Source organism: Lissotriton vulgaris, chromosome 5 (assembly GCF_964263255.1).
Source record: "Lissotriton vulgaris chromosome 5, aLisVul1.2, whole genome shotgun sequence".
NCBI classification, from domain to species: Eukaryota; Metazoa; Chordata; class Amphibia; order Caudata; family Salamandridae; genus Lissotriton; species Lissotriton vulgaris.
In genome coordinates, this window is record NC_141693.1 from 456,059,383 (window position 1) to 456,131,471 (window position 72,089).

Below are 72,089 nucleotides of genomic sequence, written 5' to 3' on the forward strand. Positions count from 1 at the left end.
ATTCGCCAGTGCGGCCTCCGTTGGCTCCAATCGATGTCGGGACCACTTCCCTCTCGCTGGTGTCGCTCCGGCTATCAGGCCCGCACCTCGGCCCTCCGTTGGGTGTCAACTCAGGGGGGTCGCTTCACGCCTCATCGTCGTGGGGACCTGGGCCTCTCTCAGGGTGCGGCCGGATGCGCGCCCAGTGCGCCTCTGAACCAGGATGATCTCTCCACCCGCGCTGCTATAAAGCGCTGTGCCCTCCGCGGTCTCTCGGTGCCAGGGCAGCCGCCATCTTACGCTCCTCAGTCTTTGTTCGTAAGACCCTCGACCTACCCAGGTTGTAGGATCGGCTAGCTCCCCTTCTCACAGCACAGTGGAATAAACAAGCGGGCTCGGGCGTCAACTCCTTCGTCTCGGGCCGTCCACCCCAGAAAGTCACTGAGGGGATTTTGCTTTCAGGGGTTTCAGGAGCCAGCTCCGGGCGCCATCTTGTTCCATCGCCCCTTCAGCGCTTCTTCGTATTACTCACGAGCCGATGAGCGTCGTGGGCACCCCGATTCCGTCACCTGGGGGTTCTGTGCTGTTCAGGTGTCCTTAAGTGGTCGAATGATGACCTTTACGGTGGATTTCGTGCAGTTTTTCAGGATAAAAGCGGGGATCGGGAGCGGAGCTCCAGGCTCACGCCGCCAGTCCGCTCGGCATCCAAGCCACGCCCCCCTCACCTTTTCTTATCATGGTTAGAGTGAAGGAGGAAACTGGCTTTCTCCAAACCAAAGCATCTCTTTTCATGCCTCATTATATTAACTCACCACCATTCCATCATTTACCACTATTATACCGTCACTGCACTTTATCCTATTTTATTCATTTTGGGGGTGTTCTCCCAACTTGAGGTGGGAACTGGACAGTGAGCACTCCAACAAAGACAAGGTCTCAGACCATATTGCTGGTACCAACTATGTCTGCAACTTACCTGTTGGCTTGCTGCCCTTTGTCTCTTCTTTTCTGGATGAAGTTCAGTGAGTCAAGGCCTTGACCTGAAAGCCAACCTCACCTGTTACTCTTTCTTCTTGCCTACAGTCCATTTACAAGGCTTCCACAGATCAAGGCAAGAAGGCCCTCATGCTCCTGTAAGTTGGTAGTGCCTGACCCCTTCCTTCCTTGACAGTAAAGATCAGTTATTTGTGGTTCAGCCTGTCTCATACGGTTCCCATATACTTAAGCTTTCAGGTTTCAAGGTTGTGCCTAAGATTTCGGCGTTTAAAGTTCTATTTCTTGTGCTGGCCTGACAGGAAGTTGAGAGGGCTAAGGGAAACCAGTGTTACAGCATTAGCTCTTCAGCCACATTCCACAACCTTGTTTCCTTCTGTTAAATGTCTATCCATATCTGTAGACATTGTTGGGAATGGGAGTGCACTGTTCATCTTCCTTGAAACACACAACAATGGTAATATCATCATTGCATCAATAAGAGGAATTTCTTATCCAGCCTCTATGCAATCAAAGGGACGGTCATTCATAAAGACCATCTACCACCACCTCCACTAAATATTATCTATAATCAAAAAGATCAGTAAATACCTCAGCTTGTGCACCCTCCTGCTGAGAGCATTGAGGTGGACCCACCATTCCTTGTGCTTCTCTGGACTGTATCCCAGAGTCCAAGCTTTGTGGGGCCCTCCACCACCATCACAACCTAGCCTGCCAGTGCCAACATGGTGATGTCATGTACTCGGACCTAAATCAAAAAAATCAAACAGCAACAAGTTATCCAAAATACAGTTTCTATGGGATGACTTCAATCCGAGAGCAAGATACAATCTGCACTGTTCAGCGCTTTGACTGACTAGGACCCCTGTAATAGCAAAACAACATAGTGTTGCTATCCCTAGCCCCTTTGAAAATGTGAGGACCCCTCAAATTACAACAATAAAATGGATGCAACATAATAAATATCAGGAACACTCTTTGTAGATAAACTATGTCACAGGTTTATTGATTACACAGGTTGGGTTAGTTTGCGGGCGATCCAGGTGTCAATGGCAAGTTCCTTGAACAGCCGACACCCATCCTGAGAAATCCAGACCTGTCCTGTTAGTGTTTTCAGCACCAACGCACTGAGAATCTTTACAGCTTGTCCATTACAGTGGGTTGTCATCCTACTCTTTACTTTGCGTCATGCTCCTGACAAGACATAGTGAGGCCCTGGTTGCTCAGGACTTAAACTGTGCCTTGAGGGATTAAGGAGCACCGTCACGTCATCCCAGGCCCCACTGTAATGACTCCCAGTGACCTGAGGCAGTTGCTTTTGGGTTCAAGATCCACTATATGGAGGCCTTTTAGTTGTTTAAAGTTTTAGGATCGCCCTGTAGCTCTGCCTTGCGACGATACTGGAATGTCTGTGAAAGAAAAGTATTCAATATACATCTGTGTGTGTATATATATATATATATATTTTTTTTTTCTTCTCATATTTCATATATTCATACATCTCCCTTTTCGTATTTTGGAGCTGCTGGGAGGGTGGGTGGTTAAAGGCTGACCGCCAAATAGGCCCTGCCCTTGGAGGTGACCCCTTATGAGACCTCTTGGCCTTCCTCTTCCCCTCCTGACGCCCAGGGCAATAAATAGAGGGGTGACCAACCTTCTCCACCTAGGGTGGCCCGTGGGCTTGCCTACTATCCTAGCAGGGGAACAACACTAAGATGCTGTCCCCTCTGTCGCCTTGCATGCGACGTGGCCAGCTGCATAGCGTTGCTATCCCTAGCCTCTTTGAAAAATGGGGACCCCTGAAATTACAACAATAAAATGCATGCAACATAATAAATGACAGTGACACTCATTATGGATACACTGTGTTGCACGTTTATTGATTACAACAGGTTGGGTTACCTTACGGGCCATACAGGTGTCCACAGCGAGTTCCTTGAACAGCCGACACCCATCCTGAGAAAGCTAGAGCTGTCATGTTGGTGTTTTCAGCACCAACACACTTAGATTCTTTACGCCTTGTTCAGTACAGTGGGTTGCCACCCTACTCTTTACTTTGCGCCATGCTCCTGACAAATCAGAGCGAGACCCCGGCCGCTCTCCAAAGTTGCTCAGGACTTCATGCTCCACTCCAGAACTCCCGAGGCGTCTCTGGGAGCAACGCTGTTTTTAAACACTCTGACATGTCTCTTGGAAAGTTTTAGCCGCCTACCTGCTCAGCTCTTCAGCGCTCCGGACCTAGCGCTCCAGTCCTTCCTGGCTGCCCCTGTCCTGCACGCGACCAAGACCGCCTCCGCTGATCGCCCCCTCCTTGCCTGACTCTTGGAGTGGGACGGGCGGCTCCACCATCTTGGGCGGGCCTGGGCTCGGCGCTGCAGTTCTTTGGCCCCTCCCCCCTCGACAAGTACTTCAGGCGGTCAGCTGTACGCGCGCCTATCCTGCTCCACTCCAGAACTCCCGAGGCGTCTCCGGGAGCAACGCTGTTTTTAAACACTCTGACATTTCTCTTGGAAAGTTTTAGCCGCCTACCTGCTCAGCTCTTCAGCGCTCCGGACCTAGCGCTCCAGTCCTTCCTGGCTGCCCCTGTCCTGCACGCGACCCAGACCGCCTCCGCTGATCGCCCCCTCCTTGCCTGACTCTTGGAGTGGGACGGGCGGCTCCACCATCTTGGGCGGGTCTGGGCTCGGCGCTGCAGTTCTTTGGCCCCTCCCCCCTCGACAAGTACTTCAGGCGGTCAGCTGTACGCGTGCCTATCCTGCTCCACTCCAGAACTCCCGAGGCGTCTCCGGGAGCAACGCTGTTTTTAAACACTCTGACATTTCTCTTGGAAAGTTTTAGCCGCCTACCTGCTCAGCTCTTCAGCGCTCCGGACCTAGCGCTCCAGTCCTTCCTGGCTGCCCCTGTCCTGCACGCGACCCAGACCGCCTCCGCTGATCGCCCCCTCCTTGCCTGACTCTTGGAGTGGGACGGGCGGCTCCACCATCTTGGGCGGGTCTGGGCTCGGCGCTGCAGTTCTTTGGCCCCTCCCCCCACGACAAGTACTTCAGGCGGTCAGCTGTACGCGCACCTATCCTGCTCCACTCCAGAACTCCAGAGGCGTCTCCGGGAGCAACGCTGTTTTTAAACACTCTGACATTTCTCTTGGAAAGTTTTATCCGCCTACCTGCTCAGCTCTTCAGCGCTCCGGACCTAGCGCTCCAGTCCTTCCTGGCTGCCCCTGTCCTGCACGCGACCCAGACCGCCTCCACTGATCGCCCCCTCCTTGCCTGACTCGTGGAGTGGGACGGGCGGCTCTACCATCTTGGGCGGGTCTGGGCTCGGCGCTGCAGTTCTTTGGCCCCTCCCCCCTTGCCACGCCCCCTGATCCTCCTCCCCATGTGTCCCTATTTTATGGTTACCCAATCCCGGCCGCGCAGCGGACGAGCGCAGCGGGCGCGACGAAGGCGCGCCGAAGTTGCGCCTAAGTTAAGCCCGTCAGCGCCCGTCCGCGACGGGCCGGGACCAGGGGCCATGCACTCTGCCCCTTCTTTGGTGTACACCTCAGCTCAACTTATAGCTCTCACTGCAGTCTCCCCACCCTAACCTTCACTCTTGCGACACCTTGACACATTTGGTATTCTTGTCTCTTCCCCTCTTCACCCGACTCCGGTTCCTTCTAGTCCCACTCCACCCGCTGCTGACCCCCTTCTTGTCCCTTGTTCCCCCTCGTCCCTGTCCCTACTGTAGCTTCTGCTTTACTGCTTAACCCCCTGCCTGCTGTCAAACATCAGACAGCTCTCTTTAACCTTCTGACCACTGATTCCCCGGACTTCCTCTTTCTGACTGAAACTTGGTTCACTGCTGACTCCCTTCCCGACCTCCTAGCCATTCTTCATGACACCCATTATGACCTCCGGCTGATCGTCCGGACGGTAAGGTGGGGGGAGGGGTGGCGATGATCAATCGGTCGACCCTCAAATTCCAACTTCTCAATCACCCCCCCATATCCAATGTGGACTTCCTTGTGGCCCGCTCTCTCAATCTTTCTGCCCCCCTTACTGTCGTCCTTGTGTACCGTCCCCCCCAATCTATGCCTTCCTTTGTAGCCTCCCTTCAGGACCTTATGGCCACTCTTGTGGTCAACAATTCCTCCGTCCTTCTGCTCGGCGATTTTAATTATTGGCCGGGCGACCCTAGGGAAGACCTCCCCTCGAAAGACTTTTCAGGTACTCTCCAATGTCTAAACTTCACATCTCATGTCTCAGTCCCTACTCACGTCCATGGTCACATCTTGGATCAAATTTGGTCCTCACGTCCCATTGTCTCATCTCTTTTCATATCCCCATGCGTTTGGTCGGATCATTTTTTCATTTCCTTCTTCATCCATCTGGGAGCGGTCGATAAGCCCCCCCTTCCGAAAAACATCTTAGCCCGCAATTGGAATCGGACCGACCTTGACTCCCTCTCGCTCACTTTGGCTTCCTCTGCTCCTAACCTCACTAATCTTCCTCTTGAATCCCAGGTTAACGCCATTGGCACATGGCTTTCCTCTTCGAGCGATCTAGTCGCCCCGCTTAGAAAGATCAAGGCGGTTCGTTCATATGACGCGCACAAATGGTTCTCTCCAGAACTTAAAACACTTAAACTCGACCTCAGGCGGTCGGAACGCCACTGGAGGCGGAACTATTGTCCTTTCTTGCGCACCAAATACAAATCACTCCTCACTGAATATAAAAAAGCGATCCTAGCGGCGAAAACCGCTTACTTCACTGAAAGAGTCGTTCTCGCGGCCAATAAACCCCGTGAAATGTTCTCTCTGGTCCACAATCTTGCCACCTCTGATCGCTCCACCCCTAGTTTGGTTCCCTCACAGTCCCTCTGCTCTTCACTTAACGACTTTTTTATCGACAAGATCGTGAAGATTAAAGCCAACATTCCTACAGTGCCTCAACCCCGTCCTACTTGTCCCTCTATCTGTCCCTCTTTCTCTTTTGCTTTTTTCCCTCCCATCTCCACCGATTTATTCTTAAAACTTTTGGTCAAAATCAAGTCTGGCTCTCCCGTGGATTGCGCGCCAGCACGCATTCTTAAAACTCTTTTCACCAACTGTCCTGCTCCCCCTCTTGCTCTCCTTAACTCCTCTTTGGCTCTTGGATCTGTCCCCTCTTCTTTTAAATCCGCTATAGTCCTCCCTATTCTAAAAAAAAGCCGGTCTAGATCCCTCTCTTCCTTCCAATTTCCGACCCATTTCTCTTCTTCCCTACCTCGGCAAGATCCTTGAAGCTCATGTTACTTCCTGCCTCTCCACTTATATAGAGGAGAATGGCCTCCTTGCATCCCATCAGGCAGGATTCTGCCCGGGCCACTCCACGGAGATGGTGGTCCTCGCAGTCTTGGACCAGCTCAAGGGGAAGGCCGATTCTAACCTCCCCCAAGCCCTGGTCCTTCTCGATCTGTCCGCTGCGTTTGACACGGTTGACCACTCCATCCTTCTCGACCGTGTCAGCGCAGCGGGCATTCGGGGCGCGGCCTTTTCCTGGCTGGCGTCCTTCCTTCGGGATAGGTCCCAGGCAGTTCATCTCCCCGGTTTCTCTGCTCCTCCCCGTCCAGTCACTTGTGGCGTTCCCCAAGGTTCCTCTCTTTCCCCTCTCCTTTTCAATCTTTATATTCATCCCCTCTCTCCTTGAGCTGGGGGTCTCTGTGTACAACTACGCAGATGACCTCCAGCTCGTCTTTGATCTTTCTTCTACCCCTGATTCTCTTCCCAAGTTCTGCTCCACTTTAGTTTTTATTTCTGACTGGATGAGCGCTAACCATTTGAAGCTCAATCCAGACAAGACGGAACTTGTTCCCACTGGTGGCCCCTCCAACCCTTGGTCCCCTGCACATTGGCCCCTTTCTTTTGGTCCCCCCCCGGTGCCCGCTTCCTCTGTCCACACTCTAGGTATTAAAGTCAGTCATGACCTATCCATGCACAGTCAGATCAGCTCCGTCGTGTCTTCTTGCTTTCTCTCTCATCGTTTAATTCGGAAAATTTCACGTTTTTTTTCTACCGATGCACTTAAATCCATAGTCATGGCCCTTGTCACCTCCCGCCTTGACTATGGGAATGGCCTGTACGTGGGCATACCTGCTTACGAATCCCGCCGTCTACAGGCCATTCAAAATCAAGCTGCTCGTCTTATCCTCTCCCTCCCTAAATCTTCTCATTTCACCCCGGCTCTCAAATCACTTCATTGGCTTCCTGTATGCTTCCGATCTTTCTTTAAACTGGCCTGTCTAGCTTTTCGGGCTCACTCCCGTTCTGCGTCCCCGTTCATCACCTCTCTTGTTTCTTCTCATGCCCCTGTCCGCACTCTTCGCTCCTCCTCTCTTTCTCTTCTTCATATCCCTCGCTTCCGTAAATCCAGAACGGGGGGCACTTGATTCTCTGTCGTGGCCCCCCAGTTCTGGAACAGTCTTCCTCTTTCCATCCGCTCCATTCCCATCTACAATCACTTCCGCAAAGCTCTTAAAACCTTCCTCTTTTCTCAGGCATTCCCTTCTTAATCTCCTTGGGTCCCCTCTATTGGGTTCTGATCAGGTCCCCAGCGCCAGGAAGCCGCTCGGCCTCCGTGCGCTCTATTAAATACTTTATTCATTTATTCATTCATTCATTCACTTCAACTGTACCTTGAGGCGTTAAGGAGTGCTGTTGCGTCATCCCAGGCTCCACTGTTATGACTCCCAGTGACCTGAGGCAGTTGCTTTTGGCTCCAAGATCCACTATCTGGAGGTCTTTTAGTTGTTTAAAGCTTTTGGATTACCTTGTAACTCCACCAATTCTCAGGGATGGCACTTTGCGATAACTGAGGCCCCACACCTATGCATTCCTAATATTTCCATTACGTACAGCCAGCCAGCCCTTTCCAGGGCATCACCAATGCTTAGCAGTAAAATCTCTGTGCCCACATCAGGTAAGTGTATCCCATCTGGTGCAAAATTACAGCTCAGATGCCTACTGAGCAAGCTATGCCTGATGAAACCCAATGCACGCGTCTTAGTATATTTCTGTAAGGACAGACGCATTCTACGACTGGATATTTCAATAGCCGCAGGTGATCTGGCTCCCTGCCACACCCTGCGTGGGATGATTTTAGACCAAACTATCTCACTGCCTCCCATTAGGGTAGCCATATTGGTAAAACCCTGCCGCATGGCCTGCAACAGGGGGGCCCTCCCACAGGAGGTGAGATCATTTCCCCTAGATGGATTATTACAATGTCTGGCTTAACCCCTTTCTTCCCCAAAAGCTAGAAAAACTAAGGTTCAACCTTGGCCCTTCTCATTCCTGGGCTTCCTATCCAGGACAATTCAGTGTTACTGAAACCCTGGGTCCAACTCTTATCTCTGGTCCGCTGTTCCGCTCTGGCCACAAAAGAGTGACCCATCACCCACACTGTTATAAATCCTAAATAAAACAAGAAAGTAAACATTACCATTTACTGTATTAACACTGCATTCAATTTGTTATATTCCAATACCATTAGTCAGGCCTAAACAATGCTTTGGCGCCAGAGTCAAGGATTCTCCAATGTAACACTAGTTAGCCTAGGCGGAGTTCACAGAGTTCTGCTAACTCCACGAACTGCAAAAAAAACTCTGCCGCGCTACGCAGAGCTCCGTAAGCGGTGGAGTGCATTAGATAAATGCAGTTCGCAGTGATTTTCAGTGCCAGATGCTTGTCTGCACAGTGCAATCATCGCAAGTGGCACCATGTCCAGCGCAAGCGGGCGCTGCTTCCCATCTGCCGCTTGAGTAGATTTTTACTCGAGGGGCAGCTTTCTCAACGCGAACGGACAGTTTCTTATCGTGAACATATGCGACCCCTCGCAATGAGAAATCTACCCGCCCACGTTGAGAAATCTTGCTGGGAGGTTAATTTTCCACACTCGCGCTCGCCAACTTTTTCTTTTTTTTTTTAAACAAATTTTATTGAGTTTTCTTTTAAGCTTTATATGTTCCACCATCCTGTTACATATTGGTAGCATCCGTAGACATTTCTTTATAATAATTGTACATATGTACGATACCGTCGTACTGTATATTAACTGCACATTGAGCCTACACAACAATTATAGCAAATACAATTCTTTTGGGACATCCCTCCCAGTCAATGGTGTTTCTTTATCACATTAATACAAAAAGAAAACAACAACAAAAAAAACAATCCCCAAATTTTCCCTCCCATCCCTCCCCAGTCTCACTTATACAGTTGAATCTTTCATCTGTTGGTCTATATTTATGCCATATCTACATGCGCTCACAATACATCTCCCTGTCTTCTGCGTAGTCGATTAGACTTAGTTACCCTCCTGTACGGTCAGTTGTTTAGCCTCTTTGGGGTCTCAATCTACATCTGTCGATTTTAGGGCTTCTATCATTCCATCCCATTCTATTGCAATTGGCGTCTTTCGTAGGCCCCTTATTTCTTCTCTGCGCAATGCCGCACTCTCTGCAGTGCCCCATCTCAGTAATTCCGTGTACCAGGTTAGTTTATCTGGGGGCTTCCGCGACTTCCATCGCATAGTTTTATTACTTATAGCTAAGATGAGTGCCAGGTTTATAAAGCGGTATTGCACTTTATGTTTGGACACTTGTTTGTGAAGTCCTAGAATGCATTCTTTCACCGTGTCCTGCAGTTCCCGGTTTGCTGCTTCCCCCGTTCTTTGCCTTACAGTGTCCCAGTATCCCCGCACCTTTGGGCAGGTCCACAATATGTGGAGTAGGCACGCTCCCTCCAATAAACATCTCGGACAATAATGCTGGGTTTGGGGAAACATTCTATCTAATTTATGGGGGGTGAGATAGGCTCTGTGCAATACCATTGTCTGTATATATTTGAATTTCGCGGTTCTCGATACCTTTCTAGGATGTTCCAATATCTTCTCCCATTCTTTATCTGTTATGTCCCTGCCTACGTCACCTACCCATGCAGTCCTTAGTGTGTCTAGTGCAGTTCTCGTATGCGAACTAATACCTGTATAGAGACATCTTATAAGTTGCCTACCTCTTCCCATGTAATACACCATCTTGACCAAATCATTGGTGGAGGGTTCCTGACTTTGTGGAGCCCAATGCTTTTTTATGTATCTCATTAGTGCAGCGTGTAGTATGTACAAGTGTGCCGGGGCTCCATTTTCATTGACAAAGGTATCATGGTCTAGTGATACTCCCTCCCCAAATAGATCCGACACCATAGTAACCCCCGCTTCCAACCAGGGCTTTAACTTGCATATCGTGATTGTGCCTCCCGGTAATGGGATACCCGATAGTGGAATGTTGCCCGAGTATGCCGGTGGTGTGTGTGGGTATTGTAGCGCCTCCTTCCAGCATCGGAGCGCCGTGGCCAATAGTGGGGGGAGACCTCTCAGGGATTTGCTACCAGGTAGTAATAGCATACGCAACGCACCGTTATCAATGTCTGCCTCCGTGAGCCCTATTTCTTGTAGGTTGCGTCCCGCCGTCCAATATTACAGCCACTGCAATTGGCTTGCATAGTAATAGGCTTGCAAGTCTGGGACCCCCAATCCTCCCATCCGTGTGCCCACTTGCAGCTTTGTCAAGCTTATCCTCCTTCAACCATTCCCCCAAATTAGTTCTGTAAGCATTGTGTTAAGTAGTTTGAACGTGACCTGCGGCACAAGTACTGGTACGTTAGTGAAATAGTACAAGAGTCTCGGCAGTACCACCATTTTTGCCAGGGCCACCCTCCCCATAACAGCCAATGGCAATGCCATCCAGAATGCTATATTGGACCGCAGAGCCCATATTGCTTTGTGCAAATTGCCATCTAGTTTATCTTCTTGCGTCCTATAAATTTGTATTGCTAGATATTTAAAAGTAGTCGGGGCAACCACCAATTGGGCGTCCCCAAATTCTATTCTTTCAGTGTCTGCATGCTCTGTGAAAAAGAAAGCATGCGACTTCCCAACATTATTAGCCAAGCAAGACATAAGTTCAAAGCGACAGAACGTGTCATATATTGGGGCAAGTGGCATAATCAGGTCCCGTAGATTTAAAATGATGTCATCCGCATATGCAGAAAACAAGTGTAATGCATTTCCCAACTGTACGCCCCATTCTGTAAAGTTTGTCCTCAGTGATATAGCTAGTGGTTCCAGTGCTAGTATGAAAATAAGAGGCGATAAGGGGCATCCCTGTCTTGTCCCTTTATGTATGGGGTATTCCTCTGATATGTGGCCACCAATGTGGGCCCGTGCCATGGGGGCCTTATAGAGCAGCCGCAGCCAAGCAATGTATCCATCTGGGATCCCAAATCTCGCCAGCGCCTGTAACATGTAATCCCAGTTAATGGAATCGAAGGCCTGTCTCAAATCTAAAGAAAGACAGCCCACATGCGGATACCGGCTCGGAGCTTCCGTCATTAGATGGTGTAACTTTCTAATATTTAACAATGTACTTCGGGATGGCAAGATCCCGGTTTGGTCAATGTGAATTAAGCCAGACAGGAATGGTAACAGTCTATTCGCCAGTATCTTGCTTAGGATTTTATATTCCGTGCTTAGGAGGGGCAGCGGTCGGTAGTTAGCCATATCCGTGGGATCTCTTCCAGTCTTCGGAAGGGATATTACCAACGCTTGCGCCATTGTATTAGGTAAATACGGATGTATGACGGTACCACGCGTACTTTTACAACGCGTACCGTTACCACGCTACTTTTACCACGCAAGTCGTTACAACGACTTGCGTGGAGGGGCGCTGGATAGTAAATTATTTAATTTACTATTCCAACTCCAGTCCCCGTGGACTCTAGGGAAAGGAGTTGGATAGTAAATTAAAGTATTTACTATCCTGGAGCGCTCCCAGCGCATTTCGTTGTAACGACCTGAGTGGTAAAAGTAGCGTGCTAACGGTACCGCGTTGTAAAAAATGCGTGGTAACCGTTGCATACCGGTAAATACCCCCTCTCCCATGCTGTTTTATATAGCACCTCCAAGTGAGGCACTAGTGATTCTGCGTACGTACTATAGAATTCTATAGAGAGCCCGTCTATGCCAGGGGTTTTGTTCCGTGGAAGTCCCTTCATGGCCACCCTAATCTCGGATTGTGTAATGGGCCCTGTGAGAGCTTTCTGAGCTGCAGCGGTGAGTCGTGGGCACGCCAGCTGAGAGAGGAAGGCTACTGTTTGAGAGACCGTGGTGCTGGCTGGAGCACTGTATAGTGCGGTGTAATAGTGTCTAAAGGCTGTATTGATATCCGCCTGTGTATGAACTGTTGTCCCATCTACAGTCGTAACTTCACGTATAACCACCGTGGGGGGGGGATCTCGTATTAATTTAGCAAGTAGGGCCCCAGATCTATCTGCCTCAGTGTGCGCAGTCCTTGTGTATGCTTGATAGTCTATAACCCGTAGAGACTCTAGCAGTTCTACATGCTTTATTCTCGCCTCTTGTAGTGGGCCCTTCTGGTCCTCATCTGTCACTGCCTCCTTTTCCAATTTACCCATTTTGTCCTCCACCTCTCTCAGCGCCTTATGAAGTTCCTGTTGGGCGCCCACCGTTGCGCTTATCGCTTCCCCCGAATTACCGGCGTAAAAGCGTCCCACTCTATAAGTCTGTTTGTCGCTGTGTTACTATTCTTCTCAAAATAATGTACAATGGTCTCTGAGAGTTCATTCCTGAATACAGAGTCTTCAAGTAGCTGCAGCCATATTCGCCATGTGGGAACCGGCGAGGGCACCCTCCCCCATGCTATTATTACCTCCAGTGGGTTATGATCAGAAAAGGTTTGGGTAGGTATGTGGCATTAAGCGTTTGCATTGCTATCCTGGCTGAGCAATATACCCTGTCTATTCTGGTGTGCAGGTTGTGAACTGCTGAATAATAGGAGTATTCCCTGTGCGTAGGGTGTCTCATTCTCCTGACATCGCATAACTCCCATCCTTGTGCCCATCTATCCAAGGCCTCAGCTTGTTTGAATACACCTGCTCCTTGTAACGGCGGGTGCGACCTATCGAGGGCCACATCTATTACCACATTACATTCCCCCCCACCCCCCCCCCCAGTAACCATGGCTGTGAGTCCCATCTTGCCAGTGCCCCGCTCACTATGTCCCAGTATTTAAATTCGGAGCATATACCGTCCCCAATATTACAGGTTGCCCATCTAGTGTACCCTTCACAAATATGTATTGCCCTTGTTTGTCAACCCTCTGCTCCAAGGCTGTAAATGGTACCTCATGTCGTATCCAAATGGTGGTCCCTCTCGCATAGCTGGAGTAAGAGGTGGAAAAAATCTGCCCCCTCCATTTCTTGGGCAGCTTTGCCACCTCACCACTGACCATATGAGACTCCTGTAAATACACTATCTGTGCCTTACGACGCTGTAGCTGTGCATGTATCCTATGTTGCTTCTGCACTGTTCCCATGGCCCGTATATTCCAAGTTATTATAGTGTATTTACCATGCACAGGCATTGCAAATAGTATGTAGGTGTAGCGAGATGCATGCAGCGGCTATGAGAAATAATCTAATGTTCGTTTTCAATACCGTGAGACTGTCCCTTCCCCTGAAAATCCCAATACTTGGTCTGGTCTCACAACTATACCGGACCATACAACTTAACTGTAACAATAAAATCTCAATGGTCATGCAGAGCGCCTTTGCCATGTGGGGGACATCGCTAGCGCCGATCATGTGGTGAATTCGTCTAACAGCACTTCAACTGAGCTTCTACAGAACCCAGGCCTAATCATGAATAAACGTTGTACATGCACCTTCATTATTATATTGAGGCGTTCAGTATACTGTGGTGATACTTATTATTATTCATAAGTATGATTATAATGTTATATTGTTTTTCTATCAGAATACCTTTGTTGACATCCTCCAAACTCCTCTGCTTTCCTCTTTTTCAGAATGCATGTTAAGAGGGAGCAGTACACCTAGTAAAAACAGGTGATCTCTGTATCTTATATTATTTTGTGTTTTGGGCACGTAATTGTATTTACTATCACCTTGTTTGCAGTAGCTATTAGTTAATTTTGGTCCTGAAGAAAGCAACGACGAACAGGTCTTTGCTGAAACATGTCGACCACATATTGCACCTAGACGGTCTACATATTTTTGACTGTCAATAATAACTACTTTTTAAATTTGGAAGGTAGGGTAACATCAGAATAAAGTTATAGGTACCCCCCTATCCTATTTTTATATTCACACAACCTCCTTTTTGTCTTTTCATTTGAACACTTTTTGAGCACTGCAACATCAGTCCCCAGTTTTCTATCATCTCTAAAGTTGAGAAACAAGACCCTAGCCAGACCTTGCTGACCGGCGGTGGAGCTCCTCCTTACATCTAGGACCCCCGACCGTGATAGTACATCGGCTTATCCTTTGGTGGTCTTGTTGGAATCCCAAATGATGAAGGGCGGTTCCGTGTGGTGACTGATGGGCATCCCTTCCTGATCATCAAGGGGATGACCCCGGTTCTTGATACATATAGTTTGGAGTTGTTAAGGGAAACCCTGTTAGAATTCATTTGTGTGTTAGACCCTCCAATATTTTTGTTGTAACCTTCATTATTATATACATTTCACTTACACCCATTGTATGGCTACATAGCGTATACTTGCGGGTACATTCAGCCATATAAGTCTTTAATGACTTGCGGGGTTGCAGACGGGAACAACGCCACACTGCCTTCTGAGTCAGATTCGTGTGTTAGTTCTTCTTCTGAGGAGGTTTTAACGTCCACTCCCGAAGCATGCGTAAACTTGGCTGCAGCTACAAGTGCCTTTGATTTGTTCTGTTGCATCTGTTGCGTGGTGAGGTATTGCCGTGCAGTAGTCCGATGCGTCCATCGATTACCTCTTCCAGCAGACCTCCCAGAGCTCGCTCTGCTCTTAGTATTGAGTTGTGAGTTAGGCAATGCAGCGTTCAATAATTCTATCACCTTTAGCCAATCTTCCACATCTCCAGGGCTTTCAAAGAAATAGGACTTTTGGTCGTATGTGATTTTTAGGCGTGCCGGAAAGAGCAGCGCATATTTTAGTTCTAAGTCTCGAAGCCTCTTCTTTATCGCTATGAAGGAGGAGCTCTGTCTTTGGACCAACATCGTGTAGTCTGGGTACAAAGAGATTTTTGCATTCTCAAAGTTTATCGGAGCGGACTCACGAGGTCTTTGTAGAAGAACGTCCCTGTCTTGGAAGTTCAGTAGTTTCACAAACAGAGGCTGAGGCGGAGCTCCTGGTTTTGGACGGCCAGTAGGTATCCTATGTGCTCTCTTTATGCAATATTGCGTGGAGAGTCCTTCACTGGTGACATGGTCTCGAACCATTGCTCCATGTATGCAGTCGCGTCGTTTCCCTCACTTTTCTCAGGCAGTCCAATGACGCAGATGTTATTACGTCAGGCCCTTCCTTCTGCGTCTTCCACCCTGTCAAGTAGGGTAGCCACTTGATCTTGCAGTTGTGTGATCTTGGTGTCAGCTTGCGACTGACGCGGGATCACCTCCAATTGCACCACATTATCTTTCACTTTGTCTACTAGTTTTGCGTGGTCTGCTCTGAGTAAGTTAAGGCCTGTGTTAGAGTACCAATTTGATGTTGTATTGCCTTTCTTGACTCGCGCACTTCTTGTAGGATAAGATCCAACTTATCAACAGGTTCGGGTGCCACCGCCTGTGAGGTGCTTGCCATCCCAGGTTTATGAGTCGCAAGGGTCGCCCTGTCTTGTACAGTGTCCTGGTCGCCCTGATCTTGTTGCTTCACTCCCTTACGCCCCATCGTGTAGGTCACTCCAACAGCAAACAACGCGCGGGGAAGAGGCCCAACTTACAGTGTGTCACTCTCTGTGAATACCAAAGAGCCCCTCCGGCACTGAACACAGCTCCCACACCGCAGTGACACTGCCCTCCAACCTGACTCACACCACACAGAGTCACTCAGCGTACCGTCCAGTGCTTCGTCCCCCACTGTGAGGTATATCATACAGTGTAGCCACTCTAGTGCGCCACAGGTCGGGGAGTCATTTAAAGCTGCATCATGTATAGTCTGCAATCCCCCCATTAATCGCCAGGGGTGCGGCGGGGCCCAGTAGTCCAGTGGGGCCCGTGCCTTCGCCTCAGTTCATCCACTATCGTCCCACCACAGCTGCGCGTGTAAGTCTCTTGTCCCTGCCACCAGCCCCACCGTAGCCACCTCCAGCAAAGCCTTGGGTGTTGAGCAAGCTGCGTGCACTTCTGGGGGCACCACAGGGGGTATGCCGTTCTCCTCACTCCCCCAGGCGTTCTGGTCCCACCCCCAGACACCTTCAGGCTCTCTTTGCCGTTAATTGCTGCACATCGACAGTCACGGCAAAATCAGGGCTCAGTATGCATCGTCAATCAGGGCTCAGTGCTGGCTCTTGGTCTCTCTACCTCCTTCTCCCGCACCTTCAGGTTACAGTTCGGCAGAGCGCAGGGACCCCCGGGGGGGCAGCCGTTAGCGCCTCACTCACACTTTTCCCCCTCGGCACCAGAGGGTAGGCCGCTCCTCATCCCCAGTCTCCAGTAGTCGTCGGGCTCGCCGCATCAGCGCTCCTCCCTCACAGCGCCTCCTGCACGGCACCCACCATCGCGCCGCTTCACATCCCCTCTCAGCGGCAAGGTTATCTTGATCACGCCGCTTTACCGTCTAGCCGTGGTCGCGGTCACTTCACCTCATGAGGGTCAGGATCAAGAGTCTTAGTTGCCGCTCGGCCCTTCAAGCTCCACAGTCCGTTGCGCCATAAGGCTTTCAGTTGCTGTGCCTGTCACTCCGACTCCATAACTGCTCTGAACCGTCCCCGCTTTCCCCGCTCCGTCTTTTCACACATTTAAAGGGTTTCAATAATGCTTCGGGCCATGCGATTCAGGATTTTGCCGGCCCAGGTCCGGAGCTACACTAAAAGGCAGCCGCCATGCACGGCTGCCAGCCACGCCCCTCCACGCGCTCGCCAACTTGATGTTGCCAATCACGAACGAGGAAAAATCTCGCCGGGAGGTGGATTTTCCTCTGTGGTGCTGGCCAACCTGACGTTGACGAATGCGAGCAAGGAAAAAAACTCCTCTGTGTGCAGCTTTTTGGAACTCCACAAGCTCCACTTAACGCGTAGTGCATACTTAGGGTAGAGCCATCATTTGGTTCTACAGTATTTTGGAGGATTTATTGCTACCCCCATGACCGCACCAGTTATAGTGTACTCTGAAACTGCAGAGATTGAAACAACGACCCTTCATAGACTCCCGTCACATATCAAACATGTATCTGTCTGACTGCCACCTTCCAATCCGCTTAATCGCCTCAGTGGCAAATCCTCCTTAAAAGCAGTTGTGCTATCCCCAATTCTATAGGAATGAGTTCACCATCTCTCTCCATGGTATTCCGCTTCTGCAAAAACCCGCCTGGGTATGCTTCTGCATTGAAATTGGGTGAGAGGCTAGCCACCCTGGTGAAGCAGCAAGTATCCTGGTTGTTTGGGACAACACGCCATATAAGCCTCAAGTAGTTCTATTTGCTTCCTTCCCCAGTTGATCTGATTTTGAATGCCTCAATGTCAGCTCACCCACATTTTGCCCCATTTTGAGGTTACCCAACCTTAGTGCCCTGTAAGCTGGGTTGTTCCTTGTCTTTGTTACTACCTCAGAAGTCCGGAAGGCTCCAAAAAGTGATGGAGAATAGTAGCTCCTCATACTGTGAACTACAGATCACTGTGAGTGCCCTGACCAACCCCTTTAGCATGCTCAAATCAATGGGTCTCCTCTGGTCTGGTGACTTCACCCCCTTTTGCCCCCTTTTGCCTAGCCCATCCTTTCAGCGGTGCCCTTATTTGAAGACCTGCAGTTGGATCCTCCTCCCCTTTCAGCTTCATAAAATGAATAATTGCCGCTAAGTGTCTCGAAACTCATGCATGTGACTTCCCATTGACTTTGGCCCACAGCACAAATTGCTGCACTCTTCTGACATGGGAGTGGCCCTCCTCTCACCATAAGGAATGGGTCAATGACCTAAACGTGCTGTAACACGCCTGGTATCTGGCTTGTGTTCCAGGGGTCAATGTTAATTCTCCCAAGGCCACTATCCTTTGCTCCACTCTACCATTCACCACCATTCTGCCTTGTCGCCTGGGGTAATATGCCCCTAATTTCACCTACTGAAAATGAGAAAGAGCGACTGTGGCTACATTCTTCCCCCCTTGGACATGGCATGTGCAAAATTTCACATTCGTTAACAGGCACACCCTCACCAATTTTCTCAACAGCCCCACGAAGACTGGCCAACTGTTACATTGGCAGTTAACGGCCTGCACTGCAGCCATATTGTCTGACCAGAATGTAATCCTTCTGTTAGCTAGCACTTGCCACCATAGATGGAGTGACAAAACATTTGGGAACATTTCCAGAAAGTGATGTTTTTTGTAAGCCCATGCTCCTCCATGCATTAGGCCATTTTCCTGCACACCACTCTGCCCAGAATGGTCCCAAAGCCCTCTCTCCCAGACACATCAGTGAACAGCTAAAGCTGCTGACTGTTGCACCATGGTGTGCGCCACAACAGCGCCCCATTCAACTAATTCAGAAAGAACAGCCACATGGGCAAGTCATCTTTCAGTCCTCTACTGAGGCACACTAAGTGATGGGCATTGTTACTTTTACTATCGCACTAGCAAGCCACCTGGCAAAGAGTCTACCAGCAGGTATAATCCTAGCTGCAACGTTTAGCCCGCCAAGCAAGCTCTGGATTGTGGCCAGCGTCACTTTGTTCCTGTTCAAGATCTGCAGAATGTCAGTTTTAGGAGCATCAACCTTATCTTTCAGCAGCCTGTACATCCCTTCTGTAGAATCAATTTCAATGTCCAAGTATGTCAAACACTCTGTGCCTTGGTCTTCTCTGGTGCCAAGGGCACCACTAATAACTGACTAAGTTGCTGAAATGCACAGAGGGTTTCACCGCACTCACTGGAACCTGCCTTACCGATAAGGAGGAAGCCTTCTAGATAAAGCAATGAGCTCCCTGGGGGATTCTCTGCCTCAATGCCCACTCCAGGAGGCACGTGAACATTTCGAATAGGGAACATGGCATTGCACAGTTCATGGGCATGTATTTATCGTAGACATACTGGCCATCCACTGCATGCTTAGTATGTGAAAACTATCGGGATGGACTGGGAGGAGTCAGAAAGGAGGCTCAATATCCGCTTTCGCCATAAGAGCACCCTTGCTTACTGCCCGAACCAAATCGACTGCCTTGTCAAACGAAGCAAAACAAACCAAGCATGCTCCATCATCCAGGTAGTCATTCACTGATGACCCCTTGGGGTAGGAGAGATGGTGAATCATCCTGTACTTGCCTTGCTCTTGCTTGGGCACAATTCCCAGAGGAAACACAATGAAATGTGGAAGGGGTGGCTGGACAAAAGGGCCAGCCACCCTCCACAAATGAAACTCCTTCTTCAACATCTCCCTGACCACCCCCGGTGCTTCTATGGCTGATCGTAGGTTCTTGGCCTGTCTCTTAACTGCGGGTCCTGAATGTGGAATCATAAAGCCTTCACTACAACCCTTGAACAGTTCACTCTCTGCTGATCTATGGTAGTCCTTAAGGATAAGGGCCTAGATAGTAAAGGATATGGGAGCTGGTGCTACCATGGAGTGTTAGGACTGAGGACAATTAAGGCTACTTTGCACCAGAACACATCTTGGTTTATCTGCCTTGCTTCCTTTTCTGCAATTGGTTGCAGGGTGCCATCCAGCACACTTGGAGCAATCGTGGGATAACGGCTAAAGAGGCCCGCCCCTAGGAGTTGACCCCTTATGAGACATCTTGGCCTTACTCCTTCCTTCCTGACGCCCAGGGCAATAAATAGACAGATGACCAACCTTTTCTACCTATGGTGGCACCGTGGGCTCAGCTACCATCCAAGCAGGAGAGCAACACTAAGATGCTGTCCCCGCTATGTTGTCATGCGTGCGACGTGGCCAGCTGCATTCCCATTCACCAACTGACCAGACATCACTGAGCTTCTATGGCAAGAACGCTTAACACACCAAGTAAAACTGTGTATATGGTCTGTGAACTGGGCTCTTGTTTCGAAAACACACTCAGCTACTGTATCTCCAAGCAGTCCTGTACAGGGCCCTCTAGCCTTAGCTCTGCTTTCAGGAACCCTGCAGCACGCTCCTGCTTCTCTTGCTAGCTTTTTCATTCTCAATACCTTGCTTTGTTTTCTCCTGTGGCTGTTGTGTTGAGAGAAATAGAGGATTTCAAGTGATCGCCTGAATGCATAATTCAAATAAATATAACAAATAAGCAGCTGATTTGTAAAATGTGACTCTGTATCAAGCCAAAGCCAGCCCTGGATCACGAGGGTGTCTTTCAACTAATCCTGAATTTTCAGCCAACATCTATAAAGCAAAGCATGCTTCGTAGTGGTGGCTAAAAAAACAGGACTGGCAGAACCTCCCTTGAGACATGGAGTTACTATGTCAGGCAGTTACAGTGAACCTCATGTCTGAACCATTAGGATCTTGCCGACCACTATCCAATATAATCTAATACTGAACAGACCATTAGTGGAGTCATAGGTTAACAGGGTCTATAATATAAATCACCTTTTAGCACAGATCGTAAAGATATAATGTGGAGCAGGGTGTTTACAAAGTGACCCATCTACCTAGATGTGTCAATTTGTAAATATGGAGCAACATGGCTCATTTTTTACACTGCTGGTGCGTCACAAAAAGTGATGCACCAACGGTGAAAATCAGACACAACCATACACAAGAGGGGTAGACCATATTGAGTCAGGCCAGTTTGAATCCCTTAGCCGAAAAATGGGCCAAAATTCCAAAGCGCTAGGGGATCTTACAGATGATGACTGGTTCTGACCTACCGTGCCTTACACGGCCTGGGTGCTGAGGACATTGGATCTCTCGTGTCCTTCTACACCCCGGGTAGGGCCCCGAGATCGGCCCACAAAAACCTCGTGGTGACCCCCGGATCCTTAAAGCCAGATGAGGAGGAAGAGCCTTTTTCTCCCTCGCCCCCAAACTATGGAACACTCTTCCCGCTGACCTTAAGAGCCAGCCATCTCTTGCCCTTTTCCGGAAGAATCTAAAAACCTGGCTATTTGCAGAATCCTACCTGTAACATCTGCTTCCTTTATTTGCCTCCGACCACTCAGCTGTTTATTTTTCCATCTGATGCGCCTTGATGCCTTCGGGTTAAGTTGCGCCCATATAAATTCCTAATTCATTCATTCATTCATTCATTCCACAAATCCGTGTGATATTATCGTGATGGGCACTCATCTTGTTATGGTGTTTAGGCCCCCATTTATAAAAAGTGACGCATCGCTGCGAGAAAACAGCGATGCGTCACTTTTCATTGCTTCCTCGTTGCGACACCAATGATGTGTCATATTTACAGTATGATGCATCATGTCGCATGGAGTTACAGATACGTCCGTATTTCGGACGTATCTGTAGACGCAAAAATGACACATTGCTGGAGTGTGTCACAAAAGTGGCGCAACTCCAGCAATTAATCATTTACACATGGGCAAGTCCCATGGTAAATGTGCCTGCGTCAGTCTTACGCCTGCCATGAGGCAGGCGTAAGTCTTGGCGCATTTGCACCCTAGAAGTAGTGCAGTGAAATCTCATAGATTACACTGTGTCACTTCTACGACCCTTTCCTGAGTCAGAACGCCCCCCTGCATACATTCTATTTGCCACAGATATAATGTGGAGCAGGGTGTTTACAAAGTGACCCATCTACCTAGATGCGTCCGTTTGTAAATATGGAGCAACATGCCTCATTTTTTACACCGCTGGTGCGTCACAAAAAGTGATGCACCAGCGGTGAAAAAGTGACGCAAGGGCCCATAAATAAGCCCCTTAATATTTTCAACATAAATAAAACAAATGCAATTTGTGCATCTGAATCATTTTGCCTTTAAGACTTCTATTCGCCACTGAATGCCCTTCTGCTTATAAAATATTCTCTTTGTGCTATGAATAAAATGCGCAGAAATATTGTGCATGCATTATTTATTCGTGAGTGCTTAGAAAGTTAATTATGGTTCAGTGGGCACTGCAATCTTGTATAAAATACACTTTGCTTTTATCTTGCATCCTCTGTGTTAAAACGAAGAATTATGATCACTTGCACCTCTAATTAGAGGATGGAGAAGAGTACAGATAGTCCCTGAATGTTCATGTTGTAGCAGGGCTTTGAAGATGACATGAAAAGGAAATGTGCCCCACCTTTAATGTTGCACAGCACTCTGTTTTGAATTACTGAGATGAATCTATTTAAAAATAACAACATGGCTTCCTTCAAAGCCCAGATGTTTCTTAGACTACATCCGTAATTAAGCTGCTATCCTTTCTCAGGAACACTGGAATTATGAGACCCTTCAGCTTTTTCCACATAACTACTTTCTTACCGTACTTCCCATATGATCCCTATCTGTAGCAAAATGTGTGTTAGAATGACACCACAGTGAAATAATACTCTATCGAATGTACCCCATTGCGCCTCATATTTTACCTTTCCTAGCTACATTATTTAGTCAGCCTTCTGCATAATTTGTTCATCCACTGTCTGATCATTTTAAAGGCCCTGTCCCATTAGGGCACAAAAGGGCTGGGGTGGCGTTAAGTGAGTGGTTACATCAGGCACGTAAAGTCCTACCAGAACCTACGTGTTCTCATAATTTATAAGCAAAATAGATTGTTCAAACAGGGCTCCACTTCTTCCTATGTATTGAATATGCTTCAGATGTGTCACACTAACAGGTGTCTCTATTTAGGACTGGCGTTAGCAAGTTCTTTTGATTTTATTAAAATGATATCTATAATATTCTTTGTTATAGGGTCGGTCAGCCAGCGATCTTTATCTAGTGGTCTGCCAGTGGTTCGTTCACATGCTGGTTTGTTCACATGTTTTGTTCTGCTCACCACCAAATACAACACAGGGCACATGGTCAGCCCATTTTAACCGTTGACTTACCTCTCTGTGAGTGGTGGCATTCTGCTATTGCATAATGGGCACTTACGCACAAAACGTAGTCCTCTTGAACAGTCTACAAAAAACATTCACAAACATTGGCAAAGTCAAAAGTTGGCAACCATTGGTTGGCTCATTGGCTTAGCCAATGCCTGTTTTCTTTTCCTATGCCTTCCGTGGGGCAGATGAGGTGATCAGGGGTAGAGAAGTCATGGGGACAACGTACCAATTATCTGGTCAGGTGAATGTTGGCAACTCAGGGACTGGTGATGAGGAAGGTTTCTTGGAAGCTGTTTCTCCCCCAGTTGAAGTGCCATTTTAGACGTTCGGTGAAGTTAGCACGGGCAAGTAAGTGCAGGGCCTTCCGGACTATCTTGTATTTGTTTTTCTCCACCGTTCTGTTTTTCACGCAAAGTCCCTCTGACATGCAATAATTTTGCACATGATGATGGCATGTCTCTAGGTTTTTCTATAGCGTTTTTTTGTTATAAAGCACCGTTTTGACTTATGGTGTTCTGTCAGTGCAGCAAATAGCTGGATGCCAGTAGACCAATAATTATAATATTCAGGGCATTAAAGTCCATCTACAACACATCAATGCCCCTTTCCGCACAGTGTATTGATTGACAATCATGAGCACAGCCTCCTAAATTGCTGCCCAGATGCGAGTTGAAGTGCTCATGCACACTTTCACAATCCTTGATTGTTTTGGCAGCAAGGAGAGCTAATTCCGTGGTGTCCAGCCAAATCTGAGGATGCAGCAAGACTTTGGACCATCAAGATATACGCAGACACTAGAGATATAGTTTGTGTGGGCCCATCAGGTGCAGAGTCTCATGATAGTGCACATTTTTATTACCTATCATGTTGCACTCGGATGAAGCCACAATTAACCTTAAACCTAAGGAAGTAATTGAACCACCACTTGTAGTGTTGCACATGTCAGACACTACAAATATGAAGCTTATTTTGACTGCTAGTTTTGGTGATGCGGCAAAGGGTTTAGTGACTCTGCAAGTTTGAGGCAGCTGAGGAACTGGTTGGTGTGTCTATGGTGTTTCCATGTTGCCTCCGTCACATTTCAGCAAGAAATGGAGCAGATATATGGAACACATCACAGGAGAAACCCATGTGTGACATTACTTCTATACATCATGCTAGGGCTACTGGTTTGCCAATGCCTTGCATTTTGATATTTCCATGGGACGACCCTGCGATAAAGCCTAAATGCAGCAGTGTCATCTTGCCTACATGGATCAGACACATGTATCCACATCTTGCAGATTTTGCCTCATTGATAGTGGGACTGTAAATGCAGTACTCAACAGAGGGGCTGCGAGTGCACAAAACATCCAGGGCCTTGGCAACAAATAGTAGTTCCCACCTCCTTACTGACTCTCAGTGTGATCCTGTGTGACAGACTTATTCAGTTCATCCATGTCGCCTTAAATCAGTAGTACGGTTGGAGCACTGGAAGTCATCCATCTGTCTAAAACATCTGAGGTTCAATTTAAAGCTCTCAAGTTTCCTATTTACATGCCTGTTTACAAAACCCCTCTCACTTTGCGGTCAGAGAAAGAAAGGGAAAGTTAATGTGACAATCTTGTTTTTCAGCAAGAGCAGCAGCGGGCCTTAGAATTGCCGCACCTTAGTCCCAGTTCCTAATAAGTTTTAACAGATGTGCTGCCTCCCTTGACGTATGCTGCTGAGTAACGTCACTGTATAGCCAGATCATGGAACATTTTAAGAATAGTGGGGGCGCATGTATCAAAATTATTCCTTCTTTATTCATTAAGCTTTGTGGAAAAATTCATCATTTTAATCATACAAGAATCAGCCAACGCGTTTCTCTCCCACACCGGGAGCTTCCTCACGCCTGATTATATGCAGAAGAACCCATTTTAGTTCTTCTTTACCATGACAAGGCTGTGCGGTGTGAACTTCCATTGATGATTTAATTGATAATAGTATTAAAAATGGTCCTACGCTTTATTACCTGTACACACTACCTTGGGACGATTACTCTTACGGACTCCCAACCACCTATTCAAGATTGTCTACAAATATAATTATGGCCATCGGATACACATAGGAGCCGACTAATCAAGGTGACAGTGGTCCTTAAATACAATTGCCACTACGCTACTTACAGAGATATTACGGAACCATAACTGAAGACCATCAAAACTATATGCCCTGAGGAAGCTCCCGTTGTGTGAGAGAAACGCGTTGGCTGATTCTTGTATGATTGAAATGATGAATTTTTCCACAAAGCTTAATGAATAAAGAAGGAATAATTTTGATACAAACGTTGCCTTTTTGGACTTTGTGATGGAGCGCCCCCACTATTCTTAAAATGTGACAATCTTGCTAGGGTACAAAAAGTGTGAAAGGGAAGGCTGTAGAATGTCATTTTTTCAAAAACTACATATTTAGCAGTTCGGAAACCAAAAGCACTTTTGAAGTGTGATAGAACAAAGATTTGATTAGGATCAGAACAAATCAAGTCACTTTTTTGGGTGATGCATACATCAATCAATCAATCAATCAAGGCATTTATAGAGTGCGCTACTCACCCGTAAGGGTCTCAAGGCGCTGAGGGAGAGGGGGTCTTGAGTAGCCTCCTGAAGGTCAGGAGGTCTTCGGTAGGAGGATGGGGAGGTCGTTCCATTACTTGATCAGGTAGGAGAATGATCTGCCGCCGGTGGTCGTTCTTCGGATGCGGAGGGCGAGGTCGGCGGAGCGGAGCTGGCGGTTCGGGGTGTAGAAGGTGAGTCGTTTGTTGAGGTATGTTGGTTCGGTGTTGTGGAGTGCCTTGTGTCCGTGGGTGAGGAGTTTAAAGGTGATCCTCTTGTTGATGGGAAGCCAGTGCAGGTCTCTCAGGTGGGGTGTGATGTGGCTGTAGCGAGGGATGTCAAGGATCAGGTGTGCAGAGGCATTCTTTATGCGTTGCAGTCTTTTCAGCAGTTTGGCTGGGGCTCCCGCGTAGAGGGCGTTTCCGTAGTCCAACCTGCTGCTGACGATGGCCTGGGTGACAGTTCTTGTGTCGGTGGGGAACCACCTGAAGATCTTTTGGCGCATGCGGAGGGTGTTGAAGCAGGAGGATGAGACGGCGTTGACTTGCTTGGTCATGGAGAGAGTTGAGTCGAGGATAATTCCCAGATTGCGTGCATGGGTGTTGGGGCTGCACCCAGGGCAGCTGGCCACCAGGAGTCGTCCCATGCTGAGGGGGTGGAGCCGAGGATAAGGACATCCGCCTTGTCCCAGTTCAGTTTCAGGCGGCTGTTCTTCATCCACTCAGCGACAGCTTTCATTCCTTCGTGGAGGTTGGTTTTGATGGTGCGAGGGTCTTTGGTGAGGGAGAGGATCAGCTGTGTGTTTTCGGCGTAGGAGATGATGTTGAGTTCATGCAGCTTAGCGACGCGGGCGAGAGGGGCCATGTAAATGTTGAAGAGGGTCAGGCCGAGGGATGATCCTTGGGGTACGCCGCAGATGATCTTGGAGGCTTCGGATCAGAATGGGGTAGTCGGATGCTCTGCGTTCTGTCGAAGAGGAAGGATGAGGTCCATTCCAGTGCTTTTCCGCGGATTCCTGCGTTGTGGAAGCTGGTGCGCAGGGTGTGGTGGCAGACCGTGTCGAAAGCAGCTGAGAGGTCCAGGAGGATGAGGGCCGCGTTCTCGCTATTGTCCAGCAGGGCCCTGATGTCATTAGTGGCGTTGATGAGGGCCGTTTCGGTGCTGTAGTTGCTGTGGAAGCCAGACTGGGACAGGTCCAGGACGTTGTTCTCCTCGAGGTAGTGGGTCAGCTGTTTGTTGACGGTCTTCTCGATGACCTTTGCCGGGAACAGGAGCAGGGAGATGGCCCGGAAGTTCTTGAGGCCCCTCGGTCTGCCTTCCGTTTCTTGAGCAAGGCGTTGAATTTGGCGTGCTTCCAGCTCTCCTGGAAGGTCCCGGTTTCTAAGATGTTGATGGCAGAGGTGGGGTGCGATGGAGGCGCTGGCTTTGTTGAAGATGTGGTGGGGGCATGGGTCGGACGGGGAGCCGGAGTGGATGGTGCTCATAATTTTGATGGGGCCATCGTCGTTGATGTTAGACAATGTGAGCAGTGGGTCACTGTGGATGGTAGCCGTAGGGCCCGGGGGGGTGTTGGCTGATGTGGTGGTCTGGTTGTTGAAGCTGTCGTGGATGTTGCGATCTTGCGGTGGAAGAAGGAGGCGAGGGCATAGCACAGCTCTTGAGATGGTGGGATGTCGCTGGTGTTGGAGCTGGGGTTGGAGAGTTCCTTCACAATGTTGAAGAGCTCTTTGCTGTTGTGTGCGTTGTTGTCGAGGCTGTCCTTGAATGAGGTCTTTTTGGCGGTTCTGAAGAAGTGATGATGTTTGCGTGGGGCAGGGGTCTCCAAACCGGTCCTGGAGGGCCGAATCCATGCCAGATTTTTAAAATAACTACATGTATCTCAATGGGGATATCCAAAAATTCTGGCATGAATCCGGCCCTCCAGGACCGGTTTGGAGACCCCTGGCGTAGGGCGTCCTTGGGGGCTGCTAGGTTCACTGGTGTCTGATTGTGGCGCCACTTCTTCTCCAGTTTTCGGCAGTGTTGCTTGAAGGTCTGGAGGTCCGCGGTAAACCAGCTGGTGTTACTGTTGGTGCGTCTGTTGGAGGGATTCTTGACCGGTGTAAGGGTGTTGGCGCAGTCATTGATCCATCGTCTGAGGTTGCTAGCGGCGGCGCCAGGGTCGGTGGAGTCGGTGGGAGGGCTCTTGGTGAGGGTGCTGGTGAGCTGGTCTTCGGTGACTTTGCTCCAGCAGCGATGGGGGATCTGTTGGGTGCAGTGGGGCGTGGTGGGTTTCCGGAAGGTGAAGTGGATGAAGAGATGGTCGGTCCAGTGGAGTTTGGTTGTATGGCTGAAGGAGACGTGGGTGCTTGCGGAGAAGATAGGGTCCAGCGTGTGGCCGGCAGAGTGGGTGGGTGTTGTCACGAGCTGTCGGAGTCCGAGGTTGGTGAGGGGAGCAATGCATGCTATGTCTGTGTTTTTTCTGGTTTTCACAATTTGTGTTTCTTTTTTTCATTTGTTATTGATTGTCTAGCTGTATTTGCATGACAATAGGTCATGGTTATTAATATTGCTAAATGTATTCTGGGTTGCTGAATTCTGTACTTATATCAATAAAGAACATTTATGTAATATGACAGATTTCCATGTTTCCTTATTATTTTGATTGCAAAGTAAAAGAGCTTATGTGTTATATCCTGCCCCTCTTGGTTCCTTCCCTTCTCCCCCTTTCTCTTTCACATGGTTTTGTCTTAGAATGTTGGAGTGAAGGCAGCTTTGGAATGTTGGTGACTGCCTTCACTGACTGAGCCTGGCACCAGCAAGCTGAGGGTCCGTGTTCTTTGAGAGTTAATAAATTGAAGCCTCTTACCTTCTGCGTGGTCTCCTTACTACATTTTTGGCGACGAACGAAGAGGTGCTGTGACAGGGACAGCGACGTATCCTCCCCTGTGTTTCGTTCGACTTGCTGGTTCCAGAAGGCTGCGGAGGGTCAAGTTCGAGTTCATGCCCCATGAAGCTCAGGACCCAGTGTTTCGTTGAAGTTTTCAAGGGCATCTTAATGAGGTGAGACACGCTCACACTCGTGAGGATTATTCAGGAGTTTGCTCGTTCCACTTGAGCTCCAGAGGAGGTGTCCTCCTCAGCCCCTCATTCTAGGGGTAATCTATGCGGTTAATTGGAGTGGATGAAAGGCTGGACGGAGTGAAGTTTCCCGGTGTTGCTGCTGTCTGTTGCGTAAAGGTCCGCTTTATTCCCCGCACCTGTCCTATGTGGTGCCTGAGGTGGGGAGTATCAAAGCACCCATTGAGGAAGGTTTTGCGCCTGCCTAATCATAAGCGCGAGCTGTGGACTGTGTAATGGCTGTAACTGTGCTGCTTGTGCCGGTTCTTGGCGAAGGCTGGAAATGAAGTTGCGGTGCAGCTGAGCATGGTGCCTACCTCGGGCATTGACGATGGCCGTATCTTCACCAGTATGTCTCTTTGACATTCCTGCGCCTTCTTCAGTGTGTCTAGCTGGGGTGTCGGGAGAGGGTTTCGACGGAGCGCCTGCCTGCAGAGCTTAATAGAGCTAGCAGAAACGGCTGCGGTGGAAATATAATCTCCCGAAGGGGGAAGGAGTCTGCTGCATTTTCTTTTTCGCCATTTTGGTGGGAGTGCAGAGCGTTGTGAAAAGGTGTAGTCTTACTTCTTTACTCTTTCCACAACATACTTCACCAAAAGGAAGTTCCCGCCTCCCCTTTCACTCAGTTGGTGCCGAGGAGAATTTTGGGAATTAGTCATAGAAACAGGACTATTACCACACAGCCAGTGGATGTAAAGCACACAGTGAGGAGTTGGATGTTTGTGAAAACTCTTTCCCTACAAAACTTCACCAAAGGACGGTTGCCCTCTTTCACTCAGTTGGAGCCAAGTGAAGGTTTTGATTTAATCTTAGAAACAAGACTCTATACCACGCAGCAAAATTGATAAGTTCTTCAGGGGGCATATTTTATTGGTCTTAACTGCATAGTGTTGTTAAGGAGTACATTCATCTGCCACATATTAATTTCCCCCCAAAAAACGTGTATCGATAACAGATTTTAGCTGTACTATTCATTTTTTTAATATAATTTTCCTTGGTACTTTTATTGGGTTACCTGCTTATTACCATCCTCGGTGCGGTCATGGCAGGTGCAGGAATGAATCAACCTCCCCCCTTTTTGAACGAGGTAGGAGAGCCAGAAATACCATGGAGAAGGTGGGAATGAATCTTCAAATCTTATTTAATAGCCATTGGGGGTGGAAACTTTTCAAATGTGAGAAAGGAACACATCTTGTTGTACAATCTAGGGATTCAAGGAAGGAAGGTTTTTGAGGATATAACAGACAGATTAGTCGATGAGAAGCCACAGGAAGAAGAGGTAGATGTTGATGTTTATGAGTACACTTTAAGGAAACTGGAGGCACATTTCAGGATAAAAGTAAACGTAGTCCTAGAAAGACACACATTTTTTAAAAGATGTCAAAAGAAGGATGAAAAGGTGTCTTCCTATATTGCAGTGTTAAGAGGAATGTCAGCCACTTGCGAATTTAAAGCTCTGACAGACTCACTGATCAGAGATCAGTTAGTTAGGTGTACCAATGACCAGAAGGTACAGGAAGAATTACTTACTAGAAATCCTGACCTGGAGGAAGCAATAAGCATTGCTAAAGGGTTAGAACACACAGCGCAGTGTATGAGAGAGATGAGCATTTCTGAGGGATCTAAAGAGAAGAGTGAACATAAGTTGTTTAATGGTGAAGAGGCGGTGTGTAAAGTGGATGTTAAAAGTAAAGAGGAGGCAAGAAAGAAAAACAAAGGGTTGCAGTGCTACAGATGTGGCAGCACTAATCATTTAGCCAATAATTGGAAATGCCCTGCCAGGAATATAATGTGTAGAAAAAGTAATAAGAGAGGCATTTCTCGAAGGTGTGTAATGTTTTTACCCCTAGAGTGCATTTGATTGACAACCCTGTGATAGAAAGGGAAGAGGAGAAGAGTTTTATTTTTCAGATTGAGGAGGTAGACTCAGAGGAAAAAACACAGTATCCTACCTGTGAAGTTTGTCTGGATGGAGAGAAATTTAAAGTTTATGCAGACTCTTGTTCTCCATTTACCCTAGTGGATAAGAATGAATTTAATGAGAAGTTTGCCGGGCAAAACATAAACATTGAAATGGCTGGCATATGTCCTTCAGGGTACAATAAAGAACCAATAACCTCGAAAGGTATGGCAAGGATCAGGACTTCATTCAAAAACAGGCACACAGTGGGGAAAAGTATACATAACTAAGCAGGGTTCTAGTTTGTTAGGGTGGAAACACCAAAAGGAATTAGGAATCACCCTAGATCCGAACAACCAGGAACAAGTCTTACTCATTGAACTTTTTGTAATTGGGGCAAATTTAATAAAAGAATGTCCAGATGTGTTTAATGAGAATTTAGGCCTGTTAAAAAAACTATATGCATAAGATTGTTCTCAAAGAAGGTGCTGTACCTGTGGTTCACAAAACACGCTCTATTCCTTTACTGTTGAGAGAACCACTTAGATTGGAAATTGAGAGATTGGTAAACCAGGGTGTGATACAAGAAATAGAAAGTTCAGCTTGGTTGGCGCCAGTGCTTATCACGACCAAGGACTGTGGTCGGAGCATAAGACTGTGTGTGGATTTAAGAGCCCTAAATGCAAACATTCTGGTCGACAGACATCCTTAGCCAAGGATAAATTAAATGTTAAGCACTATACAGGGAGCGAAGTTTTTCAGTGTTCTAGACCTCTCCTCGGCCTATTATCAAATTAAGTTACAACCAGAATCTCAACCTTTGACTGCATTCACTACCCCGTTTCGCAACTACAAATTCTTGCGGATGCCATTTGGTTTGGCATCCGCTGCTTTAGCTTTTCAAAGAGCGATGCAACATGTTCTTAAAGATTGTCCTAAGACTTTCGGTCACATACATCATTGTTGCCGTTTGCGATTCCTAAATTGCGAAAATTAAGGAATCGCAATTTAGAAATCGCAAACGGCAATGCATGAAAAATTCACATTTTTTATTGCGATTCGGTATTTTTCCTTAATTGCGATTCACAATTTGCGAATCGCAATTAAGGAAACCCTTCCCATTGATTCCTATGGGCCAAAAGGCCCATAGGAATGAATGGGAAGGCATTCACATTTTGGGAATTTCAAATTGTGATTCACAAAATGTGAATGCAATTTCAAGGGTGCAGGGGGGGTCCAAAGAACCCCTCCCTGCACCCCTGAAATGTAACTTTAAATGCAATTTACACACACACATGCCCCAAGGGCATGTGTGTGTGTAAATTAAAACTTTCAAAAATGCAATTTGTGCATATTTGAAAGTTTTCAGTAAATTAGCATGAAGTTCCACTTCCAAATTGCGAATTCGCAATTAAAAAATGATCATGCATTGCATTTAAGAAATCAGAAATTGCAATTTCTTAAATGCAATCGCAATTTTAAAAATCGCAACATGGTTGCGATTCCTAAAATTGCGAAATGCATGATGCATTCCAAATTAGTCAAATGCATTCGCAAACGGCTGAAAATTGCGATTCGCACCGTTTGCGAATGCAATTGACTTTGATGCATGTGGACATTTATGCTTCCAGGACGGCATATTGATATATGGTTCATGTGAAATGGAACATAATTCAAATGCTGGCACAGTTCTCAAAAAACTAAGGGCCAGATGCATCAAAGGGTTTTGCCCATTCTGTGTAAATGGGAAAATGCGTTGATGCATATGGCCCTAAGAGATGTAGGGTTCACCACGAAAGAAAGCAAATGTAAAATAGGGGTGGCTTCAGTAGACTATCTTGGTCACACAATCTCGGAGGAGGACATAAAACCTAAGATAGATCTGCTAGAAGCAGTAAGAAGAGCTCCCACCCCAACGGCAAAGAGGAAATGTTGGCCTTCCTAGGGTTGGCTGAATATATGTCTAAGTACATGAAAAACTTTGCAGTGTTGTCGCAACCCCTCGGAGAACTCATGAAGAAAGACTCAGTGTTCACCTAGGGTCAAGACCAAAAAAATGCCTCAGAAAGCATAAAAGAATCCATAATTTCTGCTCCATTTATAGGGAAGTTCAATGTGGAAAAAGACACAATAATCACTACTGATGCTAGTGGGAAAGGCATTGGGGCAACACTTTCGCAAAGGCAGGACACGAATGTGAATATAGTAGCCTTCGCATCTCGAACTCTCACTGGTGCTGAGTTAAATTACTCTACAGTAGAGAAGGAAGCATTGACGGTGTATTGGGCAGCAAAACATTTCAGCTTCTATGTTTGGGGACTACCGTTTGAAGTACATACGGACCATAAACCTCTTCTGTAAAAAAGATTTGAAGAACATGACCCCACGCATTGCAAAATGGACAATTGGGCTTCAAGGGTTCAACTTCAAAATGGTGCATGTTCCTGGTCAGCAGAATAAGGTACCAGACTTTTTGTCAAGGGCACCTGTGAAAACTGATACTGTTGAAGCCAATAATAATGAAAGTGTTATGGAGGTAAGACTACCAGCTGTGACAAAGGATCAGTGGGACAATCACATGGAGAATGATGACATCATCAAAAGTGTGAAGTCATATGTAATCAAGGGTTGGCCTAATAAATGTAAAGAACTTCCAAGTGAAATACAACCGTTTTGGAACGTAAGAGAAGGCCTTTCAATTGAAGGGAATTATCTTTTCAAGTCGGGGAGAATTGTTCCTCCTGAAGGTCTGACAAGCCAAATAATTGATCTTACACATGAAGGGCACTTGGGGAGAAGCCTCTGCAAGGCTAGATTGAGGTCAGAATATTGGTTCCCGGGATGGATCAGTTGATGCAAGAAAAGGTAAAAGACTGTTATGCATGGGGATTGAGTGACAAATCTAGAACAACTAGGCTTACCCCTCTTATTCCTGTAGAGATCCCCGTGTCCCCATGGGACAAGCTTGGTTTCGACATCACTGGGCCAATACATGCTAAGGGTCCTCAGGACTGGTATCTACTGGTACTTTTTGACTATTATTCAAACTGGATTTCATATGCATTTGTGAACAACATAAACACGTAGGCACTTATTGTTTTCTTGAGTGGCATTTTCTCTAAGGAAGGCATTCCCTCAACCTTAGTCACGGACAATGGGGTTCAGTTGGTGTCGGAGGAAATGAGAGAGTTTCTAAAGGACATGTCTATATACCACATATGCACACCACTCTATTGTCCAAAAGCTAACGGTAAAGTGGAGAGGGCCAATAGAATGTTAAAAGAATGCATACAACTTGCAGGGAAGTCAGGTAAACCAATTGAGCCGGCAATCAGGGATATGCTATGGTCGTATCATACTACACCCAGTCTCAGCACAGGTCGTACCCCTTTTGAGTTGTTGAGAGGGAGGAAACCAAGCTCAAAGTTATCCCCCAACTGGCTGTGTCCTAAAGAGAGAGTAACTGTTAATCCAGATGAGTTCAGGAGAAAAGTGGAGACACGTCAAGGGAAGTATAAAGCCTGGTACGATTACAAATGGGCTGCTAAAGAGACGTTCCTCAGACAAGTACAAGGGGTTTACATAAGGAAGCCGGAGGGTCTGGGAGGTAAAGGAGACAAATACTATGCCCCAGAGAAACTAAGGGAAGTAAAGAAAAACGTAGTCACCTTGGAAGATGGGAGAAAATGGAGCATGGACAGGGTGGCTACAGGTGCCAATGTGGTAGAACAGAGAGAGGGCAGCAGTTCAGGGTCCCAGAATGCCCAGTCTGGGGAGTCTCAGGTAAGAAGAGGAACAAGGATACGCAACCCCCCAGGTTGGCATAAGGAGTACCGTAGGGTGTGAGGGTGACGTTTTCTTTGATGCTTATTAAATGTCTGCTAGGTCTTCTGCGTAAGACCACTCGTTGTTAATTCATTATCCAGTACTTCTACTTTTCCCTCCTTCTCTTCCTTCCCCTCCGTTTTCCCCCCCTTTGCTTCCTCCTTTTCCTTAGGAAGAGGTGTTATATCCTGCCCCTCTTGGTTCCCTCCCCCCCTTTCCCTTTCACATGGTTTTGTCTTAGAATGTTGTAGTGAAGACAGCTTTGGAATGTTGGTGACTGCCTTCACTGACTGAGCCTGGCACCAGCAAGCTGAGAGTGCGTGTTCTTTGAGAGTTAATAAATTGAAGCCTCTTACCTTTTGCGTGGTCTCCTTACTACATCTTATTATTTGGATTGCAAAGTAAAAGAGCATAATGAGGTTTTTTCGAATTAAAGCCTGAGGCAAATTTCCATTAATGAAAAAGTCCAATCTTTCTTACATCTTGTTTTACATTCACACTGGCAATGGATTTTCAATCTTTCCTGACCTCCCAAACAGGAAGAAATTAAGTCAGAATGTCAGTCCTAATTAGGGTGTACGGTCTGACATATATTGACGAGGGCCCAATAACTCTCATGCCACATGTCAATAGTTTCCACCAGCAGAGCCAGCGGACGATGTTCCAGCAGAACCTAAGATGCGAACCGTCTCATTACAGGGTCGGCGGACCAATAGTTTGGCAGACAGGGTACTGAATATCGTGTTCTCAATCTCTAAATAAGGCCCTTAGTTTTGAAGTTAACCTGAAGATGAGGTCGGAGGGACGGGGGCTCAGTTGTAGTCTAATAACAATCATGCCAAAGTGGAAAATTGTTACTTTTAAAGTTAATTTTCACACGTGTATGTCCGCCGAGGAGTCTGGATTTCTGCTTTTAGAAAAAACTTTATTTAACATTTCTTCTCTTTTTGTGCAGAGAATAGACATGCTCGTATTTTTTCTCATTGCATCATGTCTGAAAGTTTGCCATTTGCTCCATGTGCTCCTAATTTGCTAAAAAGTTCTTCATTTTCTTTCAAAATTTTAAAGATAATTGTTTAAGTCCCAATTATCTCTCGTTGTATACTTGTGGCTTTTTGAATCCAATTGTATCATATTGACATAGCTCTCTAAAACGATTCCTAGAAGTGCTGGTTTCATCTTTGCGACACAAGGCGCTGAAATACCAAGTAGTTGGGCTCTCATCACTTCCACCAATCCCTCAGCATGTGCAGTTCTCTGTTCCTGTCTCCTTACAGTCACCTCATCAAGCCCGAGCAATACAACATACTGAACTTGAGAATATTCATAGGCGCCACCCTCTCATATTACCTCATTTCTATCTAACACCCTCTCTTCTCTCTACTTCTCCTCTCTCCTGTCTGCGCCTAGCTTCTTCTACTCCCATCATCCTGTTCAACTGACCCAATACCGAATGTTGCCTACTCCTCATGCTGTGGCACCACCATTTTGGAAAAGATCATTCTAATAACTGAGCTCCGTCCTCACATCCACTCATTCTCTTAAGTGTCTAATGGTGATTACAATGCAGTATTTGTAATTCCCCACGAATTGGCTCACCACAATACCCTGTCAAGGGCTTTAAGCAATAGCATTTCATTGTTAAGGATCTGTTCTAGGCTTTATCCAAAGCCTTGATTCCCCCCATCTGCCGGGCTAGAACCGGAGGATGCTCTTTTCGTTTTCTAGCATCTCAAAGTTGGAATGACCTGCCTGTCTTGCTTAGGAAAGCTGAGGATCTGCTCTCTTTTAGGAAAGGACTAAAAACCTGGCTTTTTATACAGTAACTGTTCTTCTCTTTTTTCTATTTTCGCAGTGTTATGTTTCTTTTACATTGAGGGCTCTTTGCCAAAGCGCCGGGACACTCCTAGGAGTAGCCGTGCGCTATAAAAGAGCATTTTTAACATAACATATACTAGGCCTGCTTGAATTCAAATACAGTTATTCTTCATACTTTTCATAGTGCCAGATTATTAGGTTTCAGTCTGTCTTCAGTAGAATCATTAGGATTGAACAAATTAAAGTAATATTCAATGCACATAATTCAGTCTTCTGTGGTACTGCCTGTCCCCCCACAAAATGTTTTCTCTCATTTGCCATCATCCTGGGGGTTGATGTCTGCTGTGCACATGACTCACGCTGGAGCAAGGTGAATACAGTCCTCTTCCTAAACTGGGGACCAAGCTGCTGTTCCTCACTTGTCCAACTCCCTTTTATCCTGACAGGAACCTTAGCCAGGGTAATCCACCTAGCCTGCATTAGCTGGCCCCTTCCATCTATATAATATAGTGCCAGTGATGGTCAGGTCCCATGTACGCAGGTTTACAAGTCATTCATAACAATACTTTTATATGGTTTCTCTGCTTTGTGGCCGTTTCAGGGATGCTGGAGTAGGGCACATAATGTGTGCAATAATTGGGACTGACTTTTGAGGCATTTCCACTGCCTTGTGCCATTCGCTGGGAGAGCATTTCATCCAGAGGCTTTGCTCTTTCTGTCCATATGTATGCTTGAAGATGCAGTAATCACGTGACTTCAGCCTGGCAGGTCAGAGTGATGTTGCAATACAATAATAAATGTAGATTGCTGTTCGGGAGAGAGCGATAATGGTAGTTGGGAGATGGCTGAGGAAGAAGCAGGTCATGAAGGGCTAGAAGCAGAGACCCCAGGATATCATTTGCTTAACTAGCACTGTCCTCTTTCAGGCCAAGAGGTGAACCCCAGGCTCCCACATTCATGACCCAAAGATATTGAGCATCTAAAATTAGCTTCAAATTCTAGCCTATAGACTACGGCCAAGGTTACCATCGCAATTAAAAAGTTGGTCCTAAAAAATAAATGCCTTAGGACGAATTTACCTCACTTTCGACTTGCTTTTGAGACATCAGAGGCACTTGGAATATAGACACAAACGCTGATCTACTGGCCCACATAGCCTCTTACGGCAATATCAGCTTCAAGGGACTTGGATAAAAGAAACCTTTCTGTTGATCGGGTTCAGTGAATTCCTAAACCCAAAAGATAAAAACAAAAAATATGTCACGTTTCTGGTGGCCTCTCAATTAATGTCCATAATAATCTTCAATATAATGTACTAACAAGCAATGCAATAGGTCTCGCATTATTAAAGTTTGAGCTATTGGCATTGCTAAATAATGCAACACCAATAGCTCAAACTTTAATAATGCGAGACCCATTGCATTGCAAATGCTTTTTTTTTATCATTACACCCATCCCGAGTGCCTGCAATACAGCCAGAGATATGCAAATTGTAATGTATGCAGCTCAAATGGAATGTCCCTTTCTCGTCGCGCATTCCCATATGTTATGGCGATGTTTCCATCTACTTTTACTGCCAATTATGAAGGACAAAAGCTATTCGGTTGGTTTACACATTTCCACCAAAATGCATTAAAACGGTTCTGTCAACATGTTCCATTGAGCTCTGCGTTCGGTGCAAAAAATACTTTTCAAGCCGATCTCATTTATCAAAACATAAAGCCACTTTGAAACCCGGTTCTGCATGGTCAGCTGTGCTTAGACAAATAATGGCAGATTCAGAACTAAATAACCAGCTGGGGAAACCACACAGCGCCCTGATCAATGGGAAGCGCCACCCGGCCAGCGCTGCTGCTCATGCAAATATTTATGAGCGAGGAGGAGATGTGAACCCCAAAATAGAAAAGTATTTTTTGTGTTACTGGGAAAACTTTTCACAATCACTTGTGCCGGGGAACGGAGATTGTCACTGCAACAGTTTATTTATTTATTTTAAAGTTATTTAATAGCGCTACAAATATTTTATCAGTTACTTCAAAGAGCTTGACACCTTGATGAATGGCCTTAAAGTTAGATTGACCCCCCCCCCTCAAAAAATAACATGTCAACTGAGGTAATATAAATTTTTATAGAGTCTATTGTGTCCCCTAACGCGAACCCCACCGTCTCCATGTACGAGCTTAAAGTGCATGTAACTTCCCTCCTCGACCTGCTATGAAGACGCAAATACATTTGCGTCCAACGTTAACATGTCCTCTTTCAGATCCACCATGAATGGATCGATAATTCAGTTCCTAAGTATGCCTTGCCAACGTCTTTTTCATGGTGCACTTTCACGTTTTTCCTAGCCCTACAGAGCTAGGCCCTGATTTCTGCCATCGAGCCCTTTCTGTTCTCTGCCTCCTCTTAGCTGTAACGTGGGATGCATCCCTGACCTCTGTCCTACTCCCTGCGTGGCGAGCGGTGCCCGGCTCGGCCTGCTTGCCTGCCAAAGACAGTATTTTGCCTTCAAGTTATCAGTATAGCCGAGTTCAGCTCCTCGAAAACACATTCCAGTCTAGCAGAATAGATAAACATTTCTCCGGCTGCAGAGCAAAGGGCCCGGCCTCTCTGTCTCCATGCAAGTAATTCATTGCTCCCGTTACCATGGTAGGCCCATGGCCTCTCGCATTACACGCAGACATGTAGTCGCATCTGCACGCATTAATAGTCAGTATAGAGTAGCTTTTGCCCAAGAGACCTTTCCTTCCAGATAATATAGTTCCCTAAACACAAGATATCAGATATGATTTAGGAACGAGTCGATCTGACATGCCAGACTTCTGTCTCCTTCCTCTAGTGCTAAATGTCAAGTCCCCTGCACCCTCCAGCCTTACGTCAGTCACACGTCATGCTGCTGCGCGCGCATCCTTGCTACAGATTTCTGCTGACACTGCAAGATTCCACTATGTATCCACCCACTTGTGACACTTTCATGTGACGTTTTCAGCACACACCTCTGTGTACGCCCTAGTGCACGCCTTCTGATTACGTATTGCTACGCACATGTGTTCTTATCTCGTTTCTCTCAGCTGTTACGCCTTCTGTATTCCTCACCATTATGTGCATTAACTATAAAAGTTGTACTCTGTCAATAAAGTATGCTCTATCCCTTCCTGATCCTTTATGGTGAAAGGAACATGATACCCTGGTTCGAACCATTCCATTTTATGGAATAAAACCCATTTTGAAACTCAGATATCACGGATTTTGCCTCTTATTTTCGACTGAGTTATTTTATTGAACTTTATTGCATAGAAATTCAGACGGTAAATATTTATTTACCACATTAATTTGGCGCCCGAATAGGGACCCCTCCCCCACCTTACGCGCCGGCGGTGCGTTGCAAACCTAGCCCCCTGCCACAGCCAAGACGGACAATTACGCGTACCCGCAGGATTTCCTGTATCTCCCTCTGGCCAACGGAGGTGACTGAGACTGCGATCGACACCCAGACGAGGCGGTAAGGAGTGCGGAGGATCCCCGACCAGAGCCTAGCCAAGAGAGCAAGATCCGAGGTGTTTAGAGGCCCACCAGTTCCGACGTGCCTGTGACGTCACGAGTCGAGTCCAGTCCAGTCCAGTCCAGTCCGGTCCAGTCCAGACGAGTTTTCCGAGGCCTTCCGTTCCGTGCTTCCCGGTGAGTACCGTTGCTGGGGACGCATCTAGACGGGTGTATTACTATGCATCCGGTCAAGACGGGTTTGGGTACACAGACCCGGTCTGCACTGTTTTAGCGGTGTATCTGTACTGTTTAGCAGTATATCAAGTATTCGTGTTTTCAAGGGTTCGATTTTTGTTTTCGTTATAGAATTCAAGCCTAGTTAATCTGTGTTCAAAATGTTTCTATGTGACTAATGTCGTGGTATGAGTGACTGTTTGATATACATTACTGTGTTTCTGTGTCAAAAGTGTGTTCAGGTTCAAGTAAGTATCAAGTACCGAATATCAAGATGCCACTGTTCAGAAAATTAAGACAGATAGGAACTAGGAAAGGGATACTAGAAGAAGCGATTCCTATCCCACCTAGGGATACTCCCGCAAATTTAATGTACCATAAGCATGGCTTAGATGCCATCTTATATCTAGACTTATGGGCCAATTATACTAAGAACCTAGACGAGAAATATAGATGGCCCGTTACAGGGACATGGGATGCAGATTGCATCATTAGAGTAGAAGAAGAGCTATGGAAAAAGAAGGCCAGACAATCTCAGAAGGACGCTATAGAATTGTGGCGTAAAGAATCGCATAGACGTACAGAGAAAGAACTCAGAAAAGCAGAGAAACATAGAGAAGATTCAGATAAAACCCGAGAAAACGTGCTAGTTGAAGAAGGAATACGAGTTAAAGCAGAACAAGTAGACCGACAACGAAACACCCTTGTGAATGGTATGTATCCTCTTTTGGCCGAGGGTTTACCTAAGGCCACTCCGGAAATACCAAAAGATCTGCCCCCTCCATTGGTTCCGACTAAATTACGTCACAAGACCGCAGCAGACATTTTTATTTCTTCCTATTTAGATGATGTAGCTCCCACATATACTACCGTACCTGCCCATGTACCCGTACCACCTGCACCTGCTGACGGTCTCCTACCCCATGATCATCCGCCCCCAGGTCCGCAACAGCAGATCCTTCCAGCTCCGCTACCCGCACCCGTTCCCGTTGTCCCCCCTGGTATCCAACAACTGCATCCATTAAATCCTTTTGGGACTGGCGTGGTCCAGGACCCAACACAGCTACAGCAAGTACAGCCAGGTTATGCTCAAGCCTCCGGTTCAGGAGGTGCTACAGGAGGTTATCACACACCCCCACAGATACACCGAGTTACAATGAGAGATTTAGCAAAGGCTCGAACGCCGAAAACCGCTTCGACCGAACAACTTAGAAGAGAACTTACAGACTTCAGATATGACACAGTGCCTGGTACGTCAGGACCCATGTTATTAGCGTCCATACGTTTGAGACGCGTTACAGATTATTTGATGCTACTACCCGAAATGCCAGAACATCTAGACAAATTGTATTTCTTTATCAGAACAGGAGAAGGACCGGAGTCTGTTGCCGACGCCATGTCCCGTCAGAAAGTTGAGACTAAAGGTTTTATAATGCGATTTTTGGTTAACTGTTTAATAAGAGAACAAGATCAGGCAGGTTTTCCGCAAACTGAGATGAAAAGACTGATTAAATGGAGCCAGAACATGGCGGAGGGTAAACATGATAAGGAGAACAGTATACATATTATGGTTAAAAAGATCCGTAAAGAAATAATAGACATACATGCCCAGCGAGAACCTGAGGAAGATTTTGAATTAGACGATCCACTTTCCTCGCAAGAGGAGGAGGAAACCGAGAATGTAGCAGAAACATCACAACAGTCAGACAAAGAGATCATAGCATATGTAGGTAAGGGAAAATACCTCAAGAAAATAATACGTCCAGAAAGCAAAAGAATTTTTCTCTCTGCTATATCAAACCCGAGTTCTCCTGAACATATGTTTCAAGCTACCGATAAAATACTTCAAAATCGAATGGGGTACCACGTACTCAATTCCATGGATGAGCAAGAACTAGCCCGGTCCGCAGTACAATGGGCTAACGATTCTAGTACATATAATGACGATGCAGTAGCTCAGACGTTTTTGAACCTTTCCCCTGATGAACAAAAATTAGCTAGTGTATACATGATTCAGCATCTCATTACGTTGTTTAAAAGCCAACATTCTGATCCAGGTCCCTTACCAGACATATTAGTAGAACTGCTCTCTAATAGATGGAGAGGCCTAGGTACTGATTTAATTAAAGAAATTCTAGAACATAGACACAAATATAGTGCTTTTCTGAAACCACAGTTTATGTCAGCTCCACCACCCTTAGAAAGAAAAATGTTTTACTTTGACAGACAGAATCCCTTACGGGAAGTACATCCGGTCAGAAAAGATGACAACACACTAGAACGTGTATTTGTATATACACCCCTCACTAAAATGGAATTATTGGAAATGAAGAAAATAGTGCCTAGCCATGATAAAGACCCCGCAGGTTTTCACCGAGAGATTAAAGATATGTTACTCATGGGCGATTACACGTATACAGATATTATGAAAATGTTAAAAGTACTGTTGCCTGCTGGAATTTACGAGAAACTGAAGGAGAAAGAATGGGAGGTGGGAGACACAAAGATTGATTGGGCAGCACTAGAAGTTGAAGAAAATGGTCGTACCGCAGGTTTAGGCCTTGGGGATAAAGCTAAAGCATTACCAGGTTTATTAGTTCAGGTTTTGCCTAGACTGTTAGCAACTAAAAAGGAAGACTGGGACGCAATCTCAGCCTGTAAACAGAAACACGATGAAGATACTAGCGATTTTTATTCTAGATTTGAGAAATGTTTTATTATTAACAGTGGCCTGAAAACAAGTAGCGAGTCATACCCGCATCTCTTTGTATCAAAATTAGTCGAGAATTCCCTGCCTCAAGTTAAGAACCGTGTTTTGAAAGTAGAAAGTACATGGCAAGCAAATACACCTTCCCAAATGTTACAAATGTTACAGTACCACCAGAATAGAATTAGAGAAGAACAAGACCACGAACAGAGACGTATGAAAGATACGAAAATGAAAATGTTAGTTGCTCAGTCAGTTCCAGCTGACGGTCAGAAAAGGGGTATGACACAGTCAAATAATTCGGCAGCTCCCGTTAAAGGGACATGCAACTATTGTAAACAGCCAGGACACTATGTGAATGAATGTACGGTTCTGAAATACAATATAGCAACAGGAAAAACTAAAGAGAGACCACGTCAGCCTAGACAGGACCAGGTCCAACACCAAGTTCAGCAACATATTTCACAGAACGCCCAGCCAATGCCTGCTCCACAACAGACAGGACAGACAGTAGCGGTACCACGTCCACAGCCCATTGCCGCGACACAGCAAGTTTCACAGCAAATGTACCAGTATGCTCAATCTGATTACCCCGATTATCAGCGATATTCATGAAACAGCCTAGAGAGGGAGGTTGGCTTGCCTCTTATTGAAATCCCTGTAGATCAAGAGGGTCCTTATGTACATAGTCAAGTATTGGGAAAGGATAGAAAGTTTCTGATTGACACAGGGGCAAGTCGAACAACAATAAGTCACGATGAGGTTCCAGGGGCACCCCTCTCAGGCTCACAGAATGTTTCCCTTGGATTTTCAGGACAGCCCATTGTTAATGAAGTATCGAAACCTGTTCCCCTAGCAGTCGGTCCATTGTCACGTACTACAGACCTATTACTCACGAAGTCGTGTCCAGAAAACTTGTTAGGTATCAAGACACTGAAAGCTCTAGGAGCTGTAATATGTTGTTCTCCGGAAGGAGTTAGACTGTTTTTACATGACTTTAAACGTCACTATGTATTACGAGATTTTGATGTGAGATTGAAAAATGTACCAGAACATTTGTGGGCGAAAGGCCCAACTGATGTAGGTTGTATGCATATTACACCATACCGAGTTACACTCAAGCCAGGAGTTGTACTGCCCCGAATCCGACAATACAAGTTACCACCCGATGCTGTAGTGGCTTTACTGGAAATCATTGAAGAGCTCATCGCACAGGGAGTGGTTGTAGAAACTGACTCCAATCTATGTAATTCTCCTATCATTCCGATTCTTAAACGTACTGACCCAAATGCACCACCAGTTTATCGGTTGGTGATTGATCTGCGAGAATTAAACAAATGCATTGTGCCACAGTACCCTGTGGTCCCCGACATCTCATCCTTATTGACTGCTATTGATTCAGAGGCGACGTTCTTTACTGTAATTGACCTCAAGAACGCCTTCTTCAGTGTCCCCATTGATCCGGAGAGCCAATACCTTTTCGGATTCTGTTTAAATGGCCGTAGCTTCAAATTTGCACGCGCACCTCAAGGATTCACAGAAAGCCCCAGCATCTACAGCCAAGCATTGAAAAGACAACTTGACAGTATTCAAATGCCAGTTAACACTGCCCTGCTGCAGTACGTCGATGATCTGCTGGTCACCGCTCGTAGCGAACCTGAATGTGAACATGCATCACTGACGGTTTTGCATTTCTTAGCTGACAAGGGACACAAGGTGTCCCCTTCAAAATTACAATTCTGTGTTCAGCAAGTGGTGTACCTTGGGCACTTGCTGTCCAAGAGGGGGAGACAGCTAACACCTGACCGCATCGAGTTAATTGCACACTTACCGCAACCCACGACACAAAAGGAAGTGCGGGCCTTCATTGGCCTCACCTCTTACTGCAGGCAATGGATTCCCCAGTACGCATTTCTAGCCAAGCCACTTATACAGTTGACAACACAGGAGGCAGCGACTTGGACTGTCCTCCCTTGGACTCAGGAACACACACAGGCTTTTGATGAATTAAAGAAAGCATTATGTCAAGCACCAGTTTTAGCAACACCTTGTTACAGCAAACCTTTTACACTTTTTGTTACAGAACGTGATGGCACAGCATTATCTGTCCTCACACAAGACCAAGCAGGTTCACATAAGCCGTGTGCTTATTTTTCGAGTACATTAGACCCAGTAGCCCAGGCCCTGCCTGTGTGCTTGAAATCAGTTGCAGCAACAGCCTTAGCGATCCGACAAAGTGATTCCATAGTGTTAGGACATCCCCTGACAGTACAAGTTCCACACTCTGTGGAGGTTCTTTTAAACAGAACACAGACCCAACACTTGACTATAGCACGACTGACAGGTTATGAACTGACATTGTTCCAGCCACACATTGAAATCAGACACTGTAACATACTCAATCCTGCCACATTGTTACCCTCGAACATTACAGATTCAGCTCCACATGACTGTATAGAGATCATTAATGCAGTAACAAAGCCCCGACGAGACTTAACAGATGTTGCACTGACTAACCCAGACCTGACACTTTACGTGGATGGTTCATGTATGAGAACAAGTACAGGTGAATTAGTGGCCGCATATGCAGTGACCACTGAAACTGAAGTCAAAGAAACACATCGCATTGATACACTGTCTGCTCAAGCTGCAGAGCTCATCGCTCTGACCCGAGCTTGTATAATAGCCAAAAACAGGAATGTTAACATATACACAGATTCACGTTATGCATTTGGAGTCGTACACGACTTCGGTGTACTCTGGCAGGAAAGAGGTTTCTTGACCTCTCACGGAACCAAAATCCAACATGGTCCCCTCATTCAAGAATTATTGGAAGCAATACATTTGCCATCAGCCATAGCTATCATGAAGTGCAAGGCACATACTAAAGTTACAGACACCATTTCCCAGGGTAACGATCTGGCCGATCGAACCGCGAAACACACAGCTCTGACTCATACACATACAGCTGACTTGACAAAGACAATAGTTCCGACACCTACACATTGCATGACAGTTAAGGATCCCGCACTAGATGTAATTGACATACAGACACATGCTACTCCAGACGAAATAAAGAAATGGACTGAATTAGGAGGGATCCAGACAGATCAGGGATGGATGACGAAGGGAAAAGCCACATGGTTTCTCCCCGACTCTATGGTCCAAGTTATGATCAACACTGCACACAGTCCAGCACACCTGGGAGAAAAAGCCATGTTAGACAGTTTACAGAATCTCTGGTACAACAAACATTTACGAGCAGCAGCAAAACAGAAAGTGCGTACTTGCATGATCTGTTGTCAGTTCAATCCAGGTAAAAGCATCCCCGTAGAGCAAGGTGGATTCAATCCTCCCGATTACCCTTTTGAAGTCCTCCAGATGGATTATATCCAGATGGAACGATGTCGAGGATTCAAATATGTCCTCGTAGTTGTATGTGCACTTTCCCGTTGGACAGAAGCATATCCAGTCCCAGATTACACTGCCCCGACCACTGCCAAACAGCTGGTTCGTGAATTCTTCCCACGGTACGGTTTGCCTCGTGTTGTGTATTCAGATAACGGCCAACCATTCTCGTCCGAATTAATGAAGCAGGTTTCACTCCTGCTAGGATATCAGTGGAAGTTCCACTGCGTCCGACATCCCGAGGCAGCAGGTCTCGTGGAACGCCACAATCAGACATTGAAAACACGTCTTGCTAAAATTTGTGCCGAGAAAGGGGTAGACTGGATAGTCGCCTTGCCAGTTGCATTGTTTTACATGAGAATGGTTGCACACTCTAGAACAGGGCTATCCCCGTATGAGGTGGTCTTTGGTAGGCCACCAAATATGTGGGGGACGCCTATGCCTCGAAGAATTACTGATGTTGATAGTAACATGTTGACAGATTTCCTTGCCTCCTTGATGTCTGCACTACAATCTTGTCGTTCACAGGTAGCTGCAGCTTTTCCCGACAATACCGAGGTGAAGCCGCACGAGATTACACCGGGGGACCTTGTTTTTGTACGTAATTTCGACAGGAGAAGTCCGCTGGAGCCCCGCTGGCAGGAGCCGAAGCTCGTCTTATTGTCCACGAGGACGGCAGTGAAGTTGGAGGGCCGCAAGGGATGGGTCCACATGAGTCATGTTAAAAAACTTTACGGATCACCGCCAGAGACTGACTCTTCCTCCCCCTCTAAGGACTGCCCAGATTCCAGTGACTCTAAACTCCCCCTGGTAGAGAAAACTCCTCAACAGGAGTATAAATTAAAGCTGAGGTCTAGCAAGTCAGACAGTTTAATTGTTTAAGTCCTCCCCTAGGTGAATCGGTTAGACAGTTTCTGACATGTACCCGTTAGACCCCAATAGAGAGAGAGATAGACAGAAACAGCTCAAGAAATGAGAATATTGTAAATCTCTTCGTAGTCACTGTATTGTGACATTATTGATTATGTTTTTTCTGAGTCTTACGATTATTGCTGCAAGTTTTCTGCTACACATGTATTTCCCTATTTCCATACATGCACATTTCTTTCCAAATAGCACTATCGAGCATACCTTCAGCGAACTACCCCCGCATGAGTTATCTTACCGGCTTGCGCTGCGCAACAATACTTTTATCAGTATGTTACATCATTCTCATCAGACCAGCAATGCTACCAATTGTTGGATATGTGGCCGACTTCCTCCCTATCAGAAATACAAGGGAGTCTTGCCCCTCTTCCCGTACCCGTTCACACATAATGGTTCCTGTGGTGCCTGGTTTAGTTTAATAAATTCTTTAGACTCTGCGTCCATAGTCTACAAAGGCAGTTGGGTATGGGGAAATCTGAACACAGTTCTGCATAAAGCATGTTACCCTAACAAGGAGGGTCTTCCACAAAGGACAGGGACCGATCTAGAAAATGAAGTATAAGGATTAGGTAATTATACACTCAACCTCATGATTCTAAATGTCCAGTCTGATACAGGACCAGACTTACCCTCTATGTCAGTGTTACCCATCAAAGGCGAATTATGTATCAGGAAGAATGGTTCAGTACCTCTAGGTCATAGTAAATGTACTACTGTGATCGAATTCAATGATAAAGGCAAGTCTACATTCAAAGCTACCCGCCATTCCTATTTCATTTGTGGTCATACAGCCTATATACGTTTGCCACTAGATTGGGATGGGACATGTTACATTGCATTCCTTCTGCCACCTGTTTTTCTAGCTCCACCTGATTATCATAGGAACTCCCATCTAGTTCATAGACCCAAGAGAGATCTCCCGATTGTCGACTATACTGAAACGGCGTGGGAACGATACACAGATTTTAATAAAGGTTTCTTTCCCTATTTAGGTGCTGTCTTTAATAGTAAATCTATACGTCACTTAACCAGAACCTTCGAAGCAGTAGTGAATGAAACTACTTCCGCCCTAGGTAACTTGACCGAGGAACAGTCTGCTATGAGACTCGTCGTTCTTCAAAATCGTCTCGTCCTTGACGTCATCCTGGCCGATAGGGGCGGGGCCTGTAAAGTCCTCGGATCGAGCTGCTGTGTTTTCATTCCAAATAATGCACCGTCAGTATATAAAGCCATTACACGTCTCCATAAGATTGCAAGTCAGATACACCAAAATCCAGGTACCTGGACTTGGTCCGGTTCGTTCTGGAGCGTGTTGTCAGCCTGGGGTTGGAAAGTCCTATCTTTCCTCGGAATAGCCTTTCTCCTAGTATTCAGTTGTTGCCTATGTATACAATGTGGGCCGGCGATTTGCGGCTTGTGCGCCACATCATGTTTTCCTCATCCCAGTCCACGTTCTAAGTCCCGCCTGAAAAAGGAAGAGCAAATGATGTTATATGAACAAATAGATGGACTAATGAGGATTGATATATCATGAAGGGTCCGTAGGGGACAAGGAGGGAATGAGGTAATATAAATTTTTATAGAGTCTATTGTGTCCCCTAACGCGAACCCCACCGTCTCCATGTACGAGCTTAAAGTGCATGTAACTTCCCTCCTCGACCTGCTATGAAGACGCAAATACATTTGCGTCCAACGTTAACATGTCCTCTTTCAGATCCACCATGAATGGATCGATAATTCAGTTCCTAAGTATGCCTTGCCAACGTCTTTTTCATGGTGCACTTTCACGTTTTTCCTAGCCCTACAGAGCTAGGCCCTGATTTCTGCCATCGAGCCCTTTCTGTTCTCTGCCTCCTCTTAGCTGTAACGTGGGATGCATCCCTGACCTCTGTCCTACTCCCTGCGCGGCGAGCGGTGCCCGGCTCGGCCTGCTTGCCTGCCAAAGACAGTATTTTGCCTTCAAGTTATCAGTATAGCCGAGTTTAGCTCCTCGAAAACACATTCCAGTCTAGCAGAATAGATAAACATTTCTCCGGCTGCAGAGCAAAGGGCCCGGCCTCTCTGTCTCCATGCAAGTAATTCATTGCTCCTGTTACCATGGTAGGCCCATGGCCCCTCGCATTACACGCAGACATGTAGTCGCATCTGCACGCATTAATAGTCAGTATAGAGTAGCTTTTGCCCAAGAGACCTTTCCTTCCAGATAATATAGTTCCCTAAACACAAGATATCAGATATGATTTAGGAACGAGTCGATCTGACATGCCAGACTTCTGTCTCTTTCCTCTAGTGCTAAATGTCAAGTCCCCTGCACCCTCCAGCCTTACGTCAGTCACACGTCATGCTGCTGCGCGCGCATCCTTGCTACAGATTTCTGCTGACACTGCAAGATTCCACTATGTATCCACCCACTTGTGACACTTTCATGTGACGTTTTCAGCACACACCTCTGTGTACGCCCTAGTGCACGCCTTCTGATTACGTATTGCTACGCACATGTGTTCTTATCTCGTTTCTCTCAGCTGTTACGCCTTCTGTATTCCTCACCATTATGTGCATTAACTATAAAAGTTGTACTCTGTCAATAAAGTATGCTCTATCCCTTCCTGATCCTTTATGGTGAAAGGAACATGATACCCTGGTTCGAACCATTCCATTTTATGGAATAAAACCCATTTTGAAACTCAGATATCACGGATTTTGCCTCTTATTTTCGACTGAGTTATTTTATTGAACTTTATTGCATAGAAATTCAGACGGTAAATATTTATTTACCACACAACTTTAGATGCTGCAAGCAAAGCGTTCCAAAAAAAAATTAATACAATTGATTTGGAGATTGGGTCCATGCCATGTGTGCCCGCCGCTCCCAGAGCCCGCGGCATGCTGTGACGGGCCTCGACTATCCAGCACTTAGGTATTTCACGTGAGGATCTACACTCGTTCATTATAATGTGATGGAAACATTTCCCACCTCACCCGTGTCAGGTCAGAAAGCACTTGTTCCAGTCCAAAAAGCGTTCAACTCGCAATGTTACCTCGAGGTGAGGGGCAAAGCCAGGTTTGAATAGAAGAAGGGACAAGTACGGGAATGACCTTTAAAAAAGAAAACAAGCAAAAAATCAGCATCTGCAGGACTTACAACAAAGGAGGCGAAACAAATCAAACAAGTGGTGCTTACCGTTGCTCGAAGGTTGTATCTGTTTGCTGCCCTGGAGACTGGCATGACATTTTAGCACTAGTTGTACTCCAGGGATGACTTTCTGAACCGGGTCGGGCGAGGCCGAAGCAACATGGAAGGAGGGTGAGGTGTTGGGGTCAAGCAGCATGAGAGGCAGGTGGGGCAGCCAAGAAACACAGGGGCGAAGCAATAGTGAGGGTGAGCTGGTGGGGGGCACACAGAGGCAGTGAAAGCAATCGTGAAAGCGATCTCTATAGTAACTAGACAGCCGTGAGTAATAATGCAATTTTCGCCACCCTCACCCGCATGCAATGGCTCTTCCTGGACCTGGGCTATGCTGTATCCTTATACAATGCTAGTGCGGCTGCCTGCTCATTGTGTGCTGCTACAGCGGTGCAAAGGGGATGTAGGGGAGAGGAAGGGGCGCGGGCCAGAGCCGAGAGGGGACAGGCTGCATCCTGAGAGCTGCTAGACACAAGAAAGCAAAACCAAGCAATCTAGTGCAATCCCAAAGTGTATCTTGTACTTGCGGCAGCGGTATTTACAGTAAGCACAAAACAATGTCCAAGCCAAGCACAGATGTGTGCGTTCAAGAATGTTATTTGGCAACAAGCAGAGGAGATCTGCTCATGGCAAGATCTGCAGATAGGTGCTTTGAAGAAGCTTTGAAGGTGAACGAGTCACTGCATCACTGCTGCGTTCACTGTGCCTCGCGGATCTCGTTGAGTTACACAGTCTGGGCTTCTAGATTATACCCACCCTCCCCCAAACCTAACAAGCGGCAGTGAAAGCGATCGCGAAAGCCATCGCTATTGTAAAAAAGAAAAACACGCCAGCGAGTGGTGCATGTGCGCCACAGCGAAACACATTCTTTCAATTATCTTGCCTGTGTCTGGGCACGATAATTGAAACCACATGGACATTGGTGCGCGTAATAGACACCAATAGGCAATGGGCGTAGACATGCCTTTGGCCTATTGTGTGCTCTCTTGCTAAAAAACACGCATGCAATGACCAATAGCGGGGCACAAAAGGAAATGCACAGGCACGAGTGCGTACGATTCCAGTCTCCGTTATTAAACCCTGTCCAAAAGGACTCTCGCTGCGCTAAAAAGACCTAAAAAGGATGCTGGGAGCTAACTTTGCACTGATAATAAATGTGATTTTCCCAGCAAAGACGATCATGGAAGTATGACCATGAATATCTGTAACATTTATGGGAACCCCTCTCCTTCAGAAAAAAAATAAATTTCTCAAGCTCTACTAAGGTTACTGCTCAGCGTTAGAGCAGAACATGGGCTTGGGTATAACCTAATGATTTTCACTGGTGACTTTCATTTAAACATATTCATTATGGATTAGTACGTAGAATGATTCACAGCTGACAACGACTACAGGAACATACCACACATCTCTGCTTCCAACCAGTCGAAAGGAAATTAGGGGCAGAATTGATAACCTCTATTCAATCTTTGGGCTTTCGCCTATTGAATGGTTGATTCAAGGCTGATCAGCCCCCCATCTTAAATGTATTTCTCTTCGCAGAGAAGAGCTGTGTTTAACAGTTGACAACTTAAATGCAATTGCGACTTCAAACTTGTACCAATGCTAGACGGCGATTTCTTTACCCAACACATAGTTTTTTATCATGATCATGCTTCTTATGAAAGTTTTAAATCATTGGGAGACTCAACTAAAGTCAAACCACTGAAGAGAGTGAAATGGACAGTGGGGAACATGACCAACTAAGCAGTACGCCTAAGTATAATTGCTAAGTTGTCAACAGTGTTGACTATGTATACTCCACAAACAGGGTCACCTCCAGAAAAGAGCTATCGTCCCACTTATTGGGTAACCTGATTGGCCCATCCCTGCCATAGGGTATCCTATCCCTCTATGAGACACCCAATACAAACCAATGCAACGAAGTCTATGAAGAGGAACCTTACTAGGCTATTGAAAAAATACAGAAAGTGTCAAAATGACCTAATGTTGAAAAGGAAATACGTGCACTTAAAGCAAACTACAAGAAACAAATTTAGGTGGAGAAACACAGAGAAGAGGCACCAAACTGGTTACAATATTTGATGTTGTCAATCTAAACAACAACATACATTTTGGCATTCCATTAACCAAGTAATCTCTGAAGGAAAAAAGTTGGTGGGAACAAATTTCTACACAGAAATGGTAGTCATTTACCAAAAAGCCTCTATGTTTTTGAAACAAATCGATCTACCACTATATTTGACTACAGCTCTAACAAACATGGCATAAAAATCTCCATATTTGACATAAAGGGGCCTTAAAATGTGTTTGAAATGACAGGGATCCAGATCCTAATAGAGTGCCCGCATCTGTATCTAAGGCTAACACCACTCTTTGGTCAGAAGCTCTAATTCCATTACATATTCACTGATTGGAAACTAATACTTTTCCTGACAGCTCAAGTGATTCTCTTCTTGATCAAATTCTTAAAAAATACCAATATTCCTCCCCAGCTAATTATCAAATAAGATAGCACTGCAAGACGTAGAAGGAAAATGCAAATCCAACGTATTTCTACAGGAATTGGAAGCATGGGCCATTAACAACAGATCAGTACCTTTTTTTATCAAACAGGTTTCCAGAGGGGTCGTGATATAGAGAATAATCTCATGGAATTGGCAAGCCTCATGGAGAGAACAACTGTAAGATGCTGTAACTTTTTATGTGTAGCATTCATTGACTTTAAAACAGCTTTCAATTGCATTGACTACAGGAAATTGTGAGGGGAAACTGTCACTGGAGCATTCCATCTACGATTTTGAGATATTCAGCCTCGAATCAAGTAATGTGTTGAAAATCATACTGAGGGGGGCGTGGTCTGGCCCGAGAGACGATGGCCACTTAACCCCGTAGCTCTGCGCAAGAGATGGGCCGCGGACAGCGGCAGTTGCACTTACGGCATGGCTTAGGATTGATGACCTGTCTTCCCATCACGCCCATCCTGTGAGGCACCTGGCTCCTGCCTTCTGGCGCCCTTTGCTGACTCCGTGCTGGTGTCGGATCCTCCAGCTCTCATCGCGGAAGGGCTGCTAGGTGCAGAGGTACGCACGAAGCCTCAGCCCCCAGTACTGCAGCACCCCTGGCCCGAGATGCCTCCCGGGAGGGCCGCTGACCAGTCGGCATTGCCATATTTTGTTTACCAGAGCAAGCAGAGTCCCGAGACCATCCGGCCCGGCACACAGCGGCATGGGAGCGCTGAGCCTGGAGACAACCAAGAAGCCTTGGTCCACAGTGCTGTACCCGAACCGCCTCCAGGGTGAACCTCAGCCGCCATCTGGCCTTCCCTGGTTTCCATGATTGTGTGATATACAAGCCTGCATGCTGTGAGTGACCCCCGCATCTGCTGCCTGATATGCCCTAGGGACACCCCTCATTTCCTGGTTTTGGCTGTCTCTCTGCAGCCCCACTGTGACTCAGGCCGATCCTACCTGGCAGAAAGGAGGGTGAAGTATAGGGCCTGGGGTGGCGCAGGAGATGTCACCGCCCTCCATGTTTCAGCATGACTGACCCTGCCCCCACGTTGGGGACTACTGCTCCACCGGGCACCCCGCAGTGGTGAGCAGACCCACTCTCCCCACATATCAGCAACACGCTGGAGCGTGACAGATACCGAACAGCGTCCTGGCGGCAAAGGTCCAGGTCGAACACTTCTAGCCCCTGACCACATTGGCGTCACCCTAGCAGCCTTCCCACCCACCCGCACAGCTGAATCTCAGGACCATTTCTGGGACTGCCTGCCTGCGTCGCCTAGACTGAAACAGGACCCATCTCCTGTGCTTCCTTCAGATGCACTACCTCTTGTGGGCATACCGAATCCTCTCGGGGCTCCCTCCTGAGTCCTCTGCAGTGCTCAGGTAGCCTGGGAGCCATGTGTAGCTGGGCCACTTCAGCCAACAAGCACTTCTGCCCCATCACCACTCTCTGGATTACAGCTGGACAGACATTGCAGACCGCATCTTACCGCCTGCCTTGGCACTCGGCGGAAAACGCCTCGGAATAGCCAGCACTGCACCGACCCTCAGCCCTCTACCCTGGCTGGATCTGACACGCGGATGAATTATAAGTCCCACGCCAGCTGTGAATTGAGTTGTCGTCCAGAGTCCTCCCGTCTGCAGACCCTCATCCAGAGGACTTTGGGAACTGTCAGTGCCCCTGACCACCACACAGTGGGACTCACAGCCTGGGACTGCTGTGGGCAACTCCACTATTCCGTCCTGGACCTGGCCCAACACCATCACTTCTCCTAACTTTATTCTTATACTAGTCCACCCCTGGCATGGTGGGGTAAGAGCATCTAGTTGGGAACTGCAGCAGATGCATCACAAGCCCCATGAGGGCAGGGCCCTCCTCCACCACCCGTGGGCCCATTGCCGAGGCTCATGATGTCTCCAAGCCAGACCAGGGGCAAACCTGAGTGGCAACTCCTCTTCACAAAACCTTCACCAACCTTGCACCATGGCCAACCCAAGGGGAGCGGCTCCTCTAGTATCCGACCAGTCCCAGCCCCCCACAAGCAGCGCTCAGGACTCCACTATGGAGTGCACCCTCCAGAAAATCACAGCGGTGGGCCGCCGGTTGGAGGGGATTGACACGACAATAATCTCCACACTGGCGGCTGAGACCAAGACTATATGCTTGAACATTGCAGGCTTTGAGAACCACATAAATGGATTGGATCGGCAAGTCACTGTGGTGGAAGAATGCCTAAACACCCTGCCGGAGCGGGGCCAGGAACTTGTATTCTCCCGTAGCAAGGTCATTGACCTGGAGGATCAGAGCCAGCGTGACAATTTTTGTTTCTTCGGTTTCCCAGAAAAATCGAGGGGCCTGATGCTAAGTCCTTCCTTAGATATCGCCTCACCGGTCTCATCTTTGATCTTCCACTGGCCCGCCGCAACGAGATTCTTCAAAGCGCCCTCGACCCCTCATTGCCTGCTTTCTACAGCACGAGTAGGCCCAGTAACTGCTGTCTACAGCTCGCTCGAATGGTCCTTACACACACAAAGGCCATGAAATCCGCATAGCAGTGGATTTCTCCAGGGAAAGCAATGACCGCCTTAAAGCCTTACTCTCTCTTCGGCCCTGGCTCTGCAAGTTGGGCATTAAATATTGCCTCTTCAAGCTCGCCTATTTGCGAATCACCAAGGATGGCACCTTCATGGAATTCTTTGACCCCGAGGACTTGGGCCTCTTCTTGGACGGACTTGCCACACAGGATATGGACACTTCCTCCTCCACGGCTGCAGAGGCCCACCATCCGGCATCGACATCCCGACCCACTTCCTCTGGCGTGCGCTGGTGTAACGACAGCAGAACACAACACCAGGGCAGAGACCCCGACAGAGCGGCACACTCCCAGGGTGACAGAGTCCAGGCCCTTCAGGCCGTAGCTGTCCCCACTCAGGACCAGGACGGAAACAAATCACATTCCCCCTGAAACCCTCTCCCATTGCGGAGTGACTGCCCTGGGGACTGTCGTGATGTGCCGAACCCAAAGCGGCTGAGGCAACTGCAGCAGGACCGATAGGACCAGTGCCCACCAAACGGATGAGTATCATCATGACTTTTTACCTTTTGAATATTTGAATGTTCTGATTGTTATTCCTGCATGTACTCTATGTGTTATGTATGCTGCTTTGTTTCCGGCTCCCCAGTGAGAACAGTGCTAAACTCCTATGCACGTTGCCATGATAGGCTGGTGGCCTGAAGCAGGTTCGGGGTACCCCATCTCGCCTCAACTCCCCACAAGTTTAGCCCATTTACTACCAGTAGTGCTATGAGCCGAACTGTTGTTTAAATTCCTGAAATATGCTAGTTTGCCTATCTCAGTCTCTTGTTTCTGGGTTCTTGCGGCTGCGTGGGATATGGGTACCACTGTCCCTCCTCATTGGAGACCGCTCCTTACATGTTCGTCCCAGTACCCCTTACCTCCATTTGTGTGGACATCACCCCCTCCCCCCTGCTGGCGGCCCGCTGCCATTCTGTCACTGGGAGTTGAGCATTAGCCCTATGCAACCCAGTCCACGCCCCATCCCGGCTACCGTGTCGGCCTGGGCAACATGCCCTCCCTAACAAGGGCAGTGCACCCTCTTCCTGTACCGCACCAACTGCACCCTGGGCCCACGGATATTTCTCCCCCCGAGGATGCCCAGGAATGCCTTTACTTGCTTTCTACCCCAAGCTACCTCAGGGGAGCCCCGCCAAAGCATACTTGTCCACCACTCAGACTCCTCTGCCTTCCCGAAGGGGTCCCCTCGGCGTGCTGTTTCCGCAAGTCTAGACCTGTAGTACACAGTTCATTGTCCCCTGCACTGCATCCCCCTGCTGCTCTTCATCCAGATTCTTTCACTACCTCCCTTCCCCTACCCACCCATTCCACACATTCTAGGTGTCCTTTAGCAGCCCGCGCCCCACACCGGTTAATGCTCCCCAGGAAGCATCCCCCCTGCCTGCCAGTACACCACCCCTCCTCCCCTCCCCCTTCCTCCCACCCTGTCCCCCCAAGAGGCGTCCTATCCTTACCACCCTCAGCCTTCTCTCTTTTAACACTTATTGCTCCTGCCCACTCTCGGTCTCCCATCCTCTCACCTGGGTCTGTTCCCCCGCACCCCTCCTCTTCACCCTGGCCTCCTAGCCAACCACGCTGCCTCGCTGCACAAATACCTCCCTGCCCCTCTGCGTGCCTCCCTGTCCCGTCCCTTCCTCCTCCCCACTGCCCTGTTCTACTTTCCTGTACTCCATCACAGTACGGCACCGACGCGGGTCTCCTGAAAACCCATGTCCACCCCAATGTACATGGCCCCCACCCTTTGCATCCTATCTTGGAATGTTCATGGCCTCATGCACTATTTCAAATGGAAAAACGTGCCCTCTTACCTACAGGAGAAGAGAGCGGATGTGGCTATCCTGCAGTAGACACACTTCAATGACCTAGACTCTTACAAGCTGCGCCGCGAATGGGTGGGCAGGTTGATCCATTGTAGCGTTGCACCTGGCCATCCATGGAGGCAGGGAGACGATGCTAGTACGTAGTGGCTATCCTTATCGAGAAATCACTGTCCATTACCGTTCTGAAAAACATGGTCAGACCAGGAGGGAAGATATCTACGTTTGTCAAGTTACAGTTGGGGGACAGATCCCTTTGTGTGGGATCCGTATACCTCTGATTGGGGCAAAACGCCCCTTCTTTCTTCAACTGAAACCCTTGTGGAGATCAGGACTTCGCAGTATGTCATCGGAGGGGACTGGAACCTCACCCAGGACGCAGTTCTTGACAGGACAGGCCCTCTAGACAAAGGCAGCAATGCAGACAGGGCCCTGCTGTGAGGGGTGGCCTCAGACCACGCCCTGGTAAACCACTGGTATCTCAGCCACCCAGCGAATAATGAGTACACCTTCCTTTTACCGGTCCACCGCACGCAATCTATGTTGGCCTACTTCCTCATCTACCAGAAAAGGGGGGCACTTGTCAGAGAGTCCTGAATACCAGAAGTAGCGCTGTCTGATCATTCACTGATTCTTCTATCCCTCGACATGGGCCTGGCCTCCCCAGGTCACAAAGCATGGTGCCTGAATGTACAACAATATTGCATCCCTCAGGACAAGTCCCAACTCAAAACCCATGTTTCCCTGTACATGTTGTACAACAGAAACTCGTGGACTGCCACCGAGTTCTGTGGGCTGCAGTGAATGCAAATATAAAGGGCCAACGCATGAGAGATGCTGCCATTACTATAAACAAGCGACTCTCCGCCGGACTGAACTGGCGGGGCAGATAGTTTCCCTTACCCGCCTCTATGCCTCCCACACTACATTGCCCAACCACCAACACCTGGAACAGGCCTGCAAGCCCCTCAACTGCCTCTTTACCTCCAAAGCTGAATATGCACTACAATGCCTGAAGGGATGGCACTAAGAATAAGGAGAGAAGGCGGGTTGCCTACTGGCGGCCTAAATGAGGCAACGGGAGGCCGCCATGGCCATTCCTGCCATACATGCATCGAGCTGGGAGGTTATCACCCACCCACAGGACACAGTCTGCAAGTTCGCTTCATTCTACAAGACGTTATACACCCTAGAGGTGCTGGCTAGCGCGGAACGGATGGACAAATTCTTGGGTGGTTTAGACCTCCCCCGCTTGTCGGACAGGGGTACGGAACTTCTAGGGAGCGAGATCCGCAGAGAGGAGATAGCACTGGCCATTTCCTAATTGCCCTATCACAAAGCCCCAGGGGAGGATGGCTTACCCACAGAGTTTTATAGGTAGCCAGGTGAGCATACAGTTGATACCCTACATGCCCAATTCCAGGAGGCGGAATAGATGGCCTCCTTGGGGCCTCTCTCCAACAAGGCGGTGATCGCAGTCCTACCCAAACCTGGGACGGACCCTTCACTATGTGGCAGTTATAGACCCATCTTGCTGCTGAATGGTGATATCAGAATCCTCACCAGCATCTTGGCGGCACCCCTTGGTAAAGTAATTCCCTCTCTGTTCCACCACATGCAGGTCGGTTTTCTGTCTAACCGGTCCTCCAGGAACCACCTCCACACCCTGGCACCCACGCTCTGGGCAGCTAAGGACCTCCCAGTAGACGCGATGGCTCTATCGCTGGACGTTGAGAAGGCGTTGGATCGTATCTAGTGGGGATACCTCTTCGTCACTATGAAATCATTCGGCCTAGAAGACCAATTATTCACCAAGGTGCGACTGCTGTACGATTGTCCAACAGCCTGGGACAACTGTGGGGGGTTCCTTTCAGACCCTTTCCCGGTCAGGAGAGGCACTCATCCTGTTTCAACTTGCTATGGAACCCCTGGCCTCTGCTATCCATCAGTCGCCACACATTGCGGAGGGCGTGCACCTCACTGGCGGAATATCCAAATCTACCTTTACGCAGATGATGTCTTGCTCATCCTCACAGATCTTCACCTTTCCTTGCTGGTTCTACTGGAAGTCATTGATGATTTTCCAACCCTATCCAATTACAAAGTTAACTGGGACAAGAGCCAGGCCCTGCCACCATCAATGGGCACCACAAAATCGGCGATCCATGGCTACTCTTTCTGTTGGAAGTCCTCACGTCTCAAATACTTGGAGATACTAGTCAATAGAGGAATGGACAGGATGCTCTCAGACAACTTAAACCCCCCGGTCGTCCAGATGAAACTGGACTTCGAAAAATGGTCCCTAATGGGGTTCTCCGTGCTGGGCAAGATGCAGGCGGTGTGGATGGTCACACTACTGCGCTTCACTTACCGGCTGGATATGCTCCCTGTACGGGTGCCTTTAACCACTCTCCGCCTCATCAATTCCCAGATTTGGTCTTTCATGTGGGGCTCCTCGAAGCCCTGGCTGGCAGCTTTCAAACTCATGGCACTCAACTCTTGTGGAGGCTTAGGCCTCCCGCCAGTCAAACATCACACCCTAGCTCTCCACCTATCGTAAATAGCATACTTGCTCTCTAGTACCCCGGGCCTAACGCAGTGGGCCCACACTGAATGATTGCACCTCTCTGAAGGCAAGGGGCTTGGCCTTCTTTATGGGGACCATTCCCTACAGCCACGCCTTTCGCACCCCTTGCTGCAGGCAACACAAGAGGCCTGGTTATGTGCTCACCGTCTACTCAGGGTGGACCCACGCTTGCATGATAAAGCACCACTGTGGGGCAATGACGGTCTGCGCATTGATGGCCAGGCTTCACGCTGGACCCACTGGATGTAGGCGTGCATACACAGCCTGGACTAAATCTTGCTCAACGGAGATCTAAAGCCTTTCAACCATCTGAGAGAGGAGTTTGGTCTCCACACACAGCAAGCCTGGTGCTACTTACAACTGCAGCACTGCCTGAGGTATCACTTAGGTTCACGTGCTTTGTCCGAACAGTCATCGCCAGAAGTGGCTTACCTTACTACTTGTGCACAGGGGAGTGATGTTGAGACTCTACAGCACATTCATGAGCCACATCTTCTCCCAACCTATTCTACGCAGCCTCCGCCCCAAATGGCAGGCCTGCTTGCAGACAACCATTCAGAAAGAGGACTGAGCTGATATTCTGGAAGCCCTTGACAGAGGCACCCAGAAGCCCGCTTAAAGTTCTGTTTCTTCAAAATGCTCCACGATTGGCACTGGACACCAACAAAACTGAAACTGGCAGGCTCCTTCCCCATGCAAACTGCTGGAGGTGCGTAGATGCCCACTGCGATCTCACTCACATCCTCTGTGAGTGTCCCTCAATTCGGTCCTTGTGGTCATATGTCAGGGACACCCTGGGAGCGTCCATACCACTGTGACTCCCCCTCACTCCTACTGTCATTTTCCACCTTTTATTTTGTTTAAATATCTTTATAGGTATTTTCTGAATTTAACATGACTTTCATCACGGTTTCGTACAAAGTATTCAGAGGTTTATAACAAAAATACAGAGCACATATATAGAATAGCATTACCCATTGCAACAGCATATGATCGACACTAGCGTGCTATTCCCCTATATAAGATATTTGTATCTTATTTAAGCATGTGTTCTAGGGTCCCTGCATGCCATTGCCCACATTTTTGCTACATCATGATTTATAAATTGGAATCATTACTATCCGCATCTTGCTCATAACACATCCAACCTGAACAGTTATGACAGGATCTTGTGTTTATATACCATATACATATGAAACTTGCCATTCAGGCCTGATCATCAATTTACTGCGTGATAGAAAAAAATAAATGATATGATGATAGGACTCAAGTAACAGTCACTGATGATTACACATTTTCTGAAATATGCAAATCAATCTGAAACTTATAACATAAGAAGAAAATTTGCCATCTATAAAATACAAACAAAATCGATTTTGCATGACTGGGTACGAAGTTGCATTGTCGGTACATTTCCACAGAGCAATATATCTAGTCGGAAGTTGAAACAATGCGCATAACGAAGCATAATAGCCTACCAGCAAAGAGGACCTCTATGCCAGAAGAGGGATGGGGTGTAAGTGACTATCCACAGCGGACCAGGGGGTGCAACAGTGTTCTGCTCTGTGTGTTCTGAAGCGTCTCAACTCCATTTGGCTGAGTAGTGAGGGACTAATGTGTTTATCACAGATCAACAGTCAGGGTGTTATCTACTTCTATTGGCTTGCCGGTTTGCAGGGCAGTGAGTAAAGCGTGCCAGCTTTGCGCAATGGGATATTTACGAAGCCCCACTGTCTCCTCTCTATGTAGTGCTGTACTTTCCACCTGTGCCCATATTGTGAGTGAAAGCTTCCAGCTAAGTGTCTCTGGAGGGTCTGCATTTTTCCATTTTTTAGTTATGAGACGTTTTGCAGTAATTAGACCCAAATCTCGGAACCTTGAGGTGACTTTAGTTTTTTGGGATCTGGTATGGAGCCCGAGAAGGCAAACTTCCAGTGACAACGGCAGCGGCGTGACTGTGCATTAACTAGGACTGTGACTATTTGTTGCCAGTAATGGTGAATGGATGCGTAAGCCCACAGCATATGAAGCAGGTCTCCATCAGGATACTGGCAGCGTGGACATGTAGAAGTGGCTGTGTGGAAATATCTATTTATCATGTCTGGCGAAAGGTATGCTCTCTGTATGATATACGTTTGCATAAGCTTGAACCTAGAGTTCCTTGGTATGTTCCTAGCGCCCGCTGATATGGGGTCCCAATTCCTTATCAGTCCAAGGCTGGCTTCTATCTGCCTCCCATCTTACTCGGAGCCGTTGCATCGGCTTCAACGTGTGTGTAAGTAGCGCCCGTACCAGCCAATGCACCACATGTGAACCCGATCCCATCACATGTAAATATTGTACTAATAGATGCGTTGGTGGCTCAGTTGTCAGATCCCCCCCAGGCAGCTGACAAAGCCTTCAGGAGGGAGGTATGTAAAAAGTATTGATCCGCTGGCAGCTCAGCATCTGCGACCAGCGTCTCAAATGCTAATAATGCACCCTCTCTATATAAATCGCCCAATGTGTCTAGCTCCGCCGCATGCCAGGTTGCCAGGGCTACCTCCGAGGTACCCAGACTACCCCTTGGTGTCCCCATCAGTGGTAAAATCGGGGTGTATGGAAGTGTTGTGTGGGTAAGATATACATTTCTTTTGTAACACTTAGGAGCTAATCCCAAGTGCAATTGTGGTGGTCGCGGAAGTTTGGCGACGAGATGAAACAAATTTGAGAGTGGGTCCAAGGCTGGTGCATAGTCACTGTGTCTTCCAGACACCTGCCGTCCAGCCATATCGTCACCCATTGGAGCTGGGCAGCTAAATAATACGATTCCATGTTGGGGACAGACAGCCCACCCTGGCTATTGGGAGCATACGTTTTCCACAAAGCGACACGCGGTCTCCCCTTGTTCCATATTAAGTCCTGGAATAGTCGTTGCAGCTCTCGGAATATCTTAGGTAGGATATAAAGTGGGAGGTTTGAGAAATAATATAACAGTTTGGGAAGTACAATAACTTTCAGCAAGGTGATGCGGCTCATTACATTTAGCGGAAGCGTTTTCCAAAATTGTATTCGAGCTCGTATGGCCGAGATTGTTCTCATCAGGCTACCTTCTAATAAGTCATCAGGCAATCGGTATATAAAGGTGCCAAGATATCTGAATGTGGTGGGATACCATGTAAGGGGCGTTCCATTCAGGAGCACATCTTCCTCTATTGTGTCGGTGTTAAATGAATAGATCCCTGATTTGTCCCAATTTACTAGGAGCCCTGACTTCTCGTCAAAGGTTTTGAGTATATCTGCAATGGACGTCAGGATTGCAGTAGCATCTCGAAGATATAACAACAAATCGTCTGTGCACAGGAAACCGGTGTGTAGTCGATCTCCCAACCGTATCCCCCACTCCTCGCCATCTCTCCGGAGCAACATCGCTAAAGGCTCCATAGCTAGGGAGAACAATAACAGAGATAATGGGCAGCCTTGACGTGTCCCCCTTCTCACTCAAATGCAATCCGAGATTAACCCCCCGTTACGAACCCTGACAGTGGGCCGTTGATACAATAAACGAACCATATTTAAATAGTGTTCCCCTAGTTCGTATTTTCCCAGCACAGACTCCAGATAAGGCCATTCCAATGAATCGAAGGTCTTCTCCAGGTCCAGTACCAGGCAGCCCGATTAGGGCCAACTATGCGTAGCGTACTGTTGCACTCTAAAAAGCATGCGTATATTGAGAGAAGTGCACAGTGTGGGAAAAAAATCATTCTGATCAGGGTGTACCAATGTTTTCACTAGAGGTGAGACACGCCTGGCTAGGAGCGATGCAAAGATTTTATAATCTGTGTTGGGGAGCGCAAGCGGACGATAGGAGCCTAAGAGGTCGGGATTTTTATTAGGTTTAAGGAGGGAGACCAACAGAGCCTCATTCTGCGTGGTGGTGAGAGTAGAGTCATAAAGCGCAGTTTCGTATACTTTTAGCAACTGCGGCACTAAGATGTGTGTATATGCCTTATAAAATTCAATCGGTAGGCCATCCGGTCCTAGCGACTTCCCATTGGACGGTGAAAAAATGCTGTCTCGAATTTCTTCAGAGTGAAGAGGGGTGTTTAACTCTTTGCTTTATGCACACATGGGCGCAGCAGATCTAGGCCTTCCAGGCATGTCTGTATCCCTAGGGGCGTAGCTTGCACGCACGATTTATATAGATCCTGATAATGTGTTACAAACGCACCATGAATATCTCGCTGCGTATATACGATTTCCCCCTTCGCCTTTCTCACCGGCTATTGGCGTCGACTACTCATTCTGACCGATGAGCCATGTGAGCAGCTTGCCTGCTTTGTCACTCATAAGGTGAGCTCTCGCCGAGTGAGCAGCGTAATTGAGGCATCTCAGTCGCTCTAGCAGTCGCACATGCCCCTCTCTTAAGGCGGCCCAGCCGCCCCGGAGTGTCATCTATGTCCGCCTGCTCAGTAATGGCCAGTCTTCACTCCCAAATAGTGAGTTCCTTTTCCAGTTGCGCGCGCATGCCTGCCTGTGTCCCTAAACAGTGCCCCCTAACAACCACCTTAAGGGCGCCCCACTCCACCAATGGTGACGTTGCCGTACCCGCATTTTCTTCAAAATATTGCGCCACGTGGTGGTCAATAAGTCCCGGAAGGGCACGTCCAAGAGAACATCTGACTGGAGGCCCCATATTGGGATCTGTGGCAGCTCAATCTCCCACTGTAGCTCCATGACATGCGGGTTATGATCAGAGTGCATGCGTCCCATATAGGTGGGGTCAGGAATGCATGGTAGGAGGTCGTTCGACACCATGAAGCAGTCCAGGCGTACCTGGAGTCTGTGGGCCCCGGAGTAGTAGGAATATACCCTGTCTAGTGGGTTTCTGTGTCGCCATACATCAAAGAAGCGTACTATCATTTTCCTCCTTGACATAGAGGATTCTCCAGGCCTCTCCCGTCTCCAGTGTGGTCTCCTCCCCACGGCCCAGTCCACGGCCAACATTTTTATCCGTTGCCAATGGACATCACACTTGACACCATCTCAAGAGGATTGGACAGTGGCAATGAACCAAACAGCGTTGCATGAGTGTGTTATTTACAACCTGCAGGACCAAGCTGAAGTGTTCACATAGACAAGGGCTCCTTTCCTGAGAGATGATCCCTGAAATGGGAAACACTGCTTCCCCCGCCCCATTGCATCCCACCCCAAGGCTGGTATACTTGAGAGCCGCATGTGCAACTCTTGACGTACCCCTGGGAGGCCCTTTGTGTCCCCCCCCGAGCCTTGCCACCCAAATTCTGCCACCACCTCCCTCCCTCCAATGCCCCCCTGCCTTTTATTTTCTCCTCCACGGCCTCCCCCATCTACATCCATCCCTCTTTCCCTCAACCCCGCCCCATCGCCTCCTCCTTTGCCCGTTCTGCCTACCTCCCCCATGGCCCTAACTCCCCCGTCATGCCCCCTTACCCTATACCCCCCTTCCCTGCTGCATCTGCTTCTCCTCCCCTTCCCACGCGTTTATCCCCTCCTTCTGGATACGCAGGCCTGTGGACGCCCTTAACATGGGGAACCACCACCGCAATTCTCGCACACCCTAGAGAGGATCTCTTCCTCCCTCTCTCAGTGGTTGGCTACGAAATTCACTAGCCCAATACCACTGGGCTCCTCCCTTTTGCCAGTGTGCCACCTCCGATTCTATTGCCCACGCCATCTGGATCCTAGGGACGCGTCCTCTCCCCACAGCGACTGGTTGCCTGGACCCCCTTTCCTCCCCTACTCTACGTGGGCCTCCAGCATGTTGGGTCTTTGACACTTGATACATAGGGAAATACGCAGTACTGAGAAAATTGGTTACATTAATTCTATGTGTAAGGATCATTTTCCTTGTTCCCCCAGCCCCCACTTAATTGCATTGTATTGCTTAATGTTTCCATACTTTTGTCCCAAATTGTACATACACTGTATGATTCTGTTTCAATAAAAAAATTGTGATACAAAAATAATAATAATACTGATTCCACCTATGGATACCACAGAAAAGATTTACACGAACAATGGTTTGAAACTAGGCTATGTTTTAGCTCCCTTTACTTTTTAACTTGTATATAGTCGACTTAGAGATTTTACATCACAAAGCAGCTCTCTTTCCTCCTAAACTCTCTTGCCAACCACTGAACGTTCTGCCATAGGCTGCTAAAATTGTGAAACTTGACAAAACACTCAAAGGGCTTCGGAGAACACTAACCACTTTCAGTGAGTGCTGCTCAAATAACAGTTTTTTAATCTATAAAGTCAAAACAAAAGTGGTGGCCTTTGACCACAAGATAAAAAAAGAGGGCAATTGCCACTAGTCAATACCAACATTTAACGACTTGAGGTCTACAAATACCTTTGCTTATGGCTGGGTGATCATGAAAGTACTCAATTTAATCTAGAACGAGCAGCAATAAAAAAATAACCCTCCTCCTTCAATTTTTCTTTTTTTAATGTTAATTAATCAACAGGTTATCAGGTCAGTCTCCTAACCTGATCCTTTGTGTAATAAAGAGTAAACGGGTGCCTGATGTAATACATGGCCTAGTGGCTTTCCACAGGAAGTTTTCGATATAGCTAAACATAGAGCAATCCTGATTCTATAGATTGTTTTCACCTTTCAGACAGCACCCTGCAAGCCTTGGTGCTCCTAGAATTTAGTTTGTTTAAGCAGTCTACCACCCTTAAGGCTCTCTTTGTATTCCAGCATCAGGCCTGAGGTTAAACTGTGACAAGTCCCACCTGTTTCCGATTACATTGTTAACCCCGAACAGAGGGCAATGCTCCTGGTCACAACACTCCCATGGTTATGTGACTCCTTTTAGTATCTAGGAGTCCAGGTGTATCATTTCCCTAAGGATTTATTGAACGGTAATTAGGGCAGAGCACTAACAAGTGCCAGGTCTGGATTACACTGCCACTTTCTCCTATGGGCCGTATAGACATCTCAAAGATGCTGGTACTACCTTGACTGCTCTATTTTTTTGCCGCTCTACTTATCCAGATTTCCCAAAAGTTCTTTCAAGAACTTGTGTCCCTCCTGGTCTCATTATTATGGGGCAATAGTAGGAAAAGGGTGTCTCTTACGTAGCTATATGCCCCCCCTAGTGGAAGGTGGCCTGGGTGCCCCAAACTATGAACATTACGCTGCCGCACAACTACAATGACCCATACATAGGCTGGCAGGCCGAAACCTAGACGAGCTGAGACACTAGGCGACCGGGACACTCCCAACTACATTATTGGAATGGCTACTAAGTTCCATTTCCCCAATCCCGAAAGCTGGGGGGAACGTCCTGATATCCATGGTCCGTTCATGTTGGAAAGTATACCTGCTCAAATGACGACCCTTCCATTACTACGCTCCTGAGTTGCCCTTATGGGTGATAGCCGGTGGCACAAACTCAGCTCTAGACCAGAAGCGACTACTTGGACCATTGCGGGCCTAACATCCTGGGGTGACTTTTTCTCAGACAAGATTTTATGCACGTTTGAGAACCTGACGGATGACTATGGGATTTCGGTGGGTTCCTTCCCGCTGTACGTTTCTCTCACCTGATACTTCCATAAGATTTAGGGCAAGACTCACAACAAACTATAAATATCCAGAACGCTTCAAACCATTATCACACACAGGACTGACCGCTGTGCTATCACATTGTTATATGAATCCATACACTAGGACGGATATGTCCCCCTTACTACACTGCGCTTATTGGAAAGCGAAGCTCTCAATAACACTCTCCCACAAACAGTAGGTGCAATGTTTGGGTTTTCTGAAATGCATTTCAATGAACGCCAGGCTCAAATATACCCAATTCAACTTCCTTCATCATACATGCCTTACACCCCACAGACTTGTAAGGATGTACCCTGGCTCCCTGGACTCCTACTCACGCTGTTGCAATCCGACAATAGCAGAGGTTTTGACAGAGGCAGTGGGTGAAATTGTACCAGTGGAAGCCTTCACTTTTTGTTGGGGGTACCACTAGGGTTGCAGCACGCAAGTCCCTAAATAAGTTTGTAGATCTGGAGCTGGTGACGGCCAAACATAGAATAGCCATGGCCTGGAAATCACCAGCATCGCCCTGTATTTCATTGTGGCTTGCTGACCTCTGGCTCGGAATTGTGGCAGAGATGGAGGTACTGTGGGGAGCCGTACCGGAGCATCTGGCCACACCTAACCCCCTCAGACTGGAGTACATATTTAGCAGCCATCGAGTCTTAGCTCCAGGGTGCTAGCCCCTGAATGACCGAATGCATTGAACCTACCAGGGACTCAGGGAAAACGTGGAATGCCCTATCCGTGCCCCACAGATGGAGGAGAAAAGAAAAGAAAAACAAATATATATAACTCCTACCTCTCTGTGATGTTGGGCATCAGGCCCATATTATGCTAATGGAGGACACATACGCAGGCGAGGTAATGCAGTAACTGAGCACGTGCACCCGGGACCTTTTATTAGTGGGGCACATCACTCGTGACACCCGTGATGGATGGGTGTGGGGGTGCAGTGTGTCCAGCCCTCGAGGGAGTGGCTGGGATCACAGCTTCCTGCTGGACACTAGAACGTGTCTCACATGACATTACATTCCTCCCCAACTTTCTTGAGGAACAAAAAATGTTAGTCCAACCTGTGGGGATAAAACAAACAGTTAACTAGATACCCCAGGGTCCATCAGTCTCTCTGGTCAGGTGGCTGGACGACATCAGACGTGAGCTAGTGACTTTGCTTGCAGCAGAAGCTCCTCGGCGGGCACCCGTAGTTTAAGCTGAGGGCTCAGGACTGACCGCTGGCTTGGAGATATCCGCTGCATACCGTCAGTTCGCTGAAGATGACATGTCTTGCTGTCTTGCATGGCTTCCGCTTTGCTGACATCGTGATGGTCTGTGGTGAGGTCTAACAGTTCCTTTTAGTGGGTTGCGTCGTGAACATGGATGGAGTCCCAAGTGAGAATTCACAGAGGTGTTGCTGGACCGACTGTCCCTGTTGAACTGCTCGGCTGTGACCGGTAACCTGTCGGTGGGGCAATGTCTCTTCTCGCTCTTCCGCCTGGGGAGGCCCATTGTCGGGGTTGCTGCAGGACTGTAGGAGGGCTGTGCTGGGGGCCGCTTGTGTGCCATCTGGGGCAGCCGCAGGACCTCCAAGGAGCCGCTACTTAGTCGTAAGCCCAACTCCCACGGGTGGATGAGTCTTGGCCAAGACTTGCACTCGCTGCCACTGTTCCGGTGTAGGCCAGGTTCACAGGTGGCCTCTGGTTTCTTTTGTCGGCTGGTGTTGCGTCGGTGCAGGACTCCAGTTGGCCGATTTTCTGGGATGGTTTTGTTTGACGCAGGTGCTGATTGCTCGCGTGATGACGGTTGCCAGTCATGTGGTGGTGGTGACTTGCTGGGAGTGTTGGATGTCAGGAGAGACTTGGCAGCCATGTGCCTCCGCCTTGCTGAGGTGTAGTGTCTGTGGTGGCTTGACACGTAGAGTGTGGTGATCCTCTCTTGCCTGGCTAGGGGCCACTGCCGACTCCATCTTGAGGCGGTGTGAGGATGGACACTCTGTGCTGATCTTCACCCGTGGCATCTGCGGACAGGAGCGGGATGCCGCTTGACTTAGACTGCCGACACTCGGGGACGGACTGTCGCCTGGGGAAGAGTTAGGATGAGACGCGGTTGGCGCTTGCTGCGGCTTACGTTCGGTTCACCCATGAGGCTGTATCCAGGGACGTCGGTCCGCCTTGGTGGTTGTCTGGTGTGTCAGGGTGTGCTTTTGGCTTGCTGTGAGTCCTCGGTCTTCTCCCTTTGTTGGTCTATTCAGCCCACCTGTATTCCTCCAATTTTCGGGGTGACACTCTCTTCTTTTCTTCGATGGCGTTGCGCGTGGACCTCGAGGCGGCGCTGTCATGTCGCTGGCTTCTGCCTTCGCTCCGACGTGCTTGTCCGGACTGGTTACTTTGTGATGTGCTCCTTGCTTGTTGGGTGACGTGACTTCCGGTCACGTGTCTGGTTGTTGGAGCGCATGTAGATGTGGGGGCCTGCCACTTGGGGTGTGCGACTCCTCTCTTGCCTGTTTTGGGTCGTGGCCGACTCTGTCTTGAGGCAGTGTGAGGGAGGACACTGTGTGTGGTCATCGGCCCACTGCGGGGCTTTTCCATGGGGCGGTGAAGACGTGGGTGCTCTTCTACCTGCGTTCAGCAGTGCTTCCTTGTGGAGATGTCTCTCTCGAGCGCCTGCCCGTGCTGTCAGGTTACCTGGCATGGTTTCCTGCGCGTACCTGACGTAGTGCGCTCCTTCTTCTTGGACGCTTTCTTCGGGCACTTGGTGTGCCTGGGTTGTAGTTTGCAGTGATGCTTGTACACCAGGAAGAGCAAATGACCCGAACTCTGCTCTGTCGGTGGCGTTGGGCGGCCACGTGTGGTGCGTGCTCTGCACCAGTCTTTTCTTGCGCTGTCGACGGGGACAGTTACCTTGAGGTTACGCAGTTAAGGATGGCCTTCCACTTGTGATGATGGGGCCCGTGTTGCAGCGTTGGTTTCCCGTTGGTTTCCCTTGAGCGAGGGCAGTGCGGAGCTGTAGACATCCCTGGTTTCACCTGTTAGTTGAGGTGGGGTTGGGTACCCTTCTGTTGGCACGCTTTCTTTCTGGTACTTGGTGTGCCTTTGTTGTAGCTTGGGGTAGTGTCCGTTCACCACAAGGGGCGAGATTTCCTCTCTGGAGGTGGCGTCAGGCAGCCACTGGGATAGCGTGCAATGCACCCCGTCTTCTTGTGCTTCATGTGGAGCGAGCAGCTTTCCTGGACTGGGGCAGCTTTGGGCTCCTGGTAGCTCTTTGCTATGTGGGTTATTGTGTGTGCTGTGCACAATGGTCCTTGTGGCTTACCAGCTGCGTAGCGGGACTTGCAGTCTTTTAGCTGTGTTGCCTGGGTGCATGTTGCATCCTTGGCATGTGCTGCTAGTCTTCCTCTTGCGCTACTCTGGTGCAGTCGTGCACCATTTGTGTCCTCTGAGTCCGTGCTCTGTCAGTGTTTTCTCTTAGGAGGGACACAAAGCCCTCTGAGCGCCGTGTTGGGCTGACAATGTTTTGGGGTGCCTTGGCGTGCTTGATTTGAGATGCTACCCCCTGGACGCATGAAGGTCTGTTAATGTCTGTTCCGGCTTCCTACTTCTGTTGTTCCGCTTCCTTAGAGCTGTGTGATTTCAACTTGTGTGTGCCATTGGGTGCGGCGTTGCCAGTGGCCAGTGTGTGGTGCTGTCCTCGCATTCATTTAGGTCCACTGCAGCCTTGGCATTGCTGCTTCATGGTTCTTCACGCCCTGGACAGTTGTGTGTTCCTGCTTCCTGAAGCGCTGTGTTTCTCAATAGCTACTAGGTGGCGCTGTGGTCGTTACTCTGCAGTCACGGCAGTCGTGTCTCCTGCTGGTGGCCTTGGGCACGCCAGTGCGGAGCCATTCGGCCAAAGGACAAGCTATCCGTCCTGGACTCACCCGATGACTTCCGGTAGGCCTGTGCAGTCGCTTTTCATGTAGGCGCCGTGGCAATTACCCTCGCGCTGCAGCCTTGCTTGGCAGGGTTTTTTTTTTTGCACATCAGGGAGGATTGTAGCAGTTAGTCCAACCACAAAGACGCCCTGCCGCTGTTGTGGATCCCAGCTCTCTGAACCCAGCGTGCTGAAGGAGCGGGGAGTTCCATTTTGTGTGACATTCATAGACTGAATCGCAGTGCCTCATGACCTACATCAACCCAATGTAATATTAATTGGACTTAAAACTACTGACACAACAGCGCCCACTTGGGAGGAAAAAGTGGGAACCACAAGTGCCATCATGCTCAAGTGCATACGCCCACAGGGGCGGGACTTGGACTATATTCAGGTGTCCCTGGCGAATGATGTTGCTGTTCAGTTAGTCTGCCCGTGAACAAGGACATGGATTGTCTGAAACCCATAGGGCTTTGGATTTTGATGTAAGGAACGAGACTGCGGCTTTGTGTCAGAGTCCATGAATTAAAAGGTGTTATTCTCCCTGCGTGTGGCGTCTTCAACTGGGGCAACTCCTTTCGTTTTGCAGTGTGTTTCTTATTGGAACTGGAGCTTTGAGATATATATATATATATATATTACCTACTGGCAGTCACCAGTAGGTAGTTATAGTTAGGACCTATTTTCCGTAGGAAATCCGCAACATTCTATATGGAATAACTTTGGTTGACAAATCTTCTCAAAATGTTCAAAACTGGTGGGACGCTCCGGTACGCTCCTATCCTGAAAGTCCTGGGTGATTCGTGAAGCGGGGGCTGAGAAAAAAGGGGGGGTCCCAAAACGTGTTTTCCCCATGCAATTTTCCATAGGTACCGTTCATCCCGGCTACAGCCCGAACAGCTGAACGGAATTACACCAACTTTGGCAAAGTTGTAGTCCTTGGTTC

At 47.8% G+C, this 72,089-nt stretch overlaps 1 pseudogene; it reads left to right on the forward strand.

Moving 5' to 3' along the window:
* The first annotated feature begins 4,347 nt into the window (after positions 1-4,347).
* LOC147711079 (uncharacterized) lies at positions 4,348-32,919 on the forward strand (annotated as a pseudogene).
* Positions 32,920-72,089: the final 39,170 nt, after the last annotated feature.